Source organism: Oncorhynchus mykiss, chromosome 20 (assembly GCF_057628025.1).
Source record: "Oncorhynchus mykiss isolate SJ-2025 chromosome 20, ASM5762802v1, whole genome shotgun sequence".
Lineage (NCBI taxonomy): Eukaryota > Metazoa > Chordata > Actinopteri > Salmoniformes > Salmonidae > Oncorhynchus > Oncorhynchus mykiss.
This window is the reverse complement of record NC_143041.1, coordinates 10,685,356-10,746,303: the sequence shown is the minus strand read 5'-3', so window position 1 is coordinate 10,746,303 and position 60,948 is coordinate 10,685,356. Positions and strand designations below refer to the sequence as shown.

The following is a 60,948-nucleotide window of genomic DNA, read 5'->3' as shown; positions in this document are numbered from 1 at the left end:
AGTGCCGCCCGTCTGCCAGGAGCCGCCAGTGCCGCCCGTCAGCCAGGGGCCGCCAGTGCCGCCCGTCAGCCAGGGGCCGCCAGTGCCGCCCGTCAGCCAGGGGCCGCCAGTGCCGCCCGTCAGCCAGGGGCCGCCAGTGCCGCCAGTCAGCCAGGGGCCGCCAGTGCCGCCAGTCAACCAGGGGCCGCCAGTCAGCCCAGCGCCAGCGCCGCCAGTCAGCCAGGGGCCGCCAGTGCCGCCAGTCAGCCAGGGGCCGCCAGTGCCGCCAGTAAGCCAGGGGCCGCCAGTGCCGCCAGTAAGCCAGGGGCTGCCAGTGCCGTCAGTCAGCCAGGGGCCGCCCGAGCAGCTGCCCCTCTGTCCAGAGCAGCTGTCGCCCCTCTGTCCCAAGCTGCTGCCGCCCCTCTGTCCCGAGCAGCTGTCTCTTAGGAGGGTCACCTATCTAGGGACGCTAAGGAGGTGGACAAAGACTATTATGGAGTGGGGTCCACGTCCAGCGCCAGAGCCGCCTCCGCGGACAGATGCCCACCCAGACCCTCCCCTATAGGTTCAGGTTTTGCGGCCGCACCTTGGGGGGGGGGGGTACTGTCACACCCTGACCATAGTTTACTTTGTATATTTCTATGTTGTGGTTGGTCAGGGTGTGATCTGAGTGGGCATTCTATGTTTCATGTCTAGTTTGTCTAGTTCTATGTTCGGCCTGATATGGTTCTCAATCAGAGGCAGGTGTTCGTCATTGTCTCTGATTGGGAACCATATTTAGGTAGCCTGGGTTTCACTGTGTGTTTGTGGGTGATTGTTCCTGTTTTTGTGTTTGCACCAGACAGGGCTGTTTTGAGTTCTCACGTTTCTTGTTTTTTCGTTAGTTTGTTCATGTATAGTGTCGTCAATAAATTACAATGAACAACCACCACGCTGCGCTTTGGTCCGCCTCTACTTCACAAGAAGAGAATCGTTACAGGCACCAAAAGTTTTTAAAAAGTGTTGATGCGGTCGGACCATCACATAATTGGAATATATGGCATACTAGGGTAGGGTTGACTAATAACCTTTTATTTTACCTTTATTTAAATAGGCAAGTCAGTTAAGAACAAAGTCTTATTTTCAATGACGGCCTAGGAACAGTGGGGGCAGAATGACAGATTTGTACCTTGTCAGCTCAGGGGTTTGACCTTGCAACCTTCTGGTTACTAGTCCAACGCTCTAACCACTAGGCTACCCTGCCGCCCTAACTTCTAATCTTATAGAAGTTCCATGTAGAGGAGGATATTGGAAATGTAATCAAAGCCTACTGGATGAAAACTTATTTTTTAACTAGGACAGAAGTCCTAGCAAAATATCAAAACTAGGTCAGAGTCCAGGAGGTACAGAGTGGCAGGCAGGCTCAAGGTCAGGGCAGGCAGGCATAATGGTCAGGCAGGCACAGAGTCCAGACAGGCAAGGGTCAAAACCGGGAGGACTAGCAAAAACAGAGAGGGAAAAAGCAGGAGAACCGGAAAAAACACGCTGGTTGACTTGACAAACAAGACGAACTGGCAACAGACAAGCAGGGAACACAGGATCAAGGACCCAGGGACGAATGAGGACAACAGGTGACACCAGGAGGTGGGTGGAGACAATCACAAAGACAGGTGAAACAGATCAGGGCATGACAGTTATACAGTGCCTTGCGAAAGTATTCGGCCCCCTTGAACTTTGCGACCTTTTTCCACATTTCAGGCTTCAAACATAAAGATATAAAACTGTATTTTTTTGTGAAGAATCAACAACAAGTGGGACACAATCATGAAGTGGAACGACATTTATTGGATATTTCAAACTTTTTTAACAAATCAAAAACTGAAAAATTGGGCATGCAAAATTATTCAGCCCCTTTACTTTCAGTGCAGCAAACTCTCTCCAGAAGTTCAGTGAGGATCTCTGAATGATCCAATGTTGACCTAAATGACTAATTATGATAAATACAATCCACCTGTGTGTAATCAAGTCTCCGTATAAATGCAACTGCACTGTGATAGTCTCAGAGGTCCGTTAAAAGCGCAGAGAGCATCATGAAGAACAAGGAACACACCAGGCAGGTCCGAGATACTGTTGTGAAGAAGTTTAAAGCCGGATTTGGATACAAAAAGATTTCCCAAGCTTTAAACATCCCAAGGAGCACTATGCAAGCGATAATATTGAAATGGAAGGAGTATCAGACCACTGCAAATCTACCAAGACCTGGCCGTCCCTCTAAACTTTCAGCTCATACAAGGAGAAGACTGATCAGAGATGCAGCCAAGAGGCCCATGATCACTCTGGATGATCTGCAGAGATCTACAGCTGAGGTGGGAGAGACTGTCCATAGGACAACAATCAGTCGTATATTGCACAAATCTGGCCTTTATGGAAGAGTGGCAAGAAGAAAGCCATTTCTTAAAGATATCCATAAAAAGTGTAGTTTAAAGTTTGCCACAAGCCACCTGGGAGACACACCAAACATGTGGAAGAAGGTGCTCTGGTCAGATGAAACCAAAATTGAACTTTTTGGCAACAATGCAAAACGTTATGTTTGGCGTAAAAGCAACACAGCTCATCACCCTGAACACACCATCCCCACTGTCAAACATGGTGGTGGCATCATCATGGTTTGGGCCTGCTTTTCTTCAGCAGGGACAGGGAAGATGGTTAAAATTGATGGGAAGATGGATGGAGCCAAATACAGGACCATTCTGGAAGAAAACCTGATGGAGTCTGCAAAAGACCTGAGACTGGGACGGAGATTTATCTTCCAATAAGACAATGATCCAAAACATAAAGCAAAATCTACAATGGAATGGTTAAAAAATAAACATATCCAGGTGTTAGAATGGCCAAGTCAAAGTCCAGACCTGAATCCAATCGAGAATCTGTGGAAAGAACTGAAAACTGCTGTTCACAAATGCTCTCCATCCAACCTCACTGAGCTCGAGCTGTTTTGAAAGGAGGAATGGGAAAAAATTTCAGTCTCTCGATGTGCAAAACTGATAGAGACATACCCCAAGCGACTTACAGCTGTAATCGCAGCAAAAGGTGGCGCTACAAAGTATTAACTTAAGGGGGCTGAATAATTTTGCACGCCCAATTTTTCCGTTTTTGATTTGTTAAAAAAGTTTGAAATATCCAATAAATGTCGTTCCACTTCATGATTGTGTCCCACTTGTTGTTGATTCTTCACAAAAAAATACAGTTACATATCTGTATGTTTGAAGCCTGAAATGTGGCAAAAGGTCGCAAAGTTCAAGGGGGCCGAATACTTTCGCAAGGCACTGTATATATGGGGGACACAACCTTCCCAGCTCTGCAGATTTTACTGCAAGTAGGCAGAGTCATTAGATCATTTATTTTGGTACTGTCCATATGTAGCTCGTTTTCTCGTCACATGTCCAGGAATGGCTGAAGAATTTACCTGAAGCTGACCCTGCACATAGCAATACTGGATGATTTGAAAAGTAAAAGTCAATCGATCAATAATATAATAGTTATTTTAGCAAGAATGTTTATCTTTAATTTACAACATGTAGAAACTATGAGAATAGAAAGGTTCCGAACTTTTTGTGATGCACCACAGCACAGTTGAAGAATATATAGCAAATAGAAATCCAATATGGATGGTGTTAAGAGATAGATGGGAGGGGTTGAATGGAGCTGAAGGGTGGGACTAATAACAACAAGATAACTAATGTAAAACATACGGGGTCTGTAAAATGTATATAGGTTTAGAACTTTTGTGAAACATACAAACATATGGCAAATAGAAATCAAACTGGACGGACATCAGAATTTTTTATTTTACCTTTATTTAACTAGATGAAGGAAAAAGGAAACCGCACACTGCTCAGGCCGTGAGCCCGATACGTATGCTTATTGAAGATCAGTGATACTATCAAGAGCAGTGTGCGGTTTCCTTTTTCCTTCATCTTGTTCAAATATTGCCATGCACCTGCAAGAAAGATTGCTTAGATGTGTGAGTGCCTTTTGAATTACCTTTCTTTAACTCGGCAACTCAGTAGAGAACAAATTCTTATTTTTAATGACGGCCTAGGATTAACTGCCTTGAGTAGAGGCAGAACAACAGATTTTTACCCTGTCAGCTTGGGGATTTGATCTTGCAACCTTTTGGTTACAAGTTCAACGCTCTAACCACTAGGCTACATGCCGAGGAAGTAAGGCCAGGACTAAAACCAAACAAAATATAACTATTGTAAAATAGATTGTGTCCGTAAAATGTAAATAGTATGAATAAGTTGGAAGTAGAAGCCTAAGTGTTACTACTTATTAGTTTTCTCCAATTAGGGGAGGGGTGGAAAGGTTTGCGGGGAATAATAAAGAAAATATATTTTTAAAAGATGTATATATGTATATAAACGTCCTCTCACTGTCAACTGCGTTTATTTTCAGCAAACTTAACATGTGTAAATATTTGTATGAACATAACAAGACTCAACAACTGAGACATAAACTGAACAGATTCCACAGACATGTGACTAAAATAATTGGAATAATGTGTCCCTGAACAAAGGGGGGTCAAACTCAAAAGTAACAGTCAGTATCTGGTGTGGCCACCAGCTGCATTAAGTACTGCAGTGCATCTCCTCCTGCACCAGATTTGTAAGTTCTTGCTGTGAGATGTTACCCCACTCTTCCACCAAGACACCTGCAATTTCCTGGACATTTCTGGGGGGAATGGCCCTAGCCCTCACCCTCCGATCCAACAGGTCCCAGACGTGCTTAATAGGATTGAGATCCGGGCTCTTCGCTGCCCATGGCAGAACACTGACATTCCTGTCTTGCAGGAAATCACGCACAGAACGAGCAGTATGGCTGGTGGCATTGTCATGCTGGAGGGTCATGTCAGGATGAGCCTGCAGGAAGGGTACCACATGAGGGAGGAGGATGTCTTCACTGTAACGCACAGCATTGAGATTGCCTAAAATGACAACAAGCTCAGTCTGATGATGCTGTGACACACCGCCCCAGACCACGACGGACCCTCCACCTCCTGCTCCAGAGTACAGGCCCCGGTGTAACGCTCATTCCTTCGACGATAAATGCGAATCCAACCATCACCCCTGGTGAGACAAAACCGCGACTCGTCAGTGAAGAGCACTTTTGCCAGTCCTGTCTTGTCCAGCAACGGTGGGTTTGTGCCCATAGGCATGTTCACACAGATGAGCAGGCACCCTGGGCATCTTTCTTTTGATGTTTTTCAGAGTCAGTTGTAACGGCTGTCGTCGGTGGAAGAAGGTGAGGACCAAGGTGCAGCGTGGTAAGTGTTCATGGTTTTTAATAATACTCAAAACTGAACACTGATTAACAAAAACACAAAGAAACAACCGAAACAGTTCTGTCTGGTGCAAACACACAAAGACTGAAAACAGAAAATAACCACCCACAAAACACAATGGAAAACAGGCTACGTAAATATGGTTCTCAATCAGGGACAACGATTGACAGCTGCCTCTGATTGAGAACCATACCAGGCCGAACACAGAAATAGAAAATCAAACTACCATAGACAACCCACCCAACTCACGCCCTGACCATACTAAAACAAAAGAAAAAACAAAGGCACTAAGGTCAGAACGTGACATCAGTAGAAAGGCCTCTTTAGTGTCCTAAGTGTTCATAACTGTGACCTTAATTGCTGCAAGCTCTGTAAGCTGTTAGTGTCTTAACGACAGTTCCACAGGTGCATGTTCATGAATTGTTTATGGTTTATTGAACAAGCATGGGAAACAGTGTTTAAACCCTTTACAATGAAGATCTGTGATGTTATTTGGATTTGTACAAATTATCTTTGAAAGACAGGGTCCTGAAAAAGGGACTTTTCTTTTTTTTCTGAGTTTATATATATGTGTATTTGTATGTATAGTTGAAGTCGGAAGTTTACATACACTTATGTTGGAGTCATTAAAACTTGTTTTTTAACCACTCCACACATTTCTTGTTAACAAACTACAGTGAGGGAAAAAAGTATCTACTTTGTGCACGACACAAGTCATTTTTCCAACAATTGTTTACAGACAGATTATTTCACTTATATTTCACTGTATTACAATTCCAGTGGGTCAGGATTTTACATACACCAAGTTGACTGTGCCTTTTAACGGGATGGAAAATTCCAGAAAAATATGTCATGGCTTTAGAAGCTTCTGATAGGCTAATTGACATCATTTGAGTCAGTTGGAGGTGTACCTGTGGATGTATTTCAAGACCTACCTTCAAACTCAGTGCCTCTTTGCTTGACATCATGGGAAAATCAAAAGAAATCAGCCAAAACCTCCACAAGTCTGGTACATCCCTGGGAGCAATTTCCAAACGCGTGAAGGTACCACGTTCATCTGTACAAACAATAGTACGCAAGTATAAACACCATGGGGCCACGCAGCCATCACACCGCTCAGGAAGGAGATAAGTTCTGTCTCCTCAAAATCAATCCCAGAACAACAGCAAAGGACCTTGTGAAGATGTTGGAGGAAACAGGTACAAAAGTATCTATATCCACAGTAAAACGAGTCCTATATCGACATAACCTGAAAGGCCGCTCAGCAAGGAAGAAGCCACTGCTCTAAAACCGCCATTAAAAAGCCAGACTACGGTTTGCAACTGCACATGGGGACAAAGATCGTACTTTTTGGAGAAATGTCCTCTGGTCTGATGAAGCAAAATAGAACCGTTTGGCAATAATCACCATTGTTATGTTTGGAGGAAAATGGGGGAGGCTTGCAAGCAGGAGAACATCATCCCAACAGTGAAGCACGGGGTGGCAGCATCATGTTGTGGGGGTGCTTTGCTGCAGGAGGGACTGGTGCACTTCACAAAATAGATGCCATCATGAGGGAGGGAAATTATGTGGATATATTGAAGCAACATCTCAAGACATCAGTCAGGAAGTTAAAGCTTGGTCCCAAATGGGTCTTCCAAATGGACAATGATCCCAAGCATACTTCCAAAGTTGTGGCAACAACTTTGCATACTTCCAAAGTTCTGTCATGACGTTGGCCTGGGGTAGGTTTATGACCGTCATAAATACCTCTTCCCCCCTTTTTCCTCTCTCTACCCTACTGATGTTACATTTGCAAACCCCTTGGTTAACATAGAGATTCTGGGAACATCAGAAGGTGGGGGGAAATGAACTATATTCTGGTAATCTGACCAATTGAACATATGCGGTGGTACTTAATGAATATGATGTCAGTTCGGTTGTCATCTGAGACATTCTCATCAATGATAAAATGACATAAACTCTACAGTGGAAAGTCTACACATCTGAGTTATCGGATTCACATGGAATTGTTGTTCAATTTAAATGTTTGAATATGAAATTATTTGTGATGGGATGAAATGTGATTTTAGCTTCTAAAATGTGAGAATTGGGTTTTCATAAGGTTAGGGCTCTGCTCAATCTGTGGCCCGCCCCTGTGAAGAGTCATGGGTTATAAAACTTTTCAGACACACCCTTCTCGCTCCACTATATAAAGCCTTGACGACAATATAACCTCCTGTTCCGAGGATGTGAGGACGACGGTCCGATGTCAGAATGGTTCAGATAATAACTACAGAACGAAGCCAACATCAGCGTGAGCTTTGGTTGCGAATGGTATGAACTTTGAACTCTTAGTCACTACAGAAGTGATACGTCCTAGCCGTTGAGTTAGCAACAGCAGCTGCAAACAAGGGTTAGGGAGGAACAGACAGACTATCCTGTCTATCACACAACGACGTTACTACAATGTATCCAATTGACCATCAGAGACATTCTTCAAAGGACAAAGGACTCGGTTTGGCAACACGGCCTTCCATCACCAACCTACCGAAGCGCAGCTCAGAGTAAATATTTAATGCATTATCCTTTTCCAAATGGCCGGTAATTTAGAATGCATAAGATACTGTATTTACGATAGCACAGCTTCTTCCTTTGTTACTTAGTCTTCCCGCTCTTTCACTCAAACCCAGCCCCTCAAGCTGTCATATCTGTTCCGCCCGCTGGGGACGTTTTCCTTTATGACGTAATTTGTAATCAAGTTATAATTAATTATGTGTATGTGTAATTCTGTGTGATTAGCTAGGTATTTAGTAAGTAAATAAAATTAAACCCAATTTTGTATTGCTGATTCAACTTGTTAGCCAGGGTTCGTGAAGATAGCCAAGAATTTACAACTTTGAGATGAGACTGAAGTAAGGTGACGATTAATATTGACTGCCATTGATGTCAAATATTACTAGGTCTTTAAGAGTTTATTCGGAAGATAACAGCTCTATAAATATTATTTTGTGGTGCCCCGACTCTCTAGTTAATTACATTTACATGATTAGCTCAATCAGGTAATATTAATTACGGATAAATAATTTTATAGAATAGCATGTCATGTCACTTAATCCTGCATAGCCAAAGACATGACACTTTCGACTTCAACTGTATATACACTACCGTTGAAAAGTTAGGGGTCAGTTAGAATTAATTTTTTTTAAAAGCACATTTTTTTGTCCATTAAAATAACATCAATTTGATCACAAATACACTGTAGACATTGTTAATGTTGTAAATGACTATTGTAGTTGGAAATGGCTGATTTTAATGGAAAATATACATAGGCATACAGAGGCCCATTATCAGCAACCATCACTCTTGTGTTCCAATGGCACGCTGTGTTAGCTAATCCAAGTTTATAATTTTAAATGGCTAATTGATCATTAGAAAACCCTTTTGCAATTATGTTAGCACAGCTGAAAACTGTTGTCCTGTTTAAAGAAGCAATACAGCTGGCCTTCTTTAGACTAGTTGAGTATCTGGAGCATCAGCATTTGTGGGTTTGATTACAGGCTCAAAATGGCCAGAAACAAAGACCTTTCTTCTGAAACTCGTCAGTCTATTCTTGTTCTGAGAAATGAAGGCTATTCCATGCGAGAAATTTCCAGAAACTGGAGATCTCATACAACGCTGTGTACTACTCCCTTCACAGAACAGCGCAAACTGGCCCTAACCAGAATAGAAGCTACAACCTATTCGTAATATTAATGCTGATCCACCTCGTAATTAAAAAAATAAATAATAATAAGTTGGCTGACGACACAACAGTGGTAGGCCTGATCACCGACAACGATGATGCAGCCTATAGGGAGGAGGTCAGAGGCCTAGCAGTGTGGTGCCAGGACAACAACCTTTCCCTCAATGTGAGCAAGACAAATGAGCTGATCGTGGACTACAGGAAAAGGAGGGCTGAATAGGCCCCACTTAACATCACCGGGGCTGCAGTGGAGCGGGTCGAGAGTTTCAAGTTCCTTGGTGTCCACATCACCAACAAACTATCATGTTCCAAACACACCAAGACAGTCATGAAGAGGGCATGACAACACCTTTCCCTCTCAGGAGACCTTAAATATTTGACATGGGTCCCCAGATCTTCAAAAAGTTATACAGCTGCACCAGCGAGAGCATCCTACCCAGTTGCAACACCGCCTGCTATGGCAACTGCTCGGCATCCCACCATAAGGCACTACAGAGGGTAGTGCATCAAGCTTCCTGCCATCCAGGACCCATAGTACCAGTCAAAAATGTGGACACGCCTACTCATTCAAGGGTTGTTCTTTTTTCTTACTTTTTTCTACATTGTAGAATAATAGTGAAGACATCAAAACGGTAAAATAACACGTGGCATCATTCAGTAACCGAAAAAGTGTTTAAAAAAATATTTTAGATTCTTCAAAGAAGCCACCCTTTGCCTTGATGACAACTTTGCACACTCTTGAAATTCTCTCAACCAGCTTCATGAGGAATTATTTTCCAAAAGTCTTGAAGGAGTTCCCACATATACTAAGCACTTGTTGGCTGCTTTTCATTCACTCTGTGGTCCAACTCATCCCAAACCATCTCAATTGGGTTGAAGTAGGATGATTGTGGAGGCCAAGTCATCTGATGCAGCACTCAATCGCTCTCCTTCTTCGTCAAATAGCCCTTACACATCCTAGACGTGTGTTTTGCGTCATTGTCCTGTTGAAAAACAAATCGTAGTCCCAGTAAGTGCAAACCAGATGGGATTGCGTATCACTGCAGAATGCTGTGGTAGCCATGCTGGTTAAGTGTGCCTTGAATTCTAAATAAATCACAGACAGTGTCACCAGCAAAGCACCCCCCCACCTCCTCCTCCATGCTTCATGGTGGGAACCACACATGTGGAGATCATCCGTTCACCTTCTCTGTGTCACACAAAGACATGGCAGTTGGAACCAAATATCTCAAATGTTGACTCATCAGACCAAAGGACATATTTCCACCGGTCTAATGTCCATTGCTCGTGTTTCTTGGCCCAAGCAAGTCCCTTCTTCTCATTGGTGTCCTTTAGTAGTTTCAATGACAAACTAATTTTAATTAGATCAGATAGGTGTGTTGTAACTGTTGCAAAATAATGACATTAGGATACTGTATGTTAAAAGCACTGTGTGAGTATCCCTTGCCAACAGACAAAGAGCTATCATTGGTTCACCAATCAGGGCGTTGATTGGCTTAGCTTCAGTAACAAGGCATGATGTATAACGAAACAATTTCTTCTTGGGGAGAATGTTTCTTTGGTTCCTTTAGGTGACGTCCTGACAACTGATACACAGGGAATTTTCTTGCAACGTTCCCATGAAACTTGTCTGGAACATAAATATCTTGTGTTCTGAGGACAAGGCAACCATGTTCTGTGTATGTTTGGTGGGATGTTGATGGAATATTCTCCTAACCCACAGAAAACTGGACACGTGAATGTTCTTGCAACGTTCCCATAAAACGTGTCTAAAATGTGTCTTCATATTGTATATTCTGAGAACATGGTAACCACATTCTGGGTACGTTCTGTTTTACATCAAGGGGAATGTTCCAACTCTAATGCCAAAATATCCTACAAGGTTCTCAGTAGGTTTTTTCTAACATAGATAGAATGTTCCCCTAACTAACAGAAAGCTGCACACTCAAACATTAGGGGAACATTACGGGTAACATCACAAAAAATATATTTCTCCCCTTGAGTTGTTAGCTGGGCAGTCATTAAAGCTGCAGGGAAGATTACCCCATTAAAGGGAGGGCAGTAACAGTGTGACTGGCTTGAGAAGGTGAGTAGATGAAACACACAATCTGGCCGCTTTTATTACCAGGAGGAGAAGATATCTATCATGCAGTTCATGGCCCTATAAACCTTTGGTCTGTTCATGGGTCTTGTTCCTCCTCTTTTCTCTCTCTCTCTCTCTCTCTCTCTTTATATATATATATATTTATGTATACATATAAATCGCTCTCCTCTCTCTCTATACAGTGGGGCAAACAAGTATTTAGTTAGCCACCAATTGTGCAAGTTCTCCCACTTAAAAAGATGAGAGAGGCCAGTAATTTTCATCATAGGTACACTTCAACTATGACAGACAAAATGAGAAAAGAAAATCCAGAAAATCACATAGTAGGATTTTTAATGAATTTATTTGCAAATTATGGTGGAAAACCAGACCTGTAACTTCTTCTTTAAGAGGCTCCTCTGTCCTCCACTCGTTACCTGTATTAATGGCACCTGTTTGAACTTGTTATCAGTATAAAAGACAACCTCCACAACCTCAAACAGTCACACTCCAAACTCCACTATGGCCAAGACCAAAGAGCTGTCAAAGGACACCAGAAACAAAATTGTAGACCTGCACCAGGCTGGGAAGACTGAATCTGCAATAGGTAAGCAGCTTGGTTTGAAGAAATCAACTGTGGGAGCAATTATTAGGAAATGGAAGACATACAAGACCACTGATAATCTCCCTCGATCTGGGGCTCCACGCAAGATCTCACCCCGTGGGGTCAAAATGATCACAAGAACGGTGAGCAAAAATCCCAGAACCACACGGGGGGACCTAGTGAATGACCTGCAGAGAGCTGGGACCAAAGTAACAAAGCCTACCATCAGTAACACACTACGCCGCCAGGGACTCAAATCCTGCAGTGCCAGACGTGTCCCCCTGCTTAAGCCAGTACATGTCCAGGCCCGTCTGAAGTTTGCTAGAGAGCATTTGGATGATCCAGAAAAAGATAGGGAGAATGTCATATGGTCAGATGAAACCAAAATATAACTTTTTGGTAAAAACTCAACTCATTGTGTTTGGAGGACAAAGAATGCTGAGTTGCATCCAAAGAACACCATACCTACTGTGAAGCATGGGGGTGGAACATCATGCTTTGGGGCTGTTTTTCTGCAAAGGGACCAGGACGACTGATCCGTGTAAAGGAAAGAATGAATGGGGCCATGTATCGTGAGATTTTGAGTGAAAACCTCCTTCCATCAGCAAGGGCATTGAAGATTAAACGTGGCTGGGTCTTTCAGCATGACAATGATCCCAAACACACCGCCCGGGCAACGAAGGAGTGGCTTCGTGAGAAGCATTTCAAGGTCCTGGAGTGGCCTAGCCAGTCTCGAGATCTCAACCCCATAAAAAATCTTTGGAGGGAGTTGAAAGTCTGTGTTGCCCAGCAACAGCCCCAAAACATCACTGCTCTAGAGGAGCTCTGCATGGAGGAATGGGCCAAAATACCAGCAACAGTGTGTGAAAACCTTGTGAAGACTTACAGAAAACGTTTGACCTCTGTCATTGCCAACAAAGGGTATATAACAAAGTATTGAGATAAACTTTTGTTATTGACCAAATACTTATTTTCCACCATAATTTGCAAATAAATTCATTAAAAATCCTACAATGTGATTTTCTGGATTTTTTTTTTCATTTTGCCTGTCATAGTTGAAGTGTACCTATGATGAAAATTACAGGCCGCTCTCATCTTTTTAGGTGGGAGAACTTGCACAATTGGTGGCTGACTAAATACTTTTCCCCCCACTGTATAGATATATATTTATTTATTTATTTATATAGATATAAGGTCCTTTGAGATCTTATCTCGGCTGCCATTTGAAACAGATTTGATAATTTCCAGACTTTCCAATTAGAAACCCCCATTTCCCCTTTCCTGTCTTTCCATTTGATTTGATTTCATTTATTAGGATCCCCATTAGCCGGTTCCAATGGCAACAGCTAGTCTTACTGGGGCCCGACACATAACAAAAAAAGACATTACGGGCAAAACACTTTACAATTTACATACATTTAAAAACATGAACATGTAGTGTGTATGTGTGCATCTATCCGTTACACATACATTGACTTTATTTAAATAAAGGTTCAAATAAAAAATATATAAAAAGTACAGTACATGTCAGTACATACACGCAACAAGTAGGTCACATGGGGGAGAGGCGTTGTGCCATGAGGTGTTGCTTTATTTGTTTGTGAAACCAGGTTTGCTGTTCACTTGCACTATATAAGATGGAAGGGAGGTCCATACATTATTCGAAGTGAAATCAGGTGGATGCCTCATTACCCAGTTGATGCTGTTGACTCCAGTCATTTTACCTTATAGGCCTACAGGCCAATGGATGTGTACTAGCCTGTGTGTATTGTCCATATGGTGGTTGTGTGATGTGAAGTGTGCAGTATGTCTGAGTATTGGTTCATACGGACCTTGAACAATGAATGGTGAGGAAGTTATTGGCAGACCAGCCCATCCCTCAGACTATGTGTCAATTCCAGTTGTTCATTAACAGGTGAGTTAAGAAAGCAGGTGAGTTGTCGAATCTGAGCGGAACAAAGCAGGTGTGTAAATCCATATACCCTTGTTTTGAAACAAAGCAGTCGATTAATGAAAGATTTCACAGTAAGTAGTTAAATGAATGAAAAACGTTTGAGACATTCAGAGAAGTAAATACATTTTTATAGGCTGTTTTTCACACAGCAATTTTGTTTTCCAACTGGAAAAAGTACATGTGCTGAATGGAATATACATTGCGTGAGAATATTGGAATATTTGGAATACAGAATAAAAGGGATGACAAGTAACTTTTTACTTTTTGGAATTATTAGAACATTTCTGGCAAATGGATTTTACCCACCCACAGCTCAATGTCTTGTCATTGAACATCTCCTCAACATCATTGGTCATCTAGGTCATCTAGACTGGGAAATCCAAAGACTCTCCTTATGAAAAATAGGAACATTCATTAGCTTATACATTAAGTCCTCAGAATGGCTCATAGAGGTTGGTGGGTGTGTGTCTGCTGGATGGTGTTGATCGCAGGCCGATGCGAGGCGATATACCCTCACTGTCTGGATGGGATCATGATGAACGTAGTTCTGCTGGATGACGACATCTCTCCCTGGAGTATGAGATTTGTCCGTAGCGCTGTGGAGAGTGCGATCCAGCTCGACGCTGAACTCCCCTGTAAAAGCTGTCCAAACGGTAAATGTAATCATAATTTAAAAACTGTAAATTAATAGAGCATTTGCACAGGGTTGCTGGTTCAAGTCCCACCGTGGCTGAGCTCCCTTAATTGGTCGTGTACAATTATCACATATAGCAGACTATAAAAAACTAAATTGGTTTATAAGGATATCCTAGGCCTACATTGTGTTATAGATGTAAGGACCTTAGCCTAACCTAAATATTTTTAGCTTAATTTTTTGTGATTTAACTTCTCTTATCAGCTCAGATTTGATGTTCTGCTGACTTACTATCTGTGGGTCCGTAATCTTTGTTGCCACCATTATGGTGTATTGATGTTTTCTCTTCCAAGGAGTGAAGCGAAACCTGACTGCAAACTTCCTTGGGCTCGAGACTAGTTTGTACAGCAAGAAAGGCTGCAAAAGCAGCACTTGTGAAGTGGTGGAGACCTTGAAGAACCTAACTGTGAGTGTTAACCAACTCTCACACACACACACACACACACACACACACACACACACACACACACACACACACACACACACACACACACACACACACACAAATATTCACATATCTAAGCTGCTTCTCCTTTGTTTCAGAAAACAGGCCAGGAGGGCTGGGTTTTGCTGGGGCCCACCTGTACCCATGCAACCTTTCAGATGGTTGAGTAAGTGTTGTGTTGCCATGACACCTTTTCTCTTTTACTTCCTCTATATATATTGCCCTCACCTTTATTCAACTTGTTTACTCTTGTAGTTACATTTTAATAACACAGTAATTTATTGCATACTGTTGTGTCATTCTCCCACTCTCCCCTGTGTGTGTCTGTCTGTCTTTCTGTCTCACATACCCTCCATTCCTCTGCCCATATCCCTCTCTCTCTCTCTCGCTGTCTCTCTCTCTCGCTGTCTCCATCCCTCTTTCTTTCTCTTTCTCTCCCTGTCCCTCCCTCAATCCCTCTCTCCCTCCCCTCTCAATGTTCCAGTCAAGAGGTTGGTCTGAAGCTCCTCATGCCCATCATCTCAGCAGGCAGCTTTGCTCTGTCCTGTGACTACCAAGACAACCTGACCCGCATATTGCCCCCTGCACGCAAGATCTCCACATTCTTCACAAAATTCTGGGACTTCAAAAACAATATCAAACCCAAGTGGTCCACAGCCTTCCTCTATAAGAAGCAGGAGAACACTGAGGACTGCTTCTGGTGAGTGATTTACTTGTGGGTCGCTTGTGAGACATTTCTGAGCTGTTTGTGAGTTTCCTTTGAGTTGCTTTTGAGTCGCTTGTGTCCTGACTTGTCAGTTCTGTAGGTGTAATATGCTGGAAAAGGGTGAAGGTGGATATTACCTGACAAGTGATTCCGTAGGCTAATGGACAATTTGATGACTGAGAATATTTATTTGTGTATATTATATTTGCTTAGACGTGATGTTGATACTGATATCATTGTATTTCCCCACCCCTCCTCAGGTACATCAATGCACTTGGTACAGGCTCAGCCCACTTTTCCTTACATGTCAAAAATACCCGAGTTATAACCAAAGCGGAAGACCTTAGAATGGAATTAAACTCCAAAAAGAGGACAAGCAATTGTAAGTAAACCCACATCATCTCACTCCTTTCACAAATCTGGAGGACTGGCAGATAGATAGCCCACCAGGGGGAAGGCCAGCAATGGAGTGTCCAGAACATTTTGAATGGGGTGGACAAGGTGGGGCACAGACCCAGTTTAGGGTGGCCATAACATTTGCAAGGTGGATTTTTTGTATATAATTATGATGGTTCAACGCATTAAATGCTTCAGCTTAGCGTTGGTACATTTTACAGTTCAAATAAATCACGAGTCAATTCCAAAAGTCTTGTTACAGTGTTTGCATTCAAGGTCAGGGTTTTATAAAAGGCTATTAGCATTCAGCAGTAAATTCACTTGAAAGTGCCATCACAAGTGCAAGTTACACTGTGACATTCGGGAGGCTGTCTATTTTTCTAACTGGACCTTCTATGTGTGCATAGGAGCGATATCATTTTTTTATGGGCTTTATAGTAAAGATGGAATTTAACTGTAAATATGTATTTCATTTTAATATGTCATGAACACAATCAGTCATTATGTTTTCATCTGATTGTCAAATAAATCACTTCAAAAAGTCGGTTAAATACAGTAGGTTACCTGCGGACGTTCGTCCACTTCAAAATAAATCCAACGTCTGAACAATTTTTGTATAATTTTTTTTTTTACCTACGCCGGCGACGCTGGACTGATTGTGCACCGCCCTGTGGGACTCCCAATCACGTCCAGGGACTGTAGTGACACCTCTTGCACTGAGATGCAGTGCCTTAGACCGTCGGGAGCGAAATGCACTGTGCACCCGCCATTTGAATGGAAAGAGATATCTATTACAAACACCATAAGTGTAATGACATTCAGCCTACAAAGTGACGTGCATTCATGGAGATTTTTTTTTACTTATAAGAAAAAATAACAATGTAGAAAATAATTTATAATTCGTGTCTATCCGTGTTTCATAATATTCCTTCAATTCGCACAAGGCTGAATCCATTTCATCAGAGAAAGCATCTGAGCGAGGCAAAGAGCCTCCCTCTGTCTTATTATATGAAGCCCATGTACTTTTGAAGTCGGAAGTTTACATACACTTAGGTTGGAGTCATTAAAACTAGTTTTTCAACCACTCCACAATTTTCTTGTTAACAAACTTTAGTCAGTTAGGATATCTACTTTGTGCATGACACAAGTAATTCTTCCAACAATTGTTTACAGACAGATTTTTTCACTTACATTTCACTGCATCACAATTCCAGTGGGTCAGAAGTTTACATACACCAAGTTGACTGTGCCTTTAAACAGCTTGGAAAATTCCAGAAAATTAAGTCACATCTTTAGAAGCTTCTGATAGGCTAATTGACATAATTTGAGTCAATTGGAGGTGTACCTGTGGATGTATTTCAAGACCTACCTTCAAACTCAGTGCATCTTTGCTTGACATCATGGGAAAATCAAAAGATATCAGCCAAGACCCCAGAAAAAGAATTGTAGACCTCCACAAGTCTGGTTCCACTTTGGGAGCAATTTACAAATGCCTGAAGGTACCACGTTCATCTGTACAAACAACAGTACGCAAGTATAAACACCATGGGGCCACGCAGCCGTCATACCGCTCAGGAAGGAGACGCGTTCTGTCTCCTAGAGATGAACGTACTTTGGTGCGAAAAGTGCAAATCAATCCCAGAACAACAGCAAAGGACCTTGTGAAGATGCTGGAGGAAACAGGTACAAAAATATCTATATCCACAGTAAAACGAGTCCTATATCGACATAACCTGAAAGGCCGCTCAGCAAGGAAGAAGCCACTGCTCCAAAACTGTTGTAAAAAAGCCAGACTACGGTTTGCAACTGCACATGGGGACAAAGTTCTTACTTTTTGGAGAAATGTCCTCTGGTCTGATGAAACAAAAATAGAATGACCATCATTATATTTGCAGGAAAAAGGGGGAGGCTTGCAAGCCGAAGAACACCATCCCAACCGTGAAGTACGGGGGTGGCAGCATCATGTTGTGGGGGTGTTTTGCTGCAGGAGGGACTGGTGCACTTCACAAAATATATGGCACAATGAGGGAGGAAAATTCAGTGGATATATTGAAAAAAACATCTCAAAACATCAGTCAGGAAGTTAAAGCTTGGTCCGAAATGGGTCTTCCAAATGGACAATGACCCCAAGCATACTTCCAAAGTTGTGGCCAAATGGCTAAAGGACAACAAAGTCAAGGTATTGGAGTGGCCATCACAAAGCCCTGATCTCAATCCAACATAAAAGGAGACCTACAAGGAGACCTACAAACCTGACTCAGTTACACCAGCTCTGTCAGGAGAAATGGGCCAAAATTCACCCAACTTATTGTGGGAAGCTTGTGGAAGGCTCCCCAAAACGTTTTACCCAAGTTAAACAATTTAAAGGCAATGTTACCAAATACTAATTGAGTGTACGGAAACTTCTGACCCACTGGGAATGTGATGAAAGAAATAAAAGCTGAAATAAATCATTCACTCTACTATTATTCTGACATTTCACATTCTTAAAATGAAGTGGTGATCCTAACTGACCTAAAATTGAATTTTTATTAGGATTAAATGTCAGGAATTGTGAAACTGAGCTTAAATGTATTTGGCTAAGGTGTATGTAAACTTCCGACTTCAACTGTAAGTGGACACCTGCTCGTCAAACATCTCATTCCAAAATCCTAGTCATTAATACGGAGTTGGTCCCCCTTTGCTGCTATAACAGCCTCCACTCTTATGGGAAGGCTTTCCACTAGATGTTGGAACATTACTGTGGGCACTTGCTTCCATTCAGCCACAAGAGCATTAGTGAGGTCGGGCACTGATGTTGGGCGATTTCCTTGGCTCGCAGTCGTTCCAATTCATTCCAAAGGGGTCGATGGGTTTGAGGTCAGGGCTCTGTGCAAGCCAGTCAAGTTCATCCACACAGTTCTCAACAAACCATTTCTGTATGGACCTCGCTTTGTGCATGGGGGCATTGTCATGCTGAAACTGCCAAGGGCCTTCCCCAAACTGTTACCACAAATTTGGAAGCACAGAATTGTATGGAATGTCATTGTATGCTGTAATGTTAAGATTTCCCTTCACTGGAACCAAGGGCCCTAGCACGAACCATGAAAAACAGCCCCAGACCATTATTCCTCCTCCACCAAACATTACAGTTGGCACTATGGATTCTTGCATGTAACGTTCTCCTGGTATCCGCCAATCCCAGATTCGTTCATCGGAGTGCCAGATGGTGAAGTGTGATTCATCACTCCAGAGAACGGTTGGCATTGCGCATGTGATCTTAGGCTTGCGTGTGGCTGCTCGGCCATGGTTGCAACACTCACTCGGTAGTGAGTGTTGCAACCGAGGACAAACGATTTTTGTGTGCTATGCACTTCAGCACTCGCCGTTCCCATTCTGTGAGCTTGTGTGGCCTACCACTTCGCGGCTGAGGCGTTGTTGCTCCTAGATGTTTCCACTTCACAATAACAGCAGTTACAGATGACCGGGGAAGTTCTAGCAGGGCAGAAATGTGACAAACTGACTTGTTGGAAAGGTGGCATCTTATGACGGTGCCACGTTGAAAGTCACTGAGCTCTTCAGTAAGGCCGTTCTACTGTATGTCTATGGAGATTGCATGGCTGTGTGCTAGATTTTATACACCTGTCAGCAACGAGTGTGGCTGAAATGGGTGTCCAAATCGTTTTGGCCGTGTAGTTTATCTCATGCTGTCTGGCCAAAAAGAATATGACTATTTTCTATACTATTTTTGTCTAGACAGCATGTCATACTATTTTTGACCAGATAGCATCAGATACATGGGTTTTGTATCGCTTGCTCGGATGCTTTCTCAGGTGAGATTGATGTCAGTGTCCGTCTTTGTCAATGTTATCAAAATATTCAGAGACCAATCAGATTTCGGGGAGGGGGGGGCGCGCCATTGAAGGCCACGACTTCTCTCTCTCTCTCTCTCTCTCTCTCTCTCTCTCTCTCTCTCTCTCTCTCTCTATATATATATATATATATATATATATATATATATATATATCTCACTCACTCTCCTCTTCACTGACTGTGCAGTGTTCATAGTGTGTGGGACACCAGGAGATATCGTGGACCTGAAAAATGGAACTATGGAGGTTGATCCTAGTGTTGTCTTCATCCTGGTCGATCTTTACAAGTTAGTCCTCTCTCTTTCTCTCACTCTCTCTCTCTATCCTCATTTCTCTCTCTGTCTCTCTGCCTCTCTCTCTCTCTCTCTCACTCTCTCTCTCGCTTTTTCTCTCTCCCCAGTCTATTATTTGTGTTTGCATTTTTTCACCTGAAAAAGTTCAACGAGGCTTAATACTGTAATCGCCTTGCTTGTCAGAGAGCACCAGTGTTTGCAGTGTCATTAACAATGCACCCATGACTCCCCACAGTGATAAGTACTACACCAATAAGTCCTCTATCCCTGCTATGAAGAACGTGTTGGTTCTCACCATGCCCAACACAAGGAACTATACTGTGGACACAGACCTGGGCAACAACGTGACGGTGAGACACCCTGCTTGGCTGGGGCCCTGACTATCATTGTACTCTAAGGTTGTGTCCAAAATAGCATCCTATTCCCTATGTACTGTACACACTAAAAACAAATGGTTCTATATAGTGCCAAATAAGGGTCAATTGGCTTGTAACCATAGCAGATTACGTTTTGCTGCTAAATAGATACATTATTTGAAGGTTCTATAAAGAACCATGCTCATAAGGTTCAACATGTAACAAGTATGTTGCTATAAAAACCACTTCCAACAGTCCTGCTATGGTTACAATCCTTTTGGGGCTACTTTATGGAGAATGGTTCTATATAGAACCTTTCTCAATCTCAAAGGTTCATTGTTTATCTTTTTGAAGAACCATACAGTTTTTTAAAATTCTGGTTAGCCATATGATATTGTTAAAATTCCATAGGTGTTATAATTGTATTAATTGACAAGTTGAATCAAGAGTTCTAGCTCTGGAACTGCTTATGATCCCTAAGAATAGAATTGAGAACCACTGATAGAGTCAAGTGTTCTCAATTGACACAAAGTCATACGTGAGTCTTTCACAAGACTCCGTCACTGGCCATAGTTATATATAACATGTAATGGCACTACTGCCCTAAATGTTTACATTAAGAATCTCAGAAAACATCTGACAAAAAAATATTTTGCTTTTTTTATTTTTTATTTTGCTTTTAACAAAACAGATTACATTAACTGGAATGACACCCACTCACAGTTGCACAAAAAGAGCTGTGAGCAATCCATGCCCCAAAATATTATAATGAACTGCTGCCCCTACATTTGAATTATCACTAAAGAAGAAAAAAGTAATGGACTACTTTTGACCAGGGTGCAATCGATCTCCGCTCTCTCCAGATGAATGACTATATGGCAGCGTACCATGACGCAGTGCTACTGTTTGGTCAGGTGATGAGGAAGATCTGGAGCGAGCCTGAGTCTGAGCTCAACCACACGGAGGTAGTCAATATCAACCACTTCAGAAACATCTCATTTGACGGTAAGAGACCAGGAAACAACACATAAAGCCATGTGGTCTGGCCTGGACATATGGCCACCTGTGTGTGTGTGTGTGTGTGTGTGTGTGTGTGTGTGTGTGTGTGTGTGTGTGTGTGTGTGTGTGTGTAGTTCTGTAGATCTGTTTAGTGTAAGCTGTGTATATGTGTTTCCATAAAGGCATCGCAGGCCACTACAAGCTGGATGACCATGGGGACAGAGACGTGAATTTTTCAGTCATTTACACCACCACTGACAACAAGGTAGGTCAGCTATCATCATTTACATTTTTAGTAATTTAGCAGATGACTTACATCATTCTATCGTGTCAATTTGAATGTTTTAACACTTTCCCTGTCTCCTCCGCAGTACGAAACTTTATTTATATTCAACACTGTCTACAACTACACCAGCATCGTCAACAGTAAACCATCCTTCATCTGGGGCAGACATCTCCCAAATGACATTCCAGACCAGGGTAAGGGTTAAACTAAAGCTGAGCGAAATGCACAGAAATCCATATCACGATAAATTGCCTGAATTGATGTGCACAGTTTTTTTAATGATCCTTTAAACTACTACTACTAGTTTGATGGTTGTAGTCATCAATTGTCCCATTAACAATCACCCATATTAGCAAACTTATTTCATTTTAAACTTCACGTTTCTCTAGTATAGGCTACAGTTCATTCGGAATGTTTTCAGACCCCTTGACTTTTTCCACATTTTGTTACGTTACAGACTTATTCTAAAATGGATTCAAATAATTGTTTTCCTTATCAATCTACACACAATACCCCATAATGACAAAGCAAAAACCGTTTTTTAGAAATGTGTAAAAAATATAAAACAGAAATACCTTATTTACAAAAGTATTCAGATCCTTTGCTGTAAGACACAGAATGGAGCAGGTGAATCCTGTTTCATTGATCATCCTTGAGATGTTTCTACAACTTGATTGGAGTCCATCTGTGGTAAATTCAATTGATTAGACATTATTTGGAAAGGCACACAACTGACTATATAAGGTCCCACAGTTGACAGTGCATGTCCGAGCAATACCAAGCCATGAGGTCGAAGGAATTGTGCGTTGAGCTCCGAGACAGGATTGTGTCGAGGCACAGATCTGGGGAAGGGTACCAAAAAAGGGTACCAAAACATTTCTGCAGCATTGAAGGTCCACAAGAACACAGTGGCCTCCATCATTCTTAAATGGAAGAAGTTTGGAACCACCAAGACTGATCCTAGAGCTGGCCACTCGGACAAACTGAGCAATCGGGGGAGAAGGGCCTTGGTCAGGGAGGTGACCGAGAACCCGACGGTCACTCTGACAGAGCTCCAGAGTTCCTCTTTGAAGAACCTTCCAGAAGGACAACCGTCTCTTCAGCACTCCACCAATCAGGCCTTTATGGTAGAGTGGCCCGATGAAAGCCATTCTTCAGTAAAAGAGATGACAGCTCATTGGAGTTTGCCGAAAGGCACCAAAAGGACTCTCAGACCATGAGAAACAAGATTCTCTGTGCTGATGAAACTAAGCTTGAACTCCTTGGTCTGAATGCCAACCATCGCGTCTGGAGGAAACCTGGCACCATCCCTACAGTGAAGCATGGTGGCGGCAGCATCATGCTGTGGTGATTTTGTTTCAGACCAGAGACTGGGAGACTAGTCAGGATCGAGGGAAAGATGAATGAAGCAAAGTACAGAGAGATCCTTGATGAAAACCTGTTCCAGAGCGCTCAGGATCTCTGACTGGGGCGAATGTTCACCTTACAATAGGACAATGACCCTAAGACCACAGCCAAGACAACACAGGAGTGGCTTCGGGACAAGTCTCTGAATGTCCTTGAGTGGCCCAGCCAGAGCCCAGACTTGAACCCGCTCGAACATCTCTGCAAGATTGTAGCATCATACCCAAGAACACTCTACGCTGTAATCACTGCCAAAGGTGCTTCAATAATGTACTGAGTCTGAATACTTAAGTAAATGTGATATTTCAGTTTTGTATATGTAATATAATAACAAAAATGTCTGAAATGCTGTTTTTGCTTTATCATTATGGGGTATTTTGTGTAGATTGATGAGGGAAAAAACTATTAATCATTTTTAGAATAAGGCTGTAACGTAACAGAATGTGGAAAACGTCAACAGGTCTGAATACTTTTCGAAAGCACTGTACTTATAATGGACGATTTCACCAAAATGTCTGCGATAAGTGATCGGTATGGTCTGTGTCTTTCATATTCGTTTTTCATCCCAGATCTGATTGATAAGACAGATATGGGCCAAGAACCAGTGTTGTGAGATCAGGGTGGCAGGTAGCGTAGGGGCTAAGAGCATTGGGTCAGCAATCAAAAGGTTGCTGTTTCAAAACCATAAGCCAACTAGATTATTCACCAAGTTGTCTTGGGGATTCGACAGCGATCTTAAGCAAGGCACTGAACCCTAAGTTGCTCAACTTCAATGTACAATAATACCACCTAAATTCCCCCCTTCCCTGCACACTCATTGAGAAATTGTGTAGCTATGACGCAGTCCATTTTATTGGTCTCCTCATCATAATCATGACCCCCCCCCCCCCCCCCCCCCCCAGGTTTGGGGGTGCAGAACATCGTTGTCATCGTCTTAGGTGTCACTGTGGTGGTGGTGGCTACCATCGCATTCATCTTCTACAGGTAAAGCACAAGTTAGAATCACCTTAAATCTGCCATTTTGGTGCCTGATTCCATAGAGGGTTGTTTTATCTATCATGGTATGTTCAGGGTGACCATAGAAATATAATTACCAGAACAGGAACCCCCAGTCAAGTATAACTATTTTTATGGGGGAGACCTCTTACACTGTGCTATCTGTTACCAGGCAGAACAGGAGAGAGCGCCAGGTGAGGAAGAGATGGTCTCACATCCACTCTGACCTCATCACCCCGCTGGAGTATAACGAACGTAGCTTGGTCTGCCTCAAGGTCAGCTAGTTCATCAGTGTGCGGCGCCCCTAAGCATGTCATCATTGTGAGATCTCAAAGTTAAGTCACATTCTCTAATCCATCTTCTAACTCCCGTCTATGTCCATTTGTTTGTCAGATTGACGAAGACCACAGGACAAACAAAAGTTATATGATCCGCCAAGGACGCTATGATAAAAAGGTAACTCAAACTTATACAGGGCCTTCAGAAAGAATTCACACCCCTTGACTTTTTCCACATTTTGTGGTGTTACAGCCTGAATTTAAAGTGGACTAAATAGAGTTGTTTTTTTCACTAACCTACATACAATAACCCATAATGTGAATGTGGAATTATGTTCTTTGAAATTTTTACAAATTAATTAAAAATGGAAAGCTGAAATTTCTTGAGTCAATAAGTATTTAACCCCTTTGTTATGGCAAGCCTAAATAAGATCAGGAGTAAAAATATGTGTTTTTGTTTTAAAAAATCACTCAGTTTCCAAATCATAAAACAAAACAATGAATTATCCAACCAAAATGTAGAATTACATTCTTCAGTGATTCACATTGGTTCTATCACTCAAAATTATAACCCTCAATTTAACACACATCAACACTGGCAGAATGAACATTTATTTTAACATACAATATATTTAACCTATAATTCCAGTATTAACTTTCTCATCATGATTATAATTACAGATCCGTATCTCAATGCATTCTCAGCCTAAATGACTATACATTTAGCAGTGTTTAGACCTCATCAATCGAAATAAAACAATTTCAAACAAGTCTAAATCAATTACGGGCACGGTTGACCAACCCCCTCCCTTTCCCGGCACTCTTCTGGCATTTCTTCATCTTCAGATACCTTCACAGTTCAAAGTGGATGGCCCATGACAATGTCCCAATTTCAATGTCTCACCTGAGCCCCACCACAACGCCTATTATGTCTTGTCCATTTGCCCACCAGTATAGCAGCAACATAAGACAAGTTTTGGAACGGATCTCTCTTCATGGTCAAATGATCCCTTGATGACTATCTGTAGTCACAATCCATAATCTTGAGAAAGGACCGACCAGAACAACAGTTTAGTTCAGTTCATTTCTGATTCAGGAAATCCAGGCAAGCATTGACTGCATGACAAATTATTCCTTTTACCAATATTCTTAATACCAATTTCTAAAACAAATGTTAAAGAAAATAACTTCACATTCTGTTGAAACAATTTTTCCAAATTGGCTTATACTCCCCCTGACACTGTCAACCTCATCACAGAGTCATAGGATCAGGAAATTATACCGATCATCCAGCAGACCCAATCTGGTGAGATTTATATTGAAACAAAACAGACAAACAACAATACACTCCTTCATACATCATTCAATACATTCCGACATATTACTCAAGGTGTGTAAACTTCAATCCAAAAACCTCAGACTGGTAATTCCCCTATTTTGACACATGACTCACAATGTGATCAATGTATAAAAAACCACAGCACTGCAAATCAAATTAGAATTACTACCCTTAATAACTCCATTACATGTTTTATTTACCCAGAACTTGATTCAAGGAATAGAAAAATAGACCAGAGACAGGACTAACCTTCTCGTGGTCCGAATCACACATAACTATTAACTATAAACTTCTCCGTAATTATCAGTATGATAAATAAACTTCAAATCATCATCCAATGTCTCTCAGCTTTCCAGCGAGGGTGACCACACTAGAAAGTCAGGACAGAGGTCAGAGGACATTCAAACCATTCAAATAAGTGTTTCTTTCTCTACTACACAAATTATTTAAAAACAGTCAAACATTTCATACATTTCGTATCCAAGGTCACAGTAAGTTTCTTCAGTACATTTTGTATCAAAAATAATTCATGTGTTCATTTAAAACTTAGAAAATAAACATTTAAGAAAATTCCATGTGTGTGACAATTTAAGATATATTTTCTCTAACCATGAAAAACCCAATAAAAACAAATAAAATAACATTTTATTGTAGATTGCTAACTCTTAAGCAATCCAAACAATTCAAATTCTAAACTCTTATTTTCCAATTAACTTACTTTCCTTTGTTACCTTCACTAGTCTACATCTCTGTTTCCTTTAACTCAGAAAACCCTCTACAATCTCTACTATACTCTACCTCTGTCTTTCCGTCGAATGTTACAATTTTATTTTTTAAATGATAGTAAAAACAAACATAACTTCTGCTCACAGGGAGGCCACTTTAATTACTTTGTTTCACTGGTTGTACTTTCCCATATGATGCCTTGTGACCCTGCTCTACCAGTTTACTAATGTGGTGATGTGGTGATGTAATTGTTCTATCTTGAAAGGAAAACCCAGAGTTACCTCTGCTGCAGAAAATAAGTTCATTAGAGTTACCAGCCTCAGAAATTGCAGCCCAAATAAATGCGTCACAGAGTTCAAGTAACAGACACATCTCAACATCAGCTGGTCAGAGGAGACTGCGTGATTCAGGCCTTCATGGTGGAATTGCTGGAAAGAAACCATTACTAAGGGACACCAATAAGAAGAAGAGACTTGCTTGGGCCAAGAAACATGAGCAATGGACATTAGACAGGTAGAATTCTGTCCTTCGTTCTGATGAGTCCATATGTGAGATTTTTTGTTCCAATCGCCGTGTCTTAGTGGCTTATACTCCCCCTGACACTGTCAACCTCATCACAGAGTAGGTGAACGGATGACATCCGCATGTGTGGTTCTCACCGTGAAGCATGGAGGAGGAGTTTTTCACAATTCCTGTCATTTAATCCTAGTAAACATTCCCTGTCTTAGTTCAGTTAGGATCACCACTTTATTTTAAGAATGTGAAATGTAAGAATAATAGTAGAGAGAATAATTTATTTAAGCTTTTATTTCTTTCATCACATTCTCAGTGGGTCAGAAGTTTACATACACTCAATTAGTATTTTGTAGCATTGCCTTTAAATTGTTTAACTTGGGTTAAATGTTTCTGGTTAGCCTTCCACAAGCTTCCCACAATAAGTTGGGTGAATTTTGACCCATTCCTCCTGACAGAGCTGGTGTAACTGTGTCAGGCCTCCTTGCTCGCACACAATTTTTCAGTTCTGCCCACAAATTGTCTACAGGATTGAGGTGAGGGCTTTGTGACGACCACTCCAATACCTTGTCTTTGTTGTTCTTAAGCCATTTTGCCAAAACTTTGGAAGTATGCTTGGGGTCATTGGCCATTTGGAAGACCCATTTGCGACCAAGCTTTAACTTCCTGACTGATGTCTTGAGAGGTTGCTTCAATATAGCCACATAATTTTCCACCCTCATGATGCCATTTATTTTGTGAAGTGCACCAGTCCCTCCTACAGCAAAGAACCTCCACAACATGATGCTGCCACCCTCGTGCTTCACGGTTGGGATGGTGTTCTTCGGCTTGCCAGCCTGCCCCTGTTCTGCCAAACATAACAACGGTCATTATGGCCAAACAGTTCTATTTTTGTTTCATCAGACCAGAGGACATTTCTCCAAAAAGTAAGAACTTTGTCCCCATGTGCAGTTGCAAACCGTAGTCTGGCTTTTTTATGGCGGTTTTGGAGCAGTGGCTTCTTCCTTGCTGAGCGGCCTTTCAGGTTATGTCGATATAGGACTCGTTTTACTGTGGATAAAGATACTTTTGTACCTGTTTCCTCCAGCATCTTCACAAGGTCCTTTGCTTGTTGTTCTGGGATTGATTTGCACTTCTCGCACCAAAGTACGTTCATCTCTAGGAGACAGAACGTGTCTCTTTACTGAGCGGTATGACGGCTGTGTGGTCCCATGGTGTTTATACTTGTGTACTATTGTTTGTACAGATGAACGTGGTACCTTCAGGTGTTTGACCCAGACTTGTGGATTTCTCCAATTTTTTTTTTTTTCTTAAAATACATGCACAGGTACACCTCCCATTGACTCAAATGATGTCAATTAGCCTACCAGAAGCATCGAAAGCCATGACATCATTTTCTGGAATTTTCCAAGCTGTTTAAAGGCACAGTCAACTTAGTGTATGTAAACTTCTGACCCACTGAAATTGTGATACAGTTAATTATAAGTGAAACAATCTGTCTGTAAACAATTGTTGGAAAAATTACTTGTGTCATGCACAAAGTAGATGTCCTAACCGACTTGCCAAAACTATAGTTTGTTAACAAGAAATTTGTGGAGTGGTTGAAAAACGAGTTTTAATGATTCCAGCCTAAGTGTATGTAAACTTCCGACTTCAACTCTACATACATACATATAAAGAGCCATATATACACATGTAGGTTAAAGCAACTACCACGGCTCAGTGACCGATACAGTGGTCAGGTCAGGTGTATTGTATGTTGCCAGACTCCTTCACTTTGACACTTGAAGATGGATCTTGAGGGAGCTGGATAAGGTCAGGTGTACTAAGGCTACTGCTGTTGTCATGGTGATGAAGGTCAGGTTTACTGAGGCGACTGTTGTTGTCATTGTTTCAGATTGTGATCCTGAAGGAGCTGAAGCACTCGGACGGGAACTTTAACAAGAGACAGAGGATAGAGCTCAACTCGGTGAGTCACCAATTATACAGCAAGTTTGATAATGTCCGGTAGACTACTAAAGGGTATCAAGTTTGATCATGTCCAGTAGACTACTAAAGGGTATCAAGTTTGATCATGTCCAGTAGACTACTAAAGGGTATCAAGTTTGATAATGTCCGGTAGACTACTAAAGGGTCTCAAGTTTGATAATGTCCGGTAGACTACTAAAGGGTCTCAAGTTTGATAATGTCCGGTAGACTACTAAAGGGTCTCAAGTTTGATCATGTCCGGTAGACTACTAAAGGGTCTCAAGTTTGATCATGTCCGGTAGACTACTAAAGGGTCTCAAGTTTGATCATGTCCGGTAGACTACTAAAGGGTCTCAAGTTTGATCATGTCCAGTAGACTACTAAAGGGTCTCAAGTTTGATCATGTCCGGTAGACTACTAAAGGGTCTCAAGTTTGCCTTTTTACATGTGTCCATGTGGTATCTTTGTTTAGTTGTTCATATTTGATTTGATTATAACTCCTATTGCTTATTATATCCAATCTCCCTGATTTACAGCTTCTGCACATTGACTACTACAACCTGACTAAGTTCTATGGCACAGTCAAGTATGATCATGGTGTGTTTGGAGTGTTCGAGTACGGCGAGAGGGGATCTCTAAGGGTGAGAAACACACATGCAAACACGCACGCCCACACACACTTTCCCATTTGAACTTTTAACTTCTTCCTTCCTCAGTGTGTGCTGAATGACAATATTTCATACCCGGAGGAGACCTTCATGGACTGGGAGTTTAAGATCTCTGTAATGTACGACATCGCCAAGGTGAGCTAGCAACAACTCTAGTCTACACTCTGCTGTTGGTTTGTATGAGCTCAGAAAATGCCAACTCAGAGCAATTTACTGTAAGATGCTAAAACCTTAGCCAAGCTAAAACCCTATCCAAGAGTTTTTACCTTGTCAATATTGATATACATTTCCGAAGTGCTTTGATCCATTTGACAACATTGAGTCATTGAAATACAGTAGGCCTTTATTCAAAGACAAAACCTCCTCCCCTTTCTTCATCTCCGCAGGGTATGTCCTACCTCCATTCCAGTGACATCCAGGTCCATGGCCGTCTCAAGTCCACTAACTGTGTGGTGGACAACCGTATGGTGGTCAAGATCACTGGCTTTGGCTGCAACACTATTCTAAACCCAGGCAGAGGTAGGAACTATTACTTCGGTAGGGCTAGACCCCTGAGGTCTGTCTGTCCTAGGATGTCTCTTTCTGTCTTATCCCTGTTCTGCCCCTTGTTTTTTTTAACCTATCCTCCCCTATCCCCTCACTCTCTCTTCCTCTCCATTCTTCCCCTCCCTTTTCTCCCCCATCAGACCTGTGGACAGCTCCAGAGCACCTGCGAAGACAGGGGATCTCCCAGAAGGGAGATGTCTACAGCTTTGCCATCATCGCCCAGGAGATAGTTCTCAGGAGGAAAACCTTTTACACCGAGGCCTACTCCGACCGCACAGGTTAAACACATTCCTATATAACACCTTATATAGAAATTCAGAACAGGATCATTGCATCAGCTTTGCTATACTGTAGTTACCCTTATTTAAAATGTAATCTTTGCCACTTTGAGTGGTCCTGCATTTAATTCTGGGGAAGTGTCGACCCCTCCTGGTCGACTGTAGCATTGTTCAGTTGAGCTCAACATAGTGTAGCGGATTAACAAGACGCTCACACAAGTTGTTCTGTCTTCATCAGAGAAAATGGCTAGAGTGCAGTACCCTATCAAAATAACTTATTTCAGACCTGATCTGAATTTTGAGACTGCAGGAGAAAAAGAACTGGAGGTAAGATTGGCATTTGCTTGTGTGTTTGTCTCTGTTTGTGTGCAACAGAGAGAAAGAGAGAGACAGAGATAGGGGGGGATTACAGTACAGAGAAAGACAGATATAGAGATAGAGAGTCTGTAATCCACTTTGGCTTGTACATTTATTTTATTCTGAATGCCCACAGGTGTACATGCTGATAAAGATCTGCTGGGATGAGGACCCAGAGCGAAGGCCTGACTTTAAGAAGATAGAGAGCTCACTGGGGAAGATCTTCAGGTACCAGCTACCTACTTGTATCTCTCTTTTATTGGATAGAGCTAAACACTATCAGAAAGGTGAAGAATACATTTACAAAGATGGTAAAATGTCTCTGTAACATGACAATAAATAGAGATATAAGTAAGACCAACATGGTTATGGTTTGCAGTGCTTCTAAATAACTAACATGTAGTTGCTGTAAAGCTGCACCCATCTCTTTCATTTAAGATACATTTGAGAAATCTATCACAACTTGTTGTGTGTGTATATGTGTGTGTGACTGATCCTGTTTTCCATAGTAACCTGCACAACCAGGCTAATGAGAGTTACATGGACAACCTGATCCGTCGTCTACAGATGTACTCCCGGAACCTGGAGCACCTGGTGGAGGAGAGGACAACTCTGTACAAGGCTGAGAGAGACAGGGCCGACTGCCTCAACTTCATGCTGCTGCCTCGGTCAGTCGACAAACAACAACAAAAAGTAACAGATACCCGAACACAGTTCCATGTTCTTGTTTTATAAAGTGCAGTGTTTCGGCCAGGTCTTTGTCAGACTGCACGACCAGAGAACCACTTTAAGACCAGCAAATGACCTCTCTCTCTCTCCTCTCTCCAGTCCTGTGGTGCGTTCTCTGAAGGAGACAGGCATCGTGGAGCCGGAGCTGTTTGAGGAGGTGACGGTGTACTTCAGCGACATCGTGGGCTTTACCACCCTGTGCCAGTACAGCACCCCCATGGAAGTGGTGGACATGCTCAACGACATCTACAAGGGCTTCGACAGCATCCTCGACCACCACGACGTATACAAGGTTAGGGTTGAGGTTAGGGTTGAGGTTAGGGTTAAGGTTGTGGTTGATGCTATGCTTACTGTATACGAAAACGTTTAGTTCAATAGCAGATGTATAGCTTCTATATCTTCCTTCTTGTCCTGTGTCAGGTGGAGACGATAGGTGATGCGTACATGGTCGCGTCGGGGTTGCCTCGGCGGAACGGGAACAGGCACGCGGTGGACATCTCCCGCATGGCCTTGGACATTCTGGCATTTATGGGGACCTTCCAGCTCAGACATCTGCCGGGACTACCTGTGTGGATCCGCATTGGGATGCACTCAGGTATCCGTAGCTCCCCAAGTCCTATCCTGAATTCATAACACGTCCTTCTCTCTCCTCGTACATATCATCAATACAAAACCTCCTTCGTCTCTGCTCTTTCCTGTAACATCCCTCACTCTCTCTCCTCCCTCTGTCTGTCATCAATACCCCCCTTAAGTCTCACTACTTGTTCCCTAGGCCCCTGTGCAGCAGGAGTGGTGGGGATAAAGATGCCCAGATACTGCCTGTTTGGAGACACAGTCAACACTGCCTCTAGCATGGAGTCAACGGGACATCGTAAGCAGGCAAACAGGAACACTGGAAATATCCACACCAAATCTACACAAACATTTCATGTTCACATCAGCTGTCATGGCAGGTGAGTAAAATACAACTCTGTCTCTCTCCGCCCAGCCCTGAGAATCCACGTCAGTCAGCCCACCATCAGCATCCTACAGAGGACAGACTGCAAGTTTGAGTACGAGAAGAGAGGGGAGACTTTTCTCAAGGTATGGACATGGCACATGCCGCTTTGCACTTTGTCATGATAGAATCATACAGATTTTTTTTGATGCCATTTGAACTATTTAGTACTCTTATCTACTGTGTTGAATATCATATAATATTGTGTGTGTGTATATATATATCCCAGGGTAAAGGCACAGAGTTGACCTACTGGTTGACAGGTGAAACAGGAGAGGACTACAACCTGCCAACGCCACCGACAGCGTGAGTTAACCTGCTGCTAATTTATATGCTCCCCTATAACTTAGTCACGAGAATGTACATCACTAGAGCTACACGTCATCTTTAGACCTATCTATATTATTAACTTCTACATTCATGTCTTTCTTCCATTTTGTAGGATAAACAGATATCATTAGAGCTACATAATCTACAATGCATTCGAAAAGTATTCAGACCCCTTTCCTTTTTCCACATTTTGTTACGTTACAGCCTTATTCTAAAATGTATTAAATTATTTGTTTCCCTTACCAATCTACACACAATACCCAATAATGACAAAGCAAAAACAGCAAATGTATTAAAAATTAAAAACAGAAATACCATATTTACAAAAGTATTCCGACCCTTTGCTATGAGACTCGAAATTGAGCTCAGGAGCATCTTGTTTCCCTTGAGCATTCTTGAGATGTTTCTCAAACTTGATTTGAGTCCACCTGTGGTAAATTCAATTGATTTGATATGATTGGGAAAGGCACACACCTGTCTATGTAAAGGTCCCACAGTTGACAGTGCATGTCAGAGCAAAAACTAAGCCACGAGGTCGAAGGAATTGCCTGTAGAGCTCTGAGACAGGATTGTGTCAAGGCACAGATCTGGGGTAGAGTACCAACACATTTCTGCAGCATTGAAGTTCTCCAAGAACACAGTGGCCTCCATCATTCTTAAATGGAAGAAGTTCCTATAAGTTCCTGTAGCTGGCCACCCGGCCAAACTGAGCAATCAGGGGGAAAGGGTCTTGGTCAGGGAAATGACCAAGAACCAGATGGTCACTCTGACAGCGCTCCAGAGTTCCTCCGTGGAGATGGGAGAACATTCCAGAAGGACAGCCATCTCTGCAGCACTCCACAAATCAGGCCTTTATGGTAGAGTGGCCAGACAGAAGCCACTTCTCAGTAAAAGGCACATGACAGCCCGCTTGGAGTTTGCATAAAGGCACCTAAAGTCTCTCAGACCATGAGAAACAAGATTCTCTGTTCTGATGAAACTAAGACTGAATTCTTTGGCCTGAATGTCAAGTGTCACGTCTGGAGGAAACCTGGCACCATCCCTACGGTGAAGAATGGTGGTGGCAGCATCATGCTGTGTTTTTCAGAGGCACGGACTGTAAGACTAGTCAGGATCAAGGGAAAGATAAACAGAGCAAAGTACAGAGAGATCTTCCAACAGGACATCGACCATAAGCACACAGCCAAGACAATGCTGCAGGGGCTTCAGGAAAAGTCTCTGAATGTCCTTGAGTGGTCCAGCCAGAGCCTAGACTTGAACCTGAACATCTCTGGAGAGACCTGAAAATAGATGTGCAGCGACACTCCCCATCCAACCTGACAGAGCTTGAGAGGATCTGCAGAGAAGAATGGGAGAAACTCTCCAAATACAGGTGTGCCAAGCTTGTAGCGTCATACAGAATAAGACTCAAGGCTGTAATTGCTGCCAAAGGGGCTTCAACAAAGTACTGGGTAAAGGGTCTGAATACTTACGTAAATGTAATATTTCAGTTTTTATTTTTATTTTTAATGCGCAAAAAAACTGTTTTTGCTTTGTCATTATGGGGTATTGTGTGTAGATTGACGAGGGGGAAAAACGATTTAATCCATTAAGTACATTTTTTGGGAAAAAGTCAAGGGGTCTGAATACTTTCCGAATGCACTGTATGTAGATCTATATAATTAACTCCTATGTCATTGTCCTTCCCTGCAGGGAGAACTGCCAGCGTCTGCAGCAGGACCTGGCCCAGATGATCCAGGAGTGTCTTGAGAACCGCTCGCTGGGGTCAGAGGTCATGGAGAAGAGGAATACCCTGTCCACGAGGCAGAGGAGGGTGGGGAGGGACGGAGGGGAGCAGGGGGGAGAGGAGGAGGATAACGATGACCAGCCAGAGTACCTCCATCTGGCTACGGTCAACAACTTCAGTACTTTATTGTAGTTATTTTGACAAGGAGAAATAGGGTTATGCTGTTTTTTTGTCTATTGATGTGAAAGTTTTCTCCAAACTTTTGCATCAATCATTCTTGGTTGTCAATTGAAGATTTCTCTGAAAACTAAAGTCACATGCAGATCTTGAGTTATAATTCTGGCCTTTTGCAGGAACCACAAAGCTGTAGAACAACTAAGCACTGTACTGATATACTGGAAACCTTCCCTTCCACAACCTCAGCACTAGAAATGCTGAGAAAAAGAATACTGACCTTAGGTAGGATAGCAAAAAGTACTTACTTTTTTTGTACCTTTTAAGTGTTAAATAATTGTGTTGTCTACAATCAAATATTACAATTATTAACCCTCATACATTTCTTCCTTTTAACTCATTGCAATATATGGGGACCATTGTTGTGATAATATTTCATCCTGAAAATTAAAATAATGTATGGTTTAAAAACAAATGACATTGAAACTGTATTTATTTATGTGATTATATTTGACAGTTGTTGGAATCATTCCTGTACAGCATGTTTCATTGAGCCTGTTACAGTATATTGAGGCATTACAATTCCCATGTCACGGATGTCTGAGAAGTTATGGGGGTGTATCTGTGTACATTGAAGCTTTAGTTAAAGGGGGTAGGAAGGAAGTTCTCACTCTCGCTGATTTTCTACAGTGAATTATAAATGACTATGCACAATTGTCTAACACATATTTACATTGTTTAGATTCTTTTTTTAAAAACAAGAATATAGCATGACTGCTATTACTGTTATACCCATAAAAAAACATCTGTATAAAGATAATGTATTGTAAAGCAAATCAACCCTGGCTATTGTAACAGCATTAGATGCCCAATAAAAAAAAATCACTTCTGATCTATTGTCCGGGAACAAGTTAATGAGATTAACTACAGTGAAACCCATATACAGTACCAGACAAAAGTTGGGACAAACCTAACTTACTCATTCAAGGGTTTATCTTTATTTACACTATGTTCTACATTGTAGAATAATAGTGAAGACATTATAACTATGAAATAACACATATGGAATCATGTAGTAACCAAAAACATGTTAAACAAATCAAAATATATTTTATATTCGAGATTCTTCAAAGTAGCCACCCTTTGCCTTGATGACAGCTTTGCACACTCTTGGCATTCTCTCAACCAACTTCATGAATTAGTCACCTGGAACGCATTTCAATTGACAGGTTTACCTTGTTAAAACTATCCTTCTTAATGCGTTTGAGCCAATCAGTTGTGTTGTGACAAGGTAGGGGGGGTATACAGAAGATAGACCTATTTGGTAAAAGAACAGCTCAAATAAGCAAAGAGAAACGACAGTCCATCATTACTTTAAGACATGAAGGTCAGTCAATGCAGAACACTTCCCAAAAACCTTTAAGCGCTATGATGAAACTGGCTCTCATGAGGACCGTCATAGGAAAGGAAGACCCAGAGTTACCTCTGCTGTAGACGATAAGTTCATTAGAGTTACCAGCATCTGAAATTGCAGCCCAAATAAATGCTTCACAGAGTTCAAGTAACAGACACATCTCAACATCAACTGTTCAGACGAGACTGTGTGAATCCGGCCTTTATGGTGGAATTTCTGGAAACCACTACCAAAAGAACACCAATAAGAAGAAGTTGCTTGGGCCAAGAAACATGAACAATGGACATTAGAATGGTGGAAATATGTATTTTGGTCTGATGAGTCCAAATTTGAGATCTTTGGTTTCAACTGCCGTGTCTTTGTGAGACGCAGAGTCGGTGAACTGATGATCTCCGCACGTGTGGTTCCCATGGTGAAGCAGGTTTGATGGTGCGGGGGTGCTTTGCTGGTGACACAGTCAGTGATTTATTTAGAATTCAAGCCACACTTAATAACCAGCATGGCTACCACAGCATTCTGCAGAAGATACACCATCCCATCTGGTTTGAGCTTAATGGGACTATGATTTGTTTTTCAACAGGACAATAACCCAACACACCTCCATACTGTGTAAGGGCTATTTGACCAAGAAGAAGAGTGATGGAGTGCTGCATCAGATGACCTGGCCTCCACAATCACCCAAACCTCAACCCAATTGAGATGGTTTGGGATGAGTTGGACCGCAGAGTGAACTCCTTCAAGACTGTTGGAAAAGCTTTCCAGGTGAAGCTGATTGAGAGAATGCCAAGAGTGTGCAAAGCTGTCATCAAGGCAAAGGGTGGCTACTTTGAAGAATCTGAAATATATTTTGATTTGTTTAACAGTTTTTTGGTTATTACATGATTCCATATGTATGTTATTTCATAGTTTTGATGTCTTCACTATTATTCCACAATGTTGAAAATAGTCAAAAATAAAGAAAAAACCTTGAATGAGTAGGTGTCCAAACTTTTGACTGGTACTGTATACATACACGTATATATATATATAAATAGATCAAATCTGTCATGCTCATGGATGAGTAGAACTTTTTTTTTTTTTTTAAACATGCTGAGGAATACCAGGTCTTCAGCTCAAGTTCTGATGTCTTGGAAAAGCACAAACAGTTTGAGCTAAGGCTACAAACTAGAGTAGTCTCATGAAGGGGGACATCTTCTGATGCAAAACCACCAAAACGTGAGGTCAATGCCAGCCACATGGCTAGACATAGAATACATTTTTTTAAACAATGACACTTAAAAACAGGAGAAATACAAGATAAGCTTGGTTGTAAACAATATTTTACAGCAGTAATCATGATTCTGAAAAAAACATGCAATTAACATGTCATGAAAATAAATAACCAAAACACATGTACAAAAGAAATGTAGTATAGTCATTTTGCAGTCCGTTGACCGACTCAAACTCATTTTCCCAGAGACTTTGTACATGCCTATATTGTGTTGTTTTTGCTTGAAATCAAGGCACCCAAGCCTCGCGGTTAGAGAGGTAGCCTAGCAATTCGGGAGGCGAGCCAGCAACTTGAAGTGTGTCTGACGGTAAAAATCTTGTGCGAAGTGAGCTGGCAACATGAGGGTTGCTGGTATCAAATCCTAGATGCCACTGCCTGCCTTTGAGCAAGGCACTTAACCCCCCACAACAACAGCACACAGTTTGGAAGTGCCAACACACTGCTCTAAAAAAACCTGTATATGTATGCTTTGGATGAGTTGGGTTAAAAGCAGATGTCAAATTTTGGTTGGACCTTATGTGCAATTTACCAATTTAGTGATCTCAATCCATATGCTATGCTCTTTTTTTGATGACCAAAGCCAAACATTATATTCACAATGCACATGCACAAAAACGCAATATTGCCTCCATGAAAGCTTTTAACTGAAATCAACTCAAATGGTGATCTGTGGGTATGTTGACATGCAGAGACTAGAATGAGTATATTTGCAGTATTTGAAGGTTGCAGAGACAGGCTGTCTCTACTGACAGTGACAATATTGGGCTCCAGGGGCTCGGAGGTGATAATGGCCAGTGCCAAAACCTTCTAATTCAGTTGCAACAATTTTCTGTTCTAAGTGCATGATGCATTTGACAAGGTCTTATCTTATCTCCTTTCTACTCATTTGCAGTGAAATACATACAAAAAAATGAAATTCTTTAACAATATTTGTGCCATAGTCCTAGCTAAAAGTGTAATGACAACATCCTGGCCTCGAGGTGCAAGGGCCTGTCATTACAACATGAGCAGAGAACAGGGATGCATCCAAAATGGCACCCTATTCCATATATAGTGCAGTACTCTTGACCAGAGTAGTGCACTATGTAGGGAATAAGGTGCCACTTCAGACGCAGACCTCTTTCAGCACCTTTCTCTTCTTTATCCTGCCAGTGCCTAGAGTGACACTGGAGCCAGTCCAGGGCGACAGGCTGAGAGCTCTGCTCTGCTGAGCATGCACATGCCTCAGGGAACACACATGTCCCGACAGGAAGCACTGCTATGGGTATGAGTGAGTGAGTGAGTGAGTGAGTGAGTGAGTGAGTGAGTGAGATGAGTGAGTGAGTGAGTGAGTGAGTGAGTGAGTGAGTGAGTGAAAGATGTGTGTGTGTATGTGTGTGGACGTGTTTAACTATATGAGCATGCACATGCCTCAGGGAACACACATGTCCCGACAGGAAGCACTGCTATGGGTATGAGTGAGTGAGTGAGTGAGTGAGTGAGTGAGTGAGTGAGTGAGTGAGTGAGTGAGTGAGTGAGTGAGATGAGTGAGTGAGTGAGTGAGTGAGTGAGTGAGTGAGTGAGTGAGTGAGTGAGTGAGTGAGTGAGTGAGTGAGTGAGTGAAAGATGTGTGTGTGTATGTGTGTGGACGTGTTTAACTATACTTAAGGTTAGGAAAAATAGGATTTTGAATGGGACTGAATTGTGTGTCCGAAGAAAGTTAATTATACAAGACTGTGTGTGTGCGCGTGTCTGTGAGAGAGCGTAAGGGAGTGAGTGTAAGGGGGAAGAGTTTTTTTGTGGTGCTGACTGTGGCCAGTTAGTTAACATCTGTCTGTCTTTCTGTGTGAGTCTCACTGTCAATCTCTACTGCAGCAGAGCAGTATCAGAGACAGGACATTGCCACATCACTGGCTCAGGCCCAGGTCTCACTACTGTATATCAAGCATCAGACAAGTCAGAACTACTGCAAACAACAACAATTTACTTATGAGTCAGATTCCACATATTTCATTCCATTTTTCACATTTGGATGAGCACATTGATTTGCAGTGCTTTTAATCATTGTCTTTGGTCAAATCTATTTTACTAAGATTCACTAACTTCCATGGCTTAAGTGATTGGAACTAAAATACATTAAAAAATGATAGATGATAATTAAAAAAAACGTTTATTTTATTTTTATTTTTACATATCTCTACACACTTTGAAATGTTGGTGTTTCGCTGCTGGTGAGAGGGACACTTCGATAATCTTTGAAAATAATGTTTGAGCACTTCTGGGTTTTTTTCTCCAGAAGCAACAACAATGATAAAACATATGTCAACAAACACAAAATCAAATGTCAAGCTGAAACAGTACAATTCTCTCTAGTACATCCGGGATCCATGGATCTGAAAAAGCTGAAAGACAAGCACAGACAGGAGAAACATCAGAGGATGCCATCTTTGAAGACAGATTCTCAGTGTTGTATTTCAGAGTTGATCGGTTACATGCTCATGTTACATGTTCACATCTCATACTGTGTATCCGCTTTGATTGGGTGACATGTGAAACAATCTAAACACATACAGTAAATGTATGTTATGTTTGATGCTGATGGTGACGATGGGGACAGAATGATAAAGTAATAGTGTTTGTGACATCCAGGACTCCCTTCGTTGTGAATGGAAAAACAACAACATAAGCTTGTATTGTTTCTTTGACACTTCTCGTCACTTGATTAATTGGTGTTTGGATGAACATAAACAGCGCAGCCCCACTGTGCAGTTCTGCCAAAATGTCCCCTTTACACATGTACAAGTAAGATTGTGTGTGTTTGTGTCTTTTTTTCATGTAAAATGTAAAACACACTAATACTACCACTACACAAAATGTCAGGGCTATTCCATGTCATTGCATTGGTAATGAGAGACGTTTAGGTGTCGGGTTGGATCAATGGCAGCACAGCAGCGTCAGCTCATCATTAGTCTGGGAAATCCCAGATCTAGGGCATTGTTAATGTGGGAGGCAACCCGCCTGCCTAGTGAGACTAACTCATCATCAGACCAGCTGGGTTACGCTGCTGAACAGATCATTTTCCAGGCAGGACACAATGTCCCCAGAGCAAATCGAACACTCTGGCATCACACATGGTATTTCAAACAAATAGTAGTTCACTTTTTAAGATGGGGAGCAAAAGTGCAAGGCCTACTTTTTTCTCTCTACATATTTGTAAATCAAAAAAACTTGAATAAAAGTTAGTCTCTCCTTGGCCTTTGAATACTGTATGGAGTTTGAGGCAAGGCAATGTAATGCTGTGGAACAGCCCTGGACCCTTTTGATCACACAGTCTACTACTGCTACTACCCACTACCAGCCAACAACACTAGCATGGATCCTCACCCATTCACGTCTTTGGAACACTGACACAAGACTGTCATTCCCTTATCCACTCATTCGGGGTGGTATTTCTCTCTCTTCCCTCCACCTCATCCTGCGCTCCTTTCTCCTGCTGCACCTCTGAAGCCTTCACTCCAATAAAAGGACGGAGAATAAAAAAAACGAGACAGAACGACAACAAAAAAGAATGAACAGATTGAGTATCTGGGAGAGGGAGAGAGATTGAGAGTGAAAGAGAAAGAGAGAGCGAGAGAGAGGGAGGTGTGGATGATGGAGTGAATGTGAATGCGCTTGTGAATGACATTTGAGAGTTGTGTGTGTGACATTCAGTGTTTGAGTGGAAAATGCCAACACTAAGATCAAAGGATACTCAGATCATCTTGGATGAAGAGAAATGTCACATGGAGACACTCTGTGACAGATCCGTATCCTGCTACTTCAGACCTTTGTGGAAGTGAATGGTGGTGATATGTGAATGGTGTGTGGTGTACGATGTATGAGTATATCCCTAAGACACATCTGCCCATGTACCTGTGTGTGTGTGTGTGTGTGTGTGTGTGTGTGTATATGTTTCCTGTGTGTCAGTCTCACCTTGGTCTTGTGGCTCTGTTCGGTGCCCAGGCCTGAGCCAGGTGTGTGTAGCTCCTTGGACACCACACACAGAAACTCTGCCTGGTCCTCTGTCCCATAGCTATACGACGAACCAATGTTTACCATCTATTAGAGACAGAGAGAAAAAGAGAGATGGAGCAACAAAAAAAAAGAGAAAGAAAGTTGGACAGAGAAAGAGAGGTGGCCCGTATCACAGCAGGTAAAGTCATGGATGCTCATGCAGGGAGGAGGGACAGAGGGTAAGGACAGCCTAGCAGCACTACATGTCTGCTACAACTCTACTGTGGGCAGTGAGACTGAACTGTACACCCTGAAGCACTGACGGCAATGTTTAGCATTACAGTACTACTCAAAACACTTTACTGAACTGGCAATGTGCCAACATATGGTAGCTTCCAATGGAGCTTCCTTGGCTCTGCTTCCTTTTTGCATCTCCTTTCCCTTATGATCACTGGTCTGTGTCTGTTTAGATCAGTCTTCTTCTGAGCGGAAGGAAATGTGAAAAGGAGGCCGTTTTTGTGAGCAGATTGGGACTGGGCCTTGGTCTCGGATTGGTCTGATTGGTCTGACTCTGAGGCTCTGATTGGCTAACAGAGAGCAGGAAAGGGGTTGATTGGTTGGGAGTGTGGTAGAGCAGAGCAGCAGCGTGAGTCCAACCCACAGTCCAGAGCAGTCCGGTGCGGGGCTTTCTGCAGGTGCGCACGCTGACCTGCTCAAACTTCCAGCCGTCTGACATGGTGGAAACCATCTGGGTCAGCTCCTCCTCCTGGCACTGCAGCACCCGGTACACATGTTTAGGAGGCACCTGCTGATGGACGGAGAGAGAGAGAAGAGTGTGGAGAGAGAGAAATGTAAACACTGCAGCACCCGGTACACATGTTTAGGAGGCACATGCTGATGGACAGAGAGAGAGAGGGTGTAAAAGGAGGAGAAGGAGGAGGAGGAAGATAGGGAGGGAATGTACAGATATAGGTAGGTGGGAAAGGTGTATGGATGTAGAATGAGAGAGAGAGAGAGAGAGAGAGAGAGAGAGAGAGAGAGAGAGAGAGGGGGGGGGTCTAGGAAGGGAGAGAACGAGACAGAAGAGAAAACAGAGTGACCAATAGTTGTACAAGGTGAGATGTTTGTAAGGAAAGGAAAGTAAAGGCATTTATTAGCAGAGAGAAAGAGGATTGGGAGAGCAAGAGGTTAGCAAGAGGTAGTGATGTTTGGAAGATGAATGATAGTGAGAGTGAGCGTTAGGGTTGGGTGCTATCACCATACTGGAACATATGATATTACCTAAATATAATATTTCATATTTTATTTTTGTGTACGCATCTAGGAGGGGATTGAAAGGCTGCTGTAACTAAGAGTCTTGATTTTGACATCTAGCCACTAGCCAAATGCATAGCTGGTGCCCTGAGCTTGATATAATTGATTTGACACATTTTACATTTCTTATAGTTATAAGCAGTGATGTAGCACGCACCCCCACAGCCCACAGTGTGTGTGTGCATGAGCGTGTGTCTAGCCGAAGGGTAGAGACGGAGGGTACAGTAAAGTGTATAATACAGAGAGAGTAGGAGGAAGATTGAAAGTTACATAACAGAAATCATAGACATGATGGGTGAAATATACTGAAAAATAACTTTCAAATACAGAAAGAGTGAAACACATGGCTGAACAGTCTTTCTGCTTGGCACATGCACAAGTCTGTTTTTGTTTTAGCAGACCTGTAGCCATCTTGTATTGTGTAAATCCCTGTATTTTATCTACTGTGTGTGTGTGTGTGTGTGTGTGTGTGTGTGTGTGTGTGTGTGTGTGTGTGTGTGTGTGTGTGTGTGTGTGTGTGTGTGTGTGTGTGTGTGTGTGTGTGTATTTTTCCTACCTTATCAGGACCACAATGTCCTGACAAGTCACCAGAAAGTCTTGACAAGGTAGGAAAAAAAGAACAGTCATGGCGTTTCTCATGCCCTGAATTAGGATTAAGAAGAAAAAAAATGTACTCCCCAAAAAGTCCAGAACATTCACAAAAACAAAGCTGAGTGTGTGTGTGTGTTTGACCTGTGTGACTTTACAGTCTCGCTCCAGGATCCTCTCCTTGATCAGTTTTATCAGAGGAGTGATGTTGTAGAACTCAGCCTCCTCTAACACACCTGGGACAGAGCACAACACACACACACACACACACACACACACACACACACACACACACACACACACACGGTCAATCAAAGTGTTATTACATTCTTATTAACAATCTTACTATACATTATAATAGCATCATAACGCAATATCTAATACCAAATGTAATCTAGTACCTTCTTCAGCCAGCTCCTTGTTGTAGACCAGTTTGCCGTGTCGCAGGTAGTTAAGGATGGGGCCGAAGTAGGTGGGGTCTCTGTCTATCACATAGGCCCCTGTCTCGTCCTACAACAGAGGAAGGGAGAGAACAACCATAAGAATTAATAAAGGTATTAATATGAGATCAATATTAAGTGCTATTCTCTTGTGCAATTCTATTGTATTGGGTTTTGGTCGAGATCTATGTTTGGAAACCCACTTGCGATCACTTGTTTCAAACTAACAGCAAAAGTCCTCTTTTCAGAGTGATAAGAGTGGCACTATTAGAGCCTAGTGGTTCTATATTACAGATAGTGCGAAAGAGATTCAGAGAGTGTGGTGGGGGGGGGGGGGGTAGAGATAAGGAGAGAGAGAGGGGATATACACAGAGGGACTGAGAGTGAAGAGAGAGAGAAAGATATGGAGAGATGGGGAGAGAAAGATTGAGAGAGAGCCTGTTACATTCACATGGCGTGGCCCTTTCTTAGCTGACGGCATGCCAGTGCCTTTACAGCATCTCCATAAAGCTCTCCCTGCACGCCAATTACTAAACCAGCCCCAGGCACCCATTTTCAAACACAGAGATGCAGAGACTCTAGACAGAGAGAGGGAGGTAGAGAGAGATGAGAAAGAGGAGGAGAGAGAGGCCAAGGAGTTCAGAAAGAGGAAATTGGGAGAGAGGGATTCAGGAACACAAACAAGTGGCAGAGTGGAGCGAGCTAGATAAGAGAGGAGAAGAAAGACAGAAGTAGCTGATTAAGGAGCAGATGGAGAGCGGGATGGAGAAGAGGGGAGGGATGGAGAGGCTGTGGTAAGAGGGCACAGCTCTGAATCTGAATTGAAGAAGTGCTGCAAAATAATAGGAATGGAGGGAAAGGAATGAGAGCCTGCAGATCAGACAGACAGCGAGAGGGAGAGAGTGTGAATGAGACGTGCAGAGGGATGGAGAGGCTGTGGTAAGAGGGCACAGCTCTGAATCTGAATCGAAGAAGTGCTACAAAATAATAGGAATGGAGGGAAAGGAATGAGAGCCTGCAGATTAGAGCGAGAGCGAGAAGGCAGAGGGATGGAGGGTATGTGAGGCACTCAGCTGAATGAAGAAGGGACAGGCAGAGAAGAATCGATTGGAGATGAGAGCTGGCAGACACTGGATAGAGGAGGACTCAGACAGGGGGAGGGAGAGAGAGACAGATAAACAGAAAGAGAGAGATACAGAGGACAGACAAGGGCACAGGGAGAGTTGCTGGGGGAAAGGGGGCTAGACAGAGGCAGAGAGACAAACAAACCCAGAGCAACTACAGTTGAGGACAGACAGACACCTCCTCATTGACAGTATGTATGATGACGACACCTGTGTGAGGCTTCCAGAATATCTAGGTACCCTCGCTATGAATGATAAACACATGCACTCAGGCATGAACGCACACACTGAGGGCGAAGATGAAAAATTGGCTATATCTGTGATCTCCTGTGATCCTGGCCTGTCTGTTCAGCCACACTGCCGCCAGTCAGCCCGTTAAAAAAAATTCCACGGAAGATTCAACCCTCATCTGGTGTGTTAATGATTTACCCAAGGAACTACACAGTGTGCCTAGCCTAGTCTCTATGGGGGCCTCACTGGGTCCCACAGGAAATATCTGTTAGGCAAACAGAGGTGTTATTTGTCTCAGCACAGAAATAGAGACAGACACAGACACACATACAATCTTTACTTCCTCTCCTGGTGTGAAAACACTGGCTGAGACCAAACTGAACCAGTCTAATGCTAGCCTGGTCAGGTCATTTCCATCTAAAAGGACCCATGTGTACCAACATGTGAAGTTCATAGGAGAATATCAAATTGATTGTCTAATAAAAGCGAAGAGTATTTTATTTATTTATTAAGGCATATATACATTTGTCAACTATTTTCCATCCTAAAAATTAAGAACACACATTGATTTCTGGTCAAACAGATGGAAAAGGGGTCTTGGAAAAGATCTGACAGAAAATGTCTTAAAGGGCATCAGAAATGCATCAAAACACAATAATGTTGAAGTAAAGACTAATATCAAAACATATTTAGTTTTGCCTTCTGAAACTTTAAGAAACACTGCCTTGAAATTCCTTTACCAAAAACCCACCTATCTTTCAGATATTTTCACATTTATTTTCCGCATGAAGAGGGAGGATAATTAAAGTCTGTGTTTTTTTTGTGTGTTTTCCATTTTTTGTTACCCCCTTTTCTCCTTTATTTTGTACTATCTAATTGTTAGTAGTTACTATCTTGTCTCATCGCTACAACTCCCGTACGAGCACCTGTACCTGGCGACCTGGTTAGCCCGCCACAGGAGTCGCTAGTGCGCGATGAGACAAGGATATGCCTACCGGCCAAACCCTCCCTAACCCGGACGACGCTAGCTCAATTGTGCGTCGCCCCATGGACCTCCCTGTCGCGGCCGGTTTTCCAATGTCATGTCATTGGTGACACCCCATTTTTTCTGCAGACATTGTTGAAATCTCAGCAGATATTTAACCGTTTTTGGAAAACCTGGACTCAAAAAACTGAAGGAGATTTTTACCGAAATTCTGTTACCAAACTTTGCATTTGCACAGTTCTTTCAGTAAATGTGTTTTTTTGTAAAAATGTTCTGTGTAAATTGTTAAAAAGTAGTCTTGTGTACAGAGTTGTAGGGTTTGTTAAACTTTGAAATCAAGTGTTTTAGTGAACTGCCTTTATCATGTATGACAACATAAACGATAAAGTTGGCTGAAGCGCATACAGATCTGCAACTGTGCTACTTCAGTGCTGGGTCTATTTTGGATTGGAGGTCAAATAGTACACACAAGAGCACATAACACCAGCCTCTAACATTGTAAAGTCCTAATCACTCTGCCAACAACAGTGCTGCATATTGCGCAGAAATATGCAGATCCCTTGACTTTTTCCACATTTTCTTGTGTTACATCCGGAATTTAAAATGGATTAAATTTAGATTTATTTGTCACTGGCCTACACACTATACCCCATAATGTCAAAGTAGAATTATCTCAATCCAAATGGTTACTAATTAGTTAAATGAAAAGCTGATATGTCTTGAGTCAACCATTGTTCAGACCCTTTGTTATGGCAAGCCTCAATATATTCAAGAGTAAAAATGTACTTAACAAGTCACATAATCAGTTGCATGGACTCACTCTGTGTGCAATAATAATGTTTTACATGATTTTTGAATGACTGTGTCATCTCTGTACCCCACACATACAATTATCTGTAAGGTCCCTCAGTCGAGCAGTGCATTTCAAACACAGATTTAACCACAAAGACAAGGGAGGTTTTCCAATGCCTAGCAAAGAAGGGCACCTATTGGTAGATGGGTCAAAATAAAAAAGCAGACATTAAATATCTCTTTGAGCATGGTGGTTATTCTTTACACTTTAGATGGTGTATCAATACACCCAGGCACTACAAAGATACAGGCATTCTTCCTAACTCAGTTGCTGGAGAGGAAGGAAACCGCTCAGGGATTTGGCTAATGGTGACTTTAAAACAGTTAAGAGAGTATAATGGCTGTGATAGTAGAAAAACTGAGCATGGATCAACCACATTGTAGTTACTCCACAATACTAACTTAATTGAAAGAGTGAAAAGAAGGAAGCCTGTACAGAATAAAAATATTCCAAAACATGCACCCTGTTTGCAACAAGGCACTAAAGAAATACTGCAAAAAATGTAGCTAAGCAATTAACTTTTTGTCCTGAATACAAAATGTTACGTTTGGGGTAAATCCAATACAGAGTGCCACTCTCCATATTTTCAAGCATAGAGGTGGCTGCATCATGTTTTGGGTATACTTGTGATCGTTGAGGACTGGGGAGTTTTTAATAATAACCTAAAACACAGGGCCAAATCTACAATGGAGTTGTTTACCAAGAAGACTGTGAATGTTCCAGAGTGGCTGCGTTACAGTTTTTACTTAAATCTACTTGAAAATCTATGGCAATTATCAACTAGGGCTGACCCCAATGAGTCGACTGGTCATTGTTTGGTTGATAGGCTGTTGGTCGACCAATCATTTTTAGTAGAGCAGTATTAAATACACATTTGTGCCCATCTCAGTGAACTAATACATTGCTGAGGTCTAGACTAAAAGCCAATATATGCTTGATCGGAAAATATGGTCGGTGGCTCCAAATGGAGTGTGGACCTTTGTACCGCATCGGCCATGTGCCTCCCAAATATTGTAACAATGTGGAGGGCTCCATATAGCTCCGCATTGATTGGTTGACGGTAGGTGGGGGCGGTACATCCTGTATAAACCCAAACTCACTTCCTTGACAACTTCCTTCACAACAGCTCTACACTGCTCCACGAAGCGCAAGAAGTATGAATCCCCTGACATCTGCACAGGCTATTACTGTAAATGCTGCATGGCCAATGGATTGACCATGTAGTGCCCAGATGTACAATGCACTTCTCTCTCCAGAATGCGCTCTCTCCCCACCAATTGGGCACATTCATTGTTTTATAACTTAATTATGAGAATTGTTTGTGTTTGATTGTTAGTGTATATCAATTCCCCATTACATACTGTATATCACCAGTAGAACAGGACACACACCCGATTACGCTTAGAAGTAGGCCTAGAGGCTACCTGGCCAGCGCGCCAATGTAGGCCGAAAGAACAGACAACTTTCGGTAGACTATGATCAACAACCAATTTGACAGAGCTTGAAAAATGGGAAAAGAAAAATGGGAATGTTGCACAATCCATGTGTGGAAAGCTATTAGAGACTAACCCAAAAAGACTCACAGCTGTAATCGCTGCCAAAGGTGCTTGTACAAAGTATTGACTCAGGCATGTGAATACTTATGTAAATGAGATATTTCTATATTACATTTTGATACATGTGAAACATTTCTAAAAACATGTTTTCACTTTGTCACTATGGGGTATTGTGTGTAGATGGGTGAAAAAATATATATATTCTGATTTCAGGCCGTAACACAACAAAATGTGGAATAAGTCAAGGGTTATGAATAGTTTCTGAAGGCACTGTATGTAGTACTTTAAAGTATTTTTACTGACTGGACACACACAACTTTTTTTTCCAAAATAAAATATTTGTGAAATAGGCAAGACTTTCCTTTCTTTTTCGGCACCAGACCTGCCTAATTTGAACTTTAACTTAACAGACTAAATTACACATCCTGTAAACATCTGACTCCAGAGTGATTTGTTCTTGAAATTTGTAGTTTTCAGATTTAGATATGATCATTTTTCACAAAATAGTTTGAGAAGAAAAATATATTTAATCGACATCCATGTAATCGGCGCCCGGGGAGCAAAATCAAATCAATTCAAACTTTATATGTCACATGCTCCGAAAATAACATGTGTAGAGCTGACTGTGAAAATAACATGTGTAGAGCTTACCGTGAAAATAACATGTGTAGAGCTTACCGTGAAAATAACATGTGTAGAGCTGACCGTGAAAATAACGTGTGTAGAGCTTACCGTGAAAATAACATGTGTAGAGCTTACCGTGAAAATAACATGTGTAGAGCTGACCGTGAAAATAACATGTGTAGAGCTGACCGTGAAAATAACATGTGTAGAGCTGACCGTGAAAATAACATGTGTAGAGCTGACCGTGAAAATAACATGTGTAGAGCTTACCGTGAAAATAACATGTGTAGAGCTTACCGTGAAAATAACATGTGTAGAGCTGACCGTGACATGCTTACTTACAAGCCCTTAACCAAGAGCGCAGTTCAAGAAGAGTTAAGAAAATATTTACCAAATAAACTAAAGTAAAAAATGATAAAAAGTAACACAATAAAATACCAATAACGGGGCTATATACACGGGGTACTGGTAAATGTGTGGGGGTACAGGTTAGTGTAGGTCATTGCTAAATGTAGGTAGGGTGAAGTGACTATGCATAGATAACAAACAGCAGGTAGCAGCAGTGTTAAAAAACAAATGGGGGGAGGGGTGGGGGGTCAATGTAAATAATCCAGTGTTCAGCAGTCTTATGGCTTGGGGGTAGAAACGGTTGTTGTGGTGGTTAACTGCCTTGCTCAACGGCAGAACGGCATATTTCTTCACCTTACCGACTCAGGGATTACGAACAAGCAAACTTTCGGTTACTGTCCCAACTCCCTAACCGCTGTATCTTATCACTACCCAGGTTATCAAGATGAGTTTGGGCTTGTGTTGGAATCTGCAGTGACAGAGGGTGGAGGGAGAGGCTTCACAACAATCCTGAACTGTGATAACGGAGAACCTGTAACTACAGCATACATGCTGGTTTCAGCTGGAGTACTGTGAACAGAGCCAGAAGGAGAGCAGGAGGAGTGAAAGAGGAGCAGGAGGAGGAGAGGCGGACAAAAGGAGAATATAATGAGAGAAAGAAGAGCAGGAGGGGGACAGGAAGGGACAGGAGGATGGGAGTGGAAGTCAGGGCAGGGGTGACAGCAGGCACCAGGGATGTATTTTGGGACAGAGAGGGGGGGCAAACCTGTAGGTGCCAGACAGACAATAATCTTATTAAAATAGTAATACACAGTTGGTGTGTGTGTGTCTTTGTGTGTGTGTTCTAAACACTGCGGCAACCCACTGCAGCGGATAACAATAGAGCTCCTGTGAAGATAGAATCACCTGGGTAACAGAAAAATAAAAACACAGCTAGTGGACTAGTACTTGTTCTTCTCTTTCTTCTGTGGATGTAATGTTGGACTTGGGTACTCTGTATTCCTGAGGACTCTATGGGGCCTTTCATCATAAGCCAGGTTACAAGAAGGGACTAACAGTAAATTAGTGGGGAGAAAAAGAAGTGGACTGCTAGTACTGTTTTAGAAACAGTTAATTAAGAGGCAATGACATGACAGTAGCCTGAGAGGAATAAGATGACTCAAGTGTGAGAAGAGAATGAAGAGAAAGAGGAGAGAAAGGAGAGAGGGACCATAAAAGGCGTGAGAGATAACAGAGGAGAGGAGGGAGTGTTTAGATGGGGTTTGACTAGAGGCATAGAGAGGGAGAGACAGACAGAGAGAGAGAGAGAGAAAGAGGAGGAATGAAGGTCACACACAAAGATGATGCGACTTATCTATTCACTGTGGCCAGTGGTGCAGGAGGACAGAGACAGATGTGCGCACACACACACACACACACACACACACACACACACACACACACACAGAGGGCAAAGATTAAAAATTAGCTACTCTGTCTCTCTATTGCCTGTCATCCTGGCCTCTCTGTTCAGCCACACTGCCTCCGGTCAGGAAAAGTCAACCCTCATCTGGTGTGTTCATGATTTACTCGGAATTTGCACAAGGAACTACACGGTGTGCCGAGCCTAGTGCCAGGTCCCTTAGTAGGTCCCACAGGGAAACAGAGGTGTTATTTACCTCAACAGAGACAGTCGCACATACAATCTCTTTACTTATTCTATGGAAAGAGAGAAAAAGACAGAGGGAGAGAAAGACAGAGAGGGAGAGAAAGAGAGAGTCGGAACGAGACTAATGGACACTAGGGCATTAAAGAAGGTCACACAAAGATGATGCACCTTATCTACTCACCGTAACCAGTGATGCAGGAGGGAAAATCAATTTTAGCAGCCTACTATAGGGCTATGTTTGAAGCCAAGGGACAATACTATCTGTGATCACACATACAGAAAGACAGACACTGAAATAAATCCTATTATAGGCTTACTTCATTAGTGATGTACTGTATTTCACGAACAGATCAGTCACATATTGCCAACCTATCTATAGATATTTGTCTACCCCACCACTCTCCTCCCCCTCTGTGCTGCCAGCATAAACACTCTGCACAGGTCTGAATTCGGCAGCCAGTGCACATCCATCTGACTCACTGGGTATTGGGTAGAGCCATATCTGGTGGTGGGTAGGCGTACCACAGAGCCATATCTACTGGTACCATTCAAATGTAATTGATTCGTCTATCTATCCATCCATCCATCCATCCATCCATCCATCCATCCATCCATTCAATTAATTAATTCCATCAAGTGATCATGAGAGTTCGATGAACATCTTGCCTTATCGCTCTTCTCTGATATGTTATCTTGATCGAAGCCAAGCGCTTGATCAACTCGCCTTACCGTGTCCGAATGTAAGTCCTGGTGTTGACAGAGCCGATAGAGAAAGGACGTTTGTTCTTTGAGTAGGGTATGTCGCGTTGTGAGGAATACTGTGCCGCCGACGTTCAACCGGACCCATTTCCCGTTATTTCCCACTGTAGGGTTGACTCCAGAGCCGTTCCCGATGCTATGAGTTCCTGTCCCGCTCGATGCGGTAGCGCTCGAAGTGGCCGTGGTCGTATTCTCGCTTCCCTCGCTATCTTTGTTATTATTGTTGTTGTTGTTATTATTGTTATTGTAGCCATGAGGTGTCGGTAACGAACCGATTTCTGATTCAGCCTGCGGCACAGATTTCCTTTTATCCTCCGTTGCCATTAGGAAATAGCAATTGATGCAAGCAACGTTAAAAAGCAATAGCTTGCGTACCAACTGCCGTTTCAGCTTCTTCTCCCTTTCAACAACGCCTGTTCCCTCTCTACCACAACCGCGGTAGACTCGAGCTCCGCCTATCTTCCCCCGGTTGAGCAACCGGAGCGTCATGTCCAAGCTGTTGCCGTGCACCGAGAACTGTGGATCTTGTAGTTCCAAAATCTTGCCTAAAGAAAATAATGTCAAAATAAAATGAAAATTGTATGATAGCCTAATATTATTCAATAACTATCTGAGCCAAGACTGCAATTATTTTCAACTGCATTGTTGTGTAAATTGTGGGGAATGAGAAACATACCATTTGTAATAGACAAAGTGTAATACATGTAGTTTAATTACACAGGATTAGGTTGATTGCTATTAGTTCTACACACATCTTTCATCAAAAGGTTCACAAATTACTCACAAACAAATCCCACCTGAGAATATCATTATTAGATTGTACAGACAAAAATATAAACACAACATGCAACAATTTCAAAGATGTTACTGAGGTACAGTTCAGATAAGGAAATCAGTATATTTAAATACATTCATTAGGCCATAGTCTATGGATTTCACATGATTGGGAATACAGATATACATCTGTTGGTCACAGATCAGAAAACCAGTCAGTATCTGGTGCGAGCACCACTTGCCTCATGCAGTGCAACACATCTCCTTCACATAGAGTTGACCAGGCTGTTGATTTTGGCCTGTGGAATATTGTCCCACTCCTCTTCAATGGCTGTGTGAAGTTGGTGGATATTGGCAGGAGCTTGAACATGCTGTCGTACACGTCAATCCAGAACATCCCAAACATGCTCAATGGGTGACATGTCTGGTGAGTATGCAGGCCATGGAACAACTGGGACATTTTCAGCTTCCAGAAATGTTCCTTAGGTCCTTGCGATATGGGGTAATCTATTATCATGCTGAAACATGAGCTGATGGCGGTAGATGAATGGCACGACAATGGGGCCTCAGGATCTCGTCTCGGTATCTCTGTGCATTCAAATTGCCATTGATAAAAAGCAATTGTGTTTGCTGTCTGTAGCTTATACCTGCCCATACCAAAACCCCACCGCCACCATGGGGCACTGTGTTCACAACATGGGCATCAGCAAACCACTCGACCACACATCTGCCATCTGCCTTGTACAGTTGAAACCGGGATTCTTCCCGTGAAGAGCACACTTCTACAGTGTGCCAGTGGCCATCAAAGTGAGCATTTGCCAAATGAAGTCAGTTACGACGCTGAACTGCAGTCCGGTCAAGACCATGGTGAGGACAATGAGCACGCAGATGAGCTTCCCTGAGATGGTTTCTGACAGTTCGTGCAGAAATTCTTCGGTTGTGCAAACCCACAGTTTCATTTATTGTCCTGGTGGCTGGTCTTAGGTTAAGAAGCCAGATGTGAAGGTCCTGGGCTGGTGTGGCTACACGGTGGTATGCGGATGTGAGGCCGGTTGGACATACTGCCAAGTTCTCTAAAACAGCGTTGGAGGTGGCTTATTGTAGAGAAATGATCATTCAATTATCTGGCAATAGCTCTGGTGGACATTCCTGCAATCAGCATGCCAATTGCACGCTGCCTCAAAACTTAATTTACAAGCTTGGCACACCTGATTTTGGGGAGTTTCTCCCATTCTTTTCTGTAGATCCTCTGAAGCTCTGTCAGGTTGAATGGGAGTGTTGGATGCACAACTATTTTCAGGTCTCTCCAGAGATTTTCAATTGGGTTCAAGTCTGGGCTCTGGCTGGGCCACTCAAGGACATTCAGAGACTAGTTCAATCTTGGTTTCATCAGACCAGAGAATCTTGTTTCTCATGGTCTGAGAGTCCTGTTACAGCTAGATGTTCCGTTAGTGGGACGTTTCGACAACATCCGGTGAATTTGCAGAGCGCGATATTCAAATTAAATTATTAGAAATATTTAACTTTCATAAACTCACAAGTGCAATACACCAAATTAAAGCTTAACTTCTTGTTAATCCAGCCACCGTGTCAGATTTCAAAAAGGCTTTACGGCGAAAGCAAACCATGCGATTATCTGAGGACAGCACGCCATCATACAAACACATGACAATCATATTTCAACCGCCCAGGCGCGACACAAAACTCAGAAATAACGATATAATGCATGCCTTACCTTTGAAGATCTTCTTCTATTGGCACTCCAAAATGTCCCATAAACATCACAAATGATCCTTTTGTTCGATAAATTCCATCATTATATCCCCAAAATGTCAATTTATTTGGCGCATTTGATTCAGAAAAACACTGGTTCCAACTCGCCCAACTTGGTCCAAACATTTCAAACAACTTTCCTAACACAACTTTAGGTATTTTAAAACGTAAATAATCGATACAATTTAAGACAGAATATACTGTGTTCAATAGTGGATAAAATGAAAGTGGAGCGAGCCCCAGATCGCACGCCCCAAACAAAACAGTTCACTTGGCTCGACACCCAGAAAGGAAAGGGCTACTTCTTCATTACTCAAAAAGAAAAACATCAACCAATTTCTAAAGACTGTTGACATCTAGTGGAAGCCATAGGAACTGCAACCAGATGCCTCAGAAATCTAGATTCCCATAGAAAACCAATTGAAAACACAGTCACCTCAAAAAAAAAAATCCTGAATGGTTTGTTCTCGGGGTTTCGCCTGCCAAATAAGTTCTCTTACACTCACAGACATAATTTTAACAGTTTTAGAGTGTTTTCTATCCATATCTACCAATTATATGCATACCCTAGCTTCTGGGCCTGAGTAGCGGGCAGTTTACTTTGGGCCTGCTTTTCATCCGGACGTGAAAATAGTGCCCCCTAGCGCGAAGAGGTTTTAAGTGACTTTTGGCAAACTCCAAGTGAGCTATCATGGGCCTTTTCCTGAGGAGGGGCTTCCGTCTGGCCACTCTACCATATTGATTGGTGGGGTGTAGAGATGGTTGTCCTTCTGAATGGTTCTCCCATTTCCACAGAGGAACTCCAGAGCTCTGTCAGAGTGACCATTGGGTTCTTGGTCTCCTCCCTGAACAAAGGCCCTTTCCCTCGATTGCTCAGTTTGGCCAGGCGGCCAGCTCTAGGAAGAGTTTTGGTGGTTCCAAACTACTTCCATTTAAGAATGATGGAGGCCACTGTGATCTTGGGGACCTTCAATACTGCAAAAATGTTTTGTGACTCTTCCCCAGATCTGTGCCTCGACACAGTCCTGTCTGCTCTTGGACAATTCCTTCGATCTCATGGTTTGGTTTTTGCTCTGACATGCACTGTCAACTGTGGGACCTTATATAGACAGGTGTGTGCCTTTCCAAATCATGTCCAATCAATTGAATTTACCACAGGTGGATTCCAATCAAGTTGTTGAAACATCTCAAGGATGATCAATGGAAACAGGATGCACCTGAGCTCAATTTCGAGTCTTCATAGCAAAGGGTCTGAATACTTATGTAAATAAGGTATTTTATTTGTATTTTATTTTATTTGTGGCAAAAAAATCTAAAAACCTGTTTATGTTTTGTCATTATGGGGTATTGTGTGTAGACTGATGAGGGAAATAATCTATTTTAAATAAAGCCTGTAACAAAACAAAATGTGGAAAAAAATCAAGGGGCCTGAATACTTTCCTAATGCACTGTATATGATTGCGGCAGACCCTGGGGGGCTGTGCTGTTGAAGTGGCTCCAGGAGAACGGAAGCAGGCCCCCAGGAGTGGTGAACGGAAGCAGGCTCCGCTGTTAACTGGGGGCCAGGTGGAAGTCAGTTTACCTAGGAGAGGGAAGGCGAGAGAGAGAATTAAAAGTGCCCATTTGTTTTACTTGAATGTTACTCTTGTATTGTGATGCACTGTACGACTATAAATTGTGCCATCATCTTCCCTTTGATATTCTTATTTTATGAGTGAGTGAATGAATGAATGTCTGGACTGGGCATGGTGATATTTGAACCTCGACCTTTTCAGACTCAGGTTGTTGCAACAGCAGATGGTTTTACAGGAATGGCCCTTTTCCTGTAGTCTGGAGACACAGTTCAAAAGCACTGAGTTCAGAAGTTAGAACAGTAGACATGACAATACAGTACATCCACTCAGCTAAATGATCTATCTTCCTTGTGAGGTTGAATAATTGAATCTCTATCTGAATTCTCATTCTAATTATAGGGATAGTTTGAGCAGACCGGAATGAAAGGCTAGTTTTTTCCAGAGAGATTACAGCTGCAGCAAAAGCCTACAGACACTACAGGCCTGGTGTTGCTTGCATCTGCCTAAGTATAAATGGACTAGCGTCACCAACCCAGTCTGATAAAAAAATAATATACTGTAGCAGCACTCACTGTTGTATCTCATGATGTGCTTGAGGGAGGCGAGGTCTTTAACCCTGGCCTGGTCCCTGGGGAAGATCTTGGCTCATGGACAGAGATCGTAGGAGAGGTCCTCCCCCATGCTTCCTCCACATCACCCCAGGTTGTAGATGTCTTCATGGAAGGGCACATTGTAGGATGGTTAGTAGTCTGGTGGAGGGACCAGGGGAAAGGCAATAATAATGTAGAAATGGTGACGTAGGGACATCAGATGCTGAAAGACAGATTGATTAATTGACAGATTTATTCATTTATAAGTGTCATACAACTATTGGTACCCAGCTGACATGGGCTTATAGGACACTATTATTTCTTGAAGTAATATGCACACAAAACAAAATGTTATTTTACAATATAAATGCATAGATAGAATCATGGCAAGTACAGCTGCCATTTAATCACATTATACAAACAATACATTTCTCCTACTCCCCAGGCTTAGAAATTAAATTGAGCAAGATATCAGTTTGCCATTCATATAATTACATTTGGGGGAAGCATATGAAGTTCATTCCAATAAGATTGTATTAATCCCAGAGGGTCAATTAGCATGGCATAAAACCCATCAGATACCACCAGTTTAGCTTTGTATGATTCAAAGGACTGACATGACTGTCTTTTACTCTGTCGCAGGGCCTGTGTCTGGTCAGAGTGTAACGTCAGCTCTGGTATCTACTCCAACACTGTCCGAGCCCCGGACCGTGTATTCCCTACCAACCACACCCTGCTCAGGTCAAACACTGGTTGTTATAGGTTCCTGAGGAGGGAGGGAGTGGGGGAGGGCAGGAGGGGAAATGTAATTGTGTTATTAGTTGTGGTAACTTGGTTTGTTGTTTATTATCTACTGGTTATTATAAGTCCTTGAAAGACAGGAGTAACTAGTCACCTCCTTAAATACAGCATGTATTGGCATGGGACTGTGGGGAACACATGCGCTACACTGGAGCATGTGGATACCCATAAAAAGTCAAAAGAGGGTATTTTGAATTAGGCACTGATGAGCAGAGTTCGCACATATATGATCATGTGCACATCTCAGGTGTCAGTCAGAGTGTACTTTCTGGTTATTTTAGGTTCCAGAGACAGAGAGGCTATGGCCAGTCAGTCCCCTCAGTGAGAACCGGCTGTACTGTTCCTCCTAAGCAACACGTTATGTTGTCTCCTGCTGCAGTGGCTCTATTAACAGAGACCGATTACAGTACAGCACAGAGAACATGACAGCTCTGTCATCTGTGGTCAGGGCCTTAGGCGATACATCACAAATCTGGTCAGTACCGTACTCTACCATTTATCATACTATGCAGCAATCAATTCAAGACAAACTATTTAGAGTTATTACACATAAATCATGTAATCATTAACATGTACAGTAGCACACAAATCACAAGATCTATCCCCACACCTCACCACACCACACCTAAATACAAGCTCATAGGTTATTCATGCATGTACAGGTTGTACATGAGGGGAGAAGAGGGCATGGAGGGGTAGGGGAGGGGAGAGGACATGTGGTCGTAATATAGCCTACCATCCCTTGCACCATAGTGTAGGGAGAAGAGAAGGTGGGCTAATGGCAAGGACATATGTGGGGTGTGTAACATTCCTAGCACCACATTGGAATTAAACATGTCATTACAATGTAGAAGGTTTCAGTCCCAAAGAGACTGTGGTAAGCCTGTGCACAGGCTTAGGAAAAGAGGGATTCAATTCCTAGCACCCGGAGTGTATTTTAGTCCTTTTTAATGTAGCGGGTTTCTGCACTGAGAGTGAGATAACATTCCCTGCTTAGCTCTAAAAATAGCACTTTTAAGCCACTTCAGTTTTAATGGTGGTGGGGCCTGAAAGAGAATTTGTATGACAAGGAACATGGACGATGGCAAATCTTCGATAACGTCATCACTTAACCTCCTTGACTTGAAAATGAGAAACCAGGCTACCAGTTTATGCACCTTCCGGTGCAGTTGCATATACACTTAACAAAAATATAAATGCAACATGTAAAGTGTTGGCCCCATGTTTCATGTGCTGAAATAAAAGAGCCTAGAAATGCTCCATACGCACAAAAAGCTTATTTCTCTCAAATTTTGTGCACAAATTTGTTCCCTGTTACTGAAAATGTCTCCTTTGCCAAAATAATCCATCCACCTGACAGGTGGGACATATCAAGATGCTGATTAAACAGCATGATCATTACATAGGTCCACCTTGTGCTGAGGACAATAAAAGGACACTAAAATGTGCAGTTTTGTTTCACAACACAATGCCACAGATGTCTCTAGTTTTGAGGGAGTGTGCAATTGGCATGCTGACTGCAGGAATGTCCACCAGAGCTGTTCCCAGACCATGTGTATGGTGTTGTGTGAGTGAGCGGTTTGCTGAGGTCAACGTTGTGAACAGAGTGCCCCATGATAGCGTGGGGTTATCGTATGGGTAGGCATAAGCTATGGAAAACGAACACAATTGCATTTTATCAATGGCAATTTGAATGCATCGTGACGAGATCCTGTCTGGCATTGTCGTGCCATTCATCTGCCGCCATCACCTAATGTTTCAGCATGATAATGCAGGGCCCCCTATCTTCAAGGATCTGTACACAATTCCTGGAAGCTGAATATGTCCCAGTTGTTCCATGGTCAGAATAGTTACCAGAAGTCACCCATTGAGCACGTTTGGGTACGACAGCGTGTTCTAGTTTCTGCCAATATCTAGCAACTTCGCACTTCGTCATGCTGAAAGACCCAGCCACGTTTCATCTTCAATGCCCTTGCTGATGGTAGGCTTTGTTACTTTGGTCACAGCTCTCTGCAGGTCATTCTCTAGGTCCCCCCGTGTGGTTCTGGGATTTTTGCTCACCGTTCTTGTGATCATTTTGACCCCACGGGGTGAGATCTTGCGTGGAGCCCCAGATCGAGGGAGATTATCAGTGGTCTTGTATGTCTTCCATTTCCTAATAATTGCTCCCACAGTTGATTTGACAGCTCTTTGGTCTTGGCCATAGTGGAGTTTGGAGTGTGACTGTTTGACGTTGTGGACAGGTGTCTTTTATACTGATAACAAGTTCAAACAGGTGCCATTAATACAGGTAACGAGTGGAGGTCAGAGGAGCCTCTTAAAGAAGAAGTTACAGGTATGTGAGAGACAAATCTTGCTTGTTTGTAGGTGACCAAATACTTATTTTCCACCATAATTGGCAAATAAATTCATAAAAAATCATCCAATGTGATTTTCTGGATTTTTTTTTCTCATTTTGTCTGTCATAGTGTACCTATGATGAAAATTACAGGCCTCTCTCACCTTTTTAAGTGGGAGAACTTGCACAATTGGTGGCTGACTAAATACTTTTTTGCCCCACTGTAGGTGAGGTCTCTGCATGTGTGTGAGATGGGACGAAATAGCTATCTAAGGCAATTTGAGGGGGACTGAGGGCTCTACAGTGAAATAAAGCAATTAAAACTAGCCAAGACAGCAGTAGACAAGGCATATTGACATTAGAGAGAGGCATAAAGCAATAAATGGCGAATAAAGGGCAGAGTGGGTCGGTTAGATACATACAGGACCTGAGTTGGTTCAGAGTTTGTTTTGATATTTCAACCTGCATGTCCTGATCCCGTCTGGTGTGTGTGGACAAAATCAACATGTACACGTGGATTCATGCATGCATGTGGTCTGTTCAGCATGTTACACCGTACCCAAACCGGCTGTGCGAGATGGGAGAGGCAGGACTTGCACCTCGAACTGACTTCTATTTTATCGCTTGCAAAGCAGACGCTCCTTTGCGCGCGCGAGCAGTGATTGAATAAATTGTGTACATTTATTTTGCCACGAGCGGCATGGTCAGCACTGAGGCTACATGAGATTGATCCTTTGTAGGATGACTTTGGCTACACATTTCCAACTATAATCCTTGTCAATTTGATAAGATTCATAATGTGTGTATATATATATATATATATATATATATATATATATGTACGCTTTTAAGCTATTTGCTATGTTGATAATAAACATTGTATTTAGTTGTTGACACAGCTTTGAACAATTCAATGGACAAAAATGTTTCACCCCAGATGGGACTCGAACCCACAATCCCTGGCTTAGGAGGCCAGTGCCTTATCCATTAGGCCACTGGGGCTAGTTGTGAAATGGGCGGGGTTAGGCCTTTATCAAATTAATATTCGTGATAACCACGGGAAATGTAGTAACAGTGATGGGAACGACTTTTTGTATCGGCTGATAAATCTGTTAAATCGAGTAATGAATGACACACAGAAAACTATCTGGGAAAATAATTAGATCGAAGCTTTCTGTAAACAACCACAAAGTCACGCTATCACCATGGTGATACATTCACATTGACAGACTATTCCACTTAAACTCAAC

General features: G+C 42.3%; 2 protein-coding genes and 1 non-coding gene across 10 annotated transcripts; 1 reads left to right on the top strand and 2 right to left on the bottom strand.

Moving 5' to 3' along the window:
- The first annotated feature begins 13,537 nt into the window (after positions 1-13,537).
- Positions 13,538-35,614, top strand: gucy2cb (guanylate cyclase 2Cb). Its single transcript, XM_021575987.3, has 27 exons — positions 13,538-14,320; positions 14,655-14,767; positions 14,905-14,972; positions 15,291-15,506; positions 15,773-15,894; positions 19,947-20,046; positions 20,288-20,402; positions 21,272-21,413; positions 21,590-21,672; positions 21,779-21,887; positions 24,000-24,081; positions 24,266-24,368; positions 24,487-24,549; positions 28,847-28,918; positions 29,454-29,558; positions 29,634-29,720; positions 29,972-30,104; positions 30,272-30,409; positions 30,648-30,736; positions 30,903-30,994; positions 31,276-31,434; positions 31,595-31,787; positions 31,916-32,090; positions 32,268-32,366; positions 32,484-32,578; positions 32,722-32,798; positions 34,515-35,614. The coding sequence occupies exons 1-27, from the start codon at positions 14,107-14,109 to the stop codon at positions 34,738-34,740; spliced, it is 3,270 nt and encodes a 1,089-aa protein (XP_021431662.1). The 5' UTR covers positions 13,538-14,106; the 3' UTR covers positions 34,741-35,614.
- Positions 35,198-52,313, bottom strand: LOC110499092 (BTB/POZ domain-containing protein KCTD5). 8 transcript variants are annotated; one of them, XM_036955967.2, is made up of 7 exons: positions 51,819-52,313; positions 43,682-43,790; positions 43,425-43,516; positions 42,088-42,183; positions 41,358-41,483; positions 40,770-40,893; positions 39,537-39,787 (listed from the first exon to the last, which is right to left on the bottom strand). In XM_036955967.2, the coding sequence occupies exons 1-6, from the start codon at positions 52,170-52,172 to the stop codon at positions 40,804-40,806; spliced, it is 867 nt and encodes a 288-aa protein (XP_036811862.2). In that variant the 5' UTR covers positions 52,173-52,313; the 3' UTR covers positions 39,537-39,787; positions 40,770-40,803. The 8 variants fall into 8 exon arrangements, with proteins under 8 accessions (XP_036811866.2, XP_036811865.2, XP_036811863.2 ...); XM_036955964.2 differs by having other exon boundaries at positions 42,040-42,186; positions 51,819-52,293; XM_036955965.2 differs by having other exon boundaries at positions 42,040-42,183; positions 51,819-52,289.
- Positions 52,314-60,627: 8,314 nt separating this feature from the next.
- trnar-ccu (transfer RNA arginine (anticodon CCU)) lies at positions 60,628-60,700 on the bottom strand. The gene has a single exon. It is a non-coding gene; the product is annotated as a tRNA-Arg (tRNA).
- Positions 60,701-60,948: the final 248 nt, after the last annotated feature.

Coding starts and splice junctions, on each gene's coding strand:
- gucy2cb (XM_021575987.3), top strand. CDS start 14,107: ATGGCTCATAGAGGTTGGTGGGTGTGTGTCTGCTGGATGGTGTTGATC. Junction 20,047..20,287: donor ATCCTGGTCGATCTTTACAA/GTTAGTCCTCTC, acceptor GACTCCCCACAG/TGATAAGTACTACACCAATA. Junction 29,721..29,971: donor TAATGTACGACATCGCCAAG/GTGAGCTAGCAA, acceptor TCATCTCCGCAG/GGTATGTCCTACCTCCATTC.
- LOC110499092 (XM_036955964.2), bottom strand. CDS start 52,172: ATGGCAACGGAGGATAAAAGGAAATCTGTGCCGCAGGCTGAATCAGAA. Junction 43,791..51,818: donor AGGACTTACATTCGGACACG/GTAAGGCGAGTT, acceptor CCTCTGTTGTAG/GACGAGACAGGGGCCTATGT. Junction 41,484..42,039: donor GCACCGGACTGCTCTGGACT/GTGGGTTGGACT, acceptor TGTCTCTAATAG/ATGGTAAACATTGGTTCGTC.